This window comes from Mercenaria mercenaria, chromosome 14 (genome assembly GCF_021730395.1).
Source record: "Mercenaria mercenaria strain notata chromosome 14, MADL_Memer_1, whole genome shotgun sequence".
In the NCBI taxonomy this organism is placed as follows: Eukaryota; Metazoa; Mollusca; class Bivalvia; order Venerida; family Veneridae; genus Mercenaria; species Mercenaria mercenaria.
In genome coordinates, this window is record NC_069374.1 from 52,016,063 (window position 1) to 52,075,748 (window position 59,686).

The following is a 59,686-nucleotide window of genomic DNA, read 5'->3' on the forward strand; positions in this document are numbered from 1 at the left end:
CGAGTCTTACTGTGTCTTAGGATAGCATCAAATCTCACACATTCCATGTCGTGTCACGTATCTGCTGTAGGTTTCCAGAGCTCCGCCTACAGGTGCCTGGGAACGCCCATTAAACCAATGAGTGCGAACAAAGCAAGCTTCCGGTTTTTCAACGAACTGACAGCATTGACCCGAAAAGTTATAAATATGATTATTTAATTACTGTCTTGGCCGCGGATTGTGCACGTTTTAAACAAAATATTTTAAATGCAGCGTAGTGTTGATTTCACAGACCTAATCAATGTGCCTGAGTGTCCATAATAATTTAACGGACGCATCATATATGTAACACGGCAGCCTAAATAAATCCGAATATCATTATGAAGTATTGGTCTTATTTGAACATGTAGGCATGTAATAAACAGAAAATTCGTTTATCTTCACCAACTAGCATAAGATAGAAAGAAAATTTGTTTGTTTTCAGTGAGGACTGTGCCCCCGTGAAATTATTACGTCCGACGTATAACCGCCCATCGTGCATAAATAGTGTTATAACCTTTTTGCTATAAATTATTTCTTAAACAAATCCTTTAACGAACATCTCAGACCAGAACATTAATTTGGAATTTCGGAACTTCCATAATATAAATACTTATACAGAATAATATGTTGAAGCAGTGTGTGACTTATTTGTTTACAAATAAATAAACATGTTAAAGTCGATATTCTTGTTTAATAATATCTGAAGTTTATTTTCACTCAGTTAACATACATTTAGCTTACACTGGTCGAATGTGTTGTAGATCTGACACGGACTTTAAATACATGATGTATCCTTCTGTAATATGCTTTGGGATTCACTTGAAGAAAACACACCAGGAACTGTGTTAGACTTACCTTCCCATGCTTTTAAATCATTATTTTGATATACCGTCATTAGATGCCTGACACGACCGCGCAGACTTACATTCAATATGCGACATGTCAAACACACATACGAACATATGTTTTAAGTTCATCAAGTTTAAGAAGCCAGTTGGAAGAATAACACAGTCGAGAATTGGGTTCATGTTGCCGTCATGCAACCGCCGACTTTACACTATAGGCCAAAGACATATTGCATACCATGCACTTCAGGCAGGTAAGAGCGTCTCACCTGGAGTGCACGATACGCAGTATGTCTTTTAACACCTTTTTATTTCATAATCACAGTCTGGTTGCAGTTTTTCGACAGGTAGGCAATTTGTGTCATTTTGTTTTGAAATTTATGTCATAGAATAGATACTTATCTCGTTTTAACCGTTACCCGGCTAAATTTCTACTATCGACTGGTCTATCATTCAATTTGGGCAGTACCATTTAAATTTCGAAGGGGTATTCAATGAAAATTTACAGACGGATTAGCGAACAGAGCAGACCATGATCAGCCTGCAAGAGAATCAGTTGTCGCCAGGACGCTAATGGCGCCCGGGCAATTCATTTACAGAAATTGACTGTATTTGAAATCTTTTTGAAGTAATTCTTAGTAAAATCAAGAAATAATATACAATTTATGCATAAGATCATTTACTCGTCAAGTTTATCAGGTTTTAACACGCCGATTTGAAAACTTTAAAAATGGCGGCGGCTTACAATATTTTTGTTTAACTACAGTGGGATATTAATGCTATGATTGGCTGAATTTTTGACAGGCGAGTAGGCGGGGTTGACAATCGGTTTATCGGTAATTAAATCTAGAATATGCATCATGCAGATTTACAACTTAAAGAAAACGAATTACAGTACTCTGAAAAGCGCGGCGATTTGGATTTCCGGAGGCGATAATTTGGCGAAGTGGCCGACTTTAGGTTATAACACACTAAATAGTTGTTGTTCTTTATTCTATATAAAATTGACCTATTTCCAATGACCGCAGCACACATAGGACCCATTTTAAATTTCTGTAACTTACATTTTCTTGAAGAATATTGTCAGTGCTAACTAAAAATCAAAAGAAAAGTGGGGGTCATGTTTGATGCAAGAAAAATAATTCCAGTCAAACACACAAACTGCAAAATCAGCTAAAAAATGAGACCCCAAATTATACTGGTGGTGTATGATCGAAGTTTCCATGAAAAATTTTGTCATGTTGTTATTTCATTATGAAAATGCTACCTACATGTCAAGCATAGATCTGTCATGTGATTTTAGCAAAAAAATTGCAAAGAAAATAAGGAAAATAGCTCTACAGAGCAAAAAAACTGAGGACTATTTGTGTCCGCCATTATGCGACTACCATTTTTTTCGCGCCATTTTTCTATTTAGTGTCTGTATGCCTATAAGAAAAACTTTTTTCTCTGACAGTGTGCCAGTTTCATTTGAAATGTACAAGAAACCCAAATGCATGAAGAAATACAAGGTTTTAGCTTGATATCAACAGTTTCCAAGTTTTTACGGCATTTTCAGTACCACAAGACAAAGTGTCAGATTTTGTCAAAAATATCTGTCGCGACATAATTTTGAAGCAGTTACCCTAAATTCAGCCTTGTTTTGCCCTGTTTTGACATTTTCTACTCTGATCTGCATGCAAATTACACATTTAAACTGTTATATATGTTCACTTTTACCTCTGATGGCCAGAAAATAGTAATCAGTAGCCTATAAATATGCAGTTTTTGAGAAAAATACACTCAAAACAGTGAAAATGTGATATTTTTGGATTTTATCTTCATTTTCAACAAAATTGCAATTAATTTGTCATTTTCTATCAAATTCTAATCAAACTAGCCCATCCCCACCATCATCTGGCCAGATTTCACTTTTTACCAGTGTCATCTTATAAGAAAAACTTTTTTCTCTGACAGTGTGCCAGTTTCATTTGAAATGTACAAGAAACCCAAATGCATGAAGAAATACAAGGTTTTAGCTTGATATCAACAGTTTCCAAGTTTTTACAGCATTTTCAGTACCACAAGACAAAGCGTCAGATTTTGTCAAAAATAGCTGTCGCGACATAATTTTGAAGCAGTTACCCTAAATTCAGCCTTGTTTTGCCCTGTTTTGACATTTTCTACTCTGATCTGCATGCAAATTACACATTTAAACTGTTATATATGTTCACTTTTACCTCTGATGGCCAGAAAATAGCAATCAGTAGCCTATAAATATGCAGTTTTTGAGAAAAATACACTCAAAACAGTGAAAAAAAAGATATTTTTGGGTTTTATCTTCATTTTCAACAAAATTGCAATTAATTTGTCATTTTCTATCAAATTCTAATCAAACTAGCCCATCCCCACCATCATCTGGCCAGATTTCATTTTTTGCCAGTGTCATCTTATAGGTTATAACACACTAAATAGTTATTGTTCTTTATTCTATATAAAATTGACCTATTTCCAATGACCGCAGCACACATCAGGACCCATTTTAAATTTCTGTAACTTACATTTTCTTGAAGAATATTGTCAGTGCTAACTAAAAATCAAAAGAAAAGTGGGGGTCATGTTTGATGCAAGAAAAATAATTCCAGTCAAACACACAAACTGCAAAATCAGCTAAAAAATGAGACTCCAAATTATACTGGTGGTGTATGATCGAAGTTTCCATGAAAAATTTTGTCATGTTGTTATTTCATTATGAAAATGCTACCTACATGTCAAGCATAGATCTGTCATGTGATTTTAGCAAAAAAATTGCAAAGAAAATAAGGAAAATAGCTCTACAGAGCAAAAAAACTGAGGACTATTTGTGTCCGCCATTATGCGACTACCATTTTTTTTCGCGCCATTTTTCTATTTAGTGTCTGTATGCCTTTACAGCGACAATATCGCTCAAATCGCCTTGTAGGATGATCCCTGGTACTTAGTTTAATCATATTTTATTGCATATAATTTTCATTTCTACATATATACATAACATGCATAATAAATAATCATATATTGAAATGAAAAGAACAGCAAATGGGTTGGACTTAAAGTTATGCCAACACTATAAACAGTCCTCCCCACTTCGTCATTATTACGTAGATTAAACCGATGACAGAAAATATCTTTAAGTGAAAGACAGGTAAAAATAAGCAAAAAAAAAGAGAAAAAAGTGATTGATTTATAAATGAGAAGGAAAAGAAAAATGCTATGTGCTGCTCTGTTCCAAACTAAGTCCCACCAACCGACCCCAGTCAACCACCCAAACCTCAGATGCGTTTTCTCTTAAATAGAGAGACTCCATAGGGAACAAAAGAAATAAATAAACATTAGGTTTGGTTAAATCGACCTGTATTCTTTATATATGTTTGTACTTCATTGAATATAGTTTGATTTTCTGCGTCGTTCAAGTTAGCTACACCAAAAGGGAGTTTTTCAGAACTTAATGGATTGAAGGTGTGAGTGTTACGAAATAGCTGAAGCCTTTCATTTCTGAATCTGTTGCATTTGAAAAAGAAGTGCTCTGCATCTTCTATTCCGTTGCCACACTGGCAGTTGGGATCTTCTCTTAAGTGATTCAAAAAAGGTCATTATTCAAGTTGCTACACATATTTCTCATTCTGGTATGATGAATTGTAAGAAATCTATCACCGTGTAAGAAAAATTATGGTACCTCGGGTGGTTTAAACAGTTTTTTTAGATTGGATTTAAATGACGACAGAGTTGGTGAATCACGAATATTATTCTCAAGTTCATTCCATAGCGCAAGAGATGGCGGAATAATAGATCTGGAGTATATTTCTGTTCTTCTAGACAAATACATGTATACAAAATTGGTGTCGTTTCTTAAGTTATACGGGGTAGTCTCTCCGACTGAACTTGGGAAAAGATCGTTTAAGAATTCCGGCAATAGGCCGTGCTTATACTTATAAATTAATGTCATTTTTTGTATTTTTCTGCGATCTGAAAGTGACACCCAGCCGATTTCGTTTAATAACCTTTCAATTGATACGGAACGCGTGAGACCTGTAACTAGTCTAGCTGCTTCATATTGAATTTTATCTAGCGAGTCTTTTTCGTATTGTGTACAGCTGTCCCAGACGATTGACGCATATTCTATTAGGGGTCTTAAGTAAGATAAATAAATCTGGTTAAGCGTTGTACGTTTAAGTTTGTATTTCAACTGACGCATAGATCCGAGGACTTTAGACGCGGACTTCACAATGCTATTGATAGGTACATGCCATTTACCATCTTGACCGAGAGTTATTCCAAGATGTTTATGGTAATCAACAAAATTAAGGACATTATTTTCAAAGGTAAGAGAGGGCAGCCTTGTATTAGATAATGAAAAAAAAAACATCACTTCGGTTTTTAATGGATTAAACTTTACTAGCCATTGTTTGGCCCATGAGGAAATTTTTTCTAGGTCAGAATTTAACGTTGTTTCCATAAGAGTTATGTTGGTAGTAGATACTGCAAGGGAACTATCATCCGCAAATAATCGAGTTGTACTTATTAATGACTCAGCGATATCATTTACGTTAATTGAAAATAGTAAAGGACCGAGCACTGACCCTTGAGGAACCCCGGCATTTACAGTTTTTGTGTTAGAATATGATTGACCGACGAAGACTCATTGAGAACGGTCTTTCAAGTAGCAATTAATCCAATCGAGAATATTACCCGAAATACCATATTGTCTAAGTTTAAATGATAATCCCTTATGCCATACTCTGTCAAATGCTTTAGAGATGTCACAAAATGTCGGTTGTTTTTCATCAAACGATTTACATATTTGGTTATAAATATCAATAAGTTGATATACAGTTGAATGACCCGGGAGAAAGCCAGACTGATATTTATATATTAAATTGTTGGAATGGAGGTGATTATAAATATTCTTGAATATAATTCTTTCCATAACTTTGCCAACACAACTGATTAAGGATATTGGTCTGTAATTAGATGGCAATGATTTTTCGCCCTTCTTAAAAACTGGCATGACATATGTCTTTCCATAAACTAGGATATAGTTTTTCTGATAGAGAGCGATTAAATAAGATTTTTAGTGGTAAGGAGATAGTTTTCGACGTTTCTCTTAACATTTTGTGGCTTATTTCATCGGGTCCACTCGCTTTATTTATAAATAGATTAGATATGATGTCGGTTACTTCTTGTTCTGTAATAATAACGTTGTTCAAAGACGTATCTGATTTTAAGTTAAAATCTGGAAGGGCAGTTTGCGAATCATCAAGTGTCGAGGTAGAAACAAAATAGTCGTTTAAAACGTTCGCTTTATCTTCATCTGAGATGGTGTATTCGTTTTGATCGTTAAATAATGGTGGTATATAGTCAGTATTATTAGCATTTTCTTTTACCAGCATTCTGACCAATTTCCAATATTGTCTAGGGTTTGATGAGCTAACTTCACTCAAAGAAAATTCTAAAGTGTTAAAAAAGTGTTCTTTTGAATGTTTTTTCATGTTATTTATTTTATTTCTTAACTTTTTGTAATTTGTCCAGTCCGAAATTTGGCCAGTTCTTAATGCCGTTCGTTTTAGGCGGTCACGATGTCTCGAGATTCTACGAATTTCAGAATTGTACCACGGTTTATCATTAGGGCGTATAGTAACAATAGATGAAGGGACACATGTATCAATAAGTTAATAATTTTTTCATGGAAAAGATTAACTGTATCATCTACCGATCCAGTATATAGAAATGACCAGTTTGTTGATAGTATCAAATCATTTAGAGCCCGATAATCGCCGCGATTATAGTTCCATATTTTTCGTTTGTAACATGTCGACGATATAAAATCACTTTTGATGTATGCGAATGTTCTGTAATGATCACTTATTTCGCGGGGCGTATAAAAAATTCCAGAGTATAATGAGATAATATTGCTAGAAATAGCTATTGGATCTGCTTGAGTTATTTGTTACTCGGGTTGGCTCGTTTATTAAATTGGTCATACTGTTTAAAGCAAGAATGTCTTGAAATTTATGGTTTGATCTGTTCGGTTGGTCTTCATTAATATCACCAAGGAGGATGATATTACTAGTGATTTCAGACGCCTGCTCAATAAATATGTCTACTCTGTCCAAAAATTCAGCCTTAAGATTCGGTGTTCGATATATTGTACAGATGAGGAAAGATCTATTTTTTTCGTGAACTTGGATGCTCAGAGATTCTGGTAATATATTTTCAAGTTCAAATATTCTTTTTGGTTTAAGGTGCGCGTTACAGTAAGTAAGGATACCTCCTGAATGTGGCGAAACATCTTTACGGAATATTTTATTGAATCCTTCAAGCGCTATGCTTTCATAAGAAATCTCTGGAGAAAGATGTGTTTCGGTAAAAGTGAGGACGTCAAAATCTTAAAAAATATCTTTAATGTATTCCAGTTTGTTTCTAATACTCCGAATATTTTGATGAAATAATGACAAGCAGTGTTCTACATTATTATCAGGTCCAGGATTAAGTTCTACGCCGCCAGCTAACATAAGCAATGTTTTAGCTAGGCAAGATGAGTAAGAGATGTCAATTTGATTATATATGCTTTTGTTATTACATGACATGTTTCGTGCATAAAATGACGTAAAGGCAGAGTGATGAATGAGAAGGCAGGCAACATAAGCAAAGCGTAAGTTTATACTACATTCACATAAACATGTGACGATTATTTGAAAAATGATTCTTAATTTAATTAGCTTTTGAGTTATTGCAGAAATATCAAAATATCGTTGTCTAAAGCAGTAGGTTTTCGTGTTCAACTGTTCCCTGTTATAATGTGAACCGATTGCCACTCTCCATAGACTTAAATCGTTACCCATTAGGATATTGTGTCACAAAAGTGTAGAGAATGAGCGAACATTGGTTACTACAGAAGTGTAATGTTATACAGAAAAAACGCACAAGAGGGTGCGCAAGAACGACATAGGGACGGCCGGGTGAACATCCAAAACAGATCAGCACAACATATAATGCTACAAAACAGATCATGGTTCTTTGAGAATGACAAGAAGAAAAATCCGAAAAAGCGCAAGGATTTGGTGTGGTATTACAATACAATATTTGATATTGTAAACTTAAGTTATGTAAAATATTTTGTGATAAATATGCAACTTCGGCATATATATCCGGTAGAAGAAAGGTAAATCTTATCAGAATAATTTTTAACATAAACTAAATTCTCTCCCTTGTAATAAGCAAAAATCCTAGACAATATATACTAACATAGTATTAACACAAGCATAATTACAAACAATGGTACGAGGGATGTTCGAAATGAATTGCTTATTTCTATCTGGAGACTTCAAATTTCAAGTTAGCCCAAAAGGGCTCATTTCATGCCCTCGAAGTACTCCCCGTGGCTAGAAATGCAAAGTTTCAGCCGATGTATCCACTTCTTGAAGGCGTCACGGTACGCTGATTTGGGCACAGTAATAAGGTACTGATGAATGGCAGATCCAAGTGCCTGTCGGGACTGGTATTTCTGCCCAGCAAGGAATGATTTCATTTCGGAAACAAAAAGAAATCACATGGGGCAAGGTCTGGGGAATACGGGGGTGAGGCAAAACAGTTTTCTTTTTCTTTCTTCAAAAACGCCGTAACTATTGCGGAGGTATAAGCGGGGGCATTGGTCATGTAGAAGACGGACATGTTTAAAACCAGTGGCAAGGCGTCGTTTCTGATAATACTTTTTCAGTTTCTTCAGTACTACGTCTTTGTAGTACTTTCCGGTGATGCGTTTGCCCTTTTTCACCGGCACTTTTATTGCGACTCCTTCACCAGAGAAGAAGATTGCATACAAAACCTTCTTTGCACTCAAAGAACGTTTGGCAATTATTGGGCGTTTGCTGTGTTTAGTGGCCCAGATCTTATTGCTAACCTTTCTGACGGGCTCAAAATAATGGACCCAGGTTTCATCACCTGTGACGACATTGGCAAACTGCTTTTTGTTCTATTTGGAAACATTTGAAGCAGCTTTTTGGCCACTTTAACCCGTTGCCTCTTTTGCTCATCAGTCAACAGATGTGGCACCCATCTAGCAGAAATCTTTCTGACTTTCAAATGCTTCTTCAAAATAAGGGAACCGTTGACAGTGATATGCCTACCTTTCGTGCAATATCACGAACTGTAAATCTGGCATCTCCTCCAATGATTTCCTTTATTCTGGAAACGATTTCTTTACGAGATGCCGATTTTGGCCTACCTGATTTCGGTGCATTTTGATGGACTCTACACCAGACTCAAATTTCTTTTTTCACCGCCGAACTGTGTCATAAGACACACAAGAAGGTCCATAAGCAGTAGAAAGTTCAGTCATCAGCTGCTACTACAGTGGTCAATGATTGCGTGTATTCAAATGGCAAATTTTATGTCTTACACTTAGTCTAACATGTACATTTATACACCGTTGTGTAGGTATTGAATAACCCTATACAGGTAGGTATTGGTTTTTATCGTGCCCCACGTGGATATCGAGCTAGAGGACAATAAATAACTCATATCGAACACTCCTCGTATTTTCACACATAAGTAAGCAAAGTATCCAATGGAAGAAAGATAAATCTTATAAGAATATTTTTTTAGCATAAACAAGATTCTCTCCCTTGTAATAAGCAAATCCTAAACAATATATACTAATATCATATTAACACAAACATAATTACAGACAATGGTATTTTCACAAAAGCAAAACATAGGTAAGTCGAATGTATAAGGATCTCGTTATTACCTGTCATTTACATTAATAAAAGATGAACATAGATATTACAATATATCTAATGTCGTAATTTTGTTAAGCTTGAATAAAATTTACATCCTCCCCTTTTAAGGATGTAAAATGGCCAATGGATATGTATATTGTCGATAATCCAATAAGTTTGGAACCTTTAATAAAATAGAATGTGGAAACTTTATTTTATTCAGAAATGTTACGATAATACTGATAGTTAAGTAGCGTAATAAATAAACAAAAATAATACAATGTATCTAATGTCATAATTTGTTAAGCCACTACAAAGATCAGGAGTGAAATTCACAGTCTCCATTATTGCGTGTAAATGTAATGAATTAGATAATTTTAAAATACAAACGTTAGATTACCTAGTTTGATATTTGCTTCAAAACTAACCTTCCACACAAAGGTCAAATAGAATTTAGTGAGAACTTTCTATTAACAAAACTAAGGGGTGTACGATCATCTTTATGTGTAATCAATAAAGCGAATAAATCTATAATCAAATGCGGTCTACCTATAGTACAAAAATTTATGTAATAATCTTCACATAAATATGCGAATAACCTTTGTCATAGGTCATTAGATGTAAACAAAACACCGTTAAATATACAGAGAGTGAAATCTTTGTAAATATTTCTGTAATAGTTAATAGTTAACTAATGTAAAAACCTGAGGATTGGTCATGTTTTTGGTTTTAATTGACAGCAGCGCTTAATAAATGTACTAAATGAAAATAAGTGCCGATTGCCTAAAGAAGAAAGTAAAACAAACAACATCAAGAAAAACCTCTGCGCTCTTCAATTGTAGTTGTATACTAGTAACAATACGTATATATTTTCCTGTAAAACAATTGTTCTTTAGATTACTACAAATCAAAACAGGGATTATTACAAAGACTTTTTAGAGACAACAACAAATTAAAACGGTGTACATCACTTTGTTTGCATTTCCATAAACGTATAACTTTATTGTGCACGTGCTAAATGAGAAAACTATAGATGTGTAAATGGATCTGGCATATACCGAAATCAACTATTTACTTTCTATACCATTATAGTGAATGGATTATTTATGAAAATGTGAATTATTGTGGATATTACGTATTACATTACATTTTTCTAGTAACAAATATAACATACGAATAGATTACTTAAATGGTATATTTATGTCGTCAGCAAGAGAGTGTCGTCTGCTATATGATATTGGATAATTTAGTCGCCGACAGACGGTAAGTTTATTGATAGCATTGGTACGCTGTATTGTTTGGGTTATGTGGGTCATCATTTGTGTATTGCTGTAATAACAAAATACAGGTTAAATTCTAGTTCAACTGAGCATGTAAACAAACATGACATTTTACGCAGTCCATGTACATAGATTATTTAGTTCAGATCAGTTTCTTTTATAGATTTAATATGTTGGAAGATTTTTGCCTTCTTGAATGCACTGAATGTCTATTGCATCACGAATTACAATTTCTGTCTTTTTGTCAGGAAGTTGGGCTTCGATTTTGCAGCCGGCTATCCACGTTTTGGCTATTTTTCCAGCTCTCACAAGCTGGCGCGCTTCAAATGCCAGTTTTTCACGCAATAAGGTTAGGTTTTTCTGGATAAAGATGCCATCACCAAATGACTTTCTGGCCATATATACGCGATCCCTCGCCGCAGAATTGGAGAACTTGATGATAACTCTCCGACTGTAATTGTCTTTAGGGCGTCCCTTCCTGTGGCATTTATCAGTGTCTTCCATTGATAGAGGAATTTTGCATTTCTTAGCATGCTCTAAGACTTTGGTGGTTACCTGTATCTCCAGGGATGCCAGCCACGTCAAAGTTCATCCTCCTACCGTACTGCTGAAGCTCGTCGAGCTCCCGTTTAGTTTGTTGTAGATCATTATTAAGTGCCATGTTGGTTGAGCGGAGAGATTTCAATTCATCATAGAGCTTGGCTGTCTCTGCTCTAATAATTGAATGCACTTCCTTCATGAGTTCACTTTTAATTTTCTGCACAAGGATAGGTGAAAGCCTCTCTGCTAGGGACGAAAGATCGAGATCTGATAATGTACACATGTTTTTCTGAGGAGGATGTTCACTCGATGATTTATGCTCAAAGTTTTCAAGAGTCTCAGATTCAGATATATCGTAGGGTTCAAAATATTCAGACTCTTCACTATCACTTGTGGTTGCAGGTTTCTGTTTTTTGTTAGTTATGGTGAGGCCAGGTGATGATTTGTTACGCCTTCGTTTACTGTTACGTTTGAACGGCATCAACACAGATTTGAATGGCGGATTGCCCGAATGTCATAAATGGCCATAAAGTTACAGTCAACAAGATTTTACCAACATTTATCACTCTGTTAATTGAGTAAAGTGTTCACCATCATAACATCACTGTTGAATGATACCAGCCCTCGTCTTTGACGAATTATACGACGAGAAATTTACATTTTCTTTGTTGATTGACAAAAACCGCCATGTTGTTTTTCACCGGATATTGGTAAGCCCTGGTACTACGTTATTATCAGTATTTTATCACTACCTGACTACAGTATTCTGACCAACACTCAATAATGATTTATTGGCCGGATGAGCAAGCTCATTATGTGCCTTAAAAAAAAGAAATATAGATTACTAAGATAAAAAAGAACAGAGACAAAATTAGAAGATAACAGCTGCCAGATTGATACTGAATGCGGGACTGTAGGATCTTGAAATTTTAAGTAGTTTGGGTTCTTAATAGCATGGGAAGGTTACTATCAACTGCAACAAGGTTTTGATTCATCGTTGTTTTAAATACATGTACCTAAACTTGTCTTACCCTTCGGTAAAATATCTTTTTAATCATTATTTCTCTGTTTGGAACGCTCGCAACACGATGCGCTGAAGTGCCCGGATATCCGACCTGATCAATTATTCTTCAAAGTAAGGCGATGAGTTTAGTAAATTGAAACTTATCTGTGGAATTTTTCTGCTTGCTTCGAGTTCACGCCAAGTAGTACGTTAAGTAACGGAACCGGCGTTGCATTATTGCGAACAGGTTATTGATCACTAATTTTACTTGGGGTTACCACAGATGTAAAACTAAGATATCTTTTTGTTCAGATTTCAAAATGGTGTCTTTTGATATTTTGGTAGAACAAATAAAAGAGATGTCGCATTTAGTGAAATAGAACTCAGTTTTAGAATAATTCGTCCAAATTAGGCAAGGATATTTTCTCTGAATTGAGTGTAGATATTTGTAGCAGTCTTGTGAAAATTGTCCATCATATTGTATTAGGGAAATATTTCTTTGTCCTTTTTAATATGATAGATCAGAGGTAATACTAAATGTTGGTCACTTTTGATAATATGTATTTCTAGTTTATAACCAAAATATTACTTTTTATTAAAACCGCGGCCTCTGAAATGAACGTTTCGGTGCCAAACTTCTACGAAATGGACTTTTTTCTTTCTTTTTTTCTTAATTGTAACTACAATTTTGATGATATTTATATTTTCATAAATAATTATGATATATAAGAAGTAAACAGGTATACCAGTCCTTGAATATAACCAATATAACTATATATTGTGTTTGTTCTTAAATTTCAATATTTACTTGCTATAAAAGCAGTCTTGTTTCGGTTATAAATAAGATAAATATATCATTTAAAATGACCAACAAGGTTTATATATATTTTCAAGAAATTTTATATATCTTTGAAATTAATGCCGCAATACAAAAAAAAAGTCCATTAAATGTATGTTTTTGCATGAAAAAGTCCATTTCATAGGACGCGGTCTTGATAAATCGTACAATTTCTTTTATAATTCGGACAAATATATTATAAAAATAACCAGCATGTAGGTTAAACTCCCATCTATCATTTTCATTTAAGAAAATACAGATATCGTTGAAAATAAAGCCGTAATTTAAATAATAAAAGTCCATTTCGTAGACCTAAAGTCCTATTGTAACTGTGGGAAACTTACCAGGTGGAATCAGTCTGTACTTTATGCTGTTCGGGACAATAGCCAAATAATATTGACTAGCAACACCAGCAATGTATTTTCGTGCTGCCCGCGCCGAGGGAAATCACTCTTGCTGTGTTCCGGGTTCAGGCTATCGCACCGTAGGCCGTACCAGACCGTACGCGAGCACTACACTCCTCCCCGTCCTATTGAAAGGAGGTAGTCCCTACACCATGGAAGTAGACCATGGTGTCTTAGACCATGGAAGTATACCATGGTCTCTTGCTCATAAATATGAGATGTTCCTGGGTTTAACCAGTACTAGTATTGTGTCACTTCAGCCACAATACCACCGCTACCGGCGACCATGGATCTCTGCATCCATAGTGCACCGGGATCAGCCCTATGGCTTAAACAGACTCAGTTCTTCTATAGATAGTCAATGCTATCATAAGAAACTGTTCGCACTCCAAGAATGGTCAGCAGCCGAACACTTACTAATAAACAACCTTTAGTCAAACAGACGGCTGACCCTAACCTCACACAGTTGCCTCTACCTGAGCTTTGCCTAACAGAGGGGGGCCTAGGTAACCTTACTGCTAGTCCAAGCAGAGCTCAAGTCTCCTCTGTGACAGGGCCTTGCGGTGCCTGCCCTATCCTAGTAAAACTGTGTGAGACCACACTTTCCTCGTCTGGGGTCTCTTGGACGAGGCTTCATTGGACTAATCTGTTTCAGAGTCCGATGTCTCAAAGAGGGAAGGCTATGACGGAGTTCAATAGCTTCCTCCTTCAGACTTTTCTGCATATCAAGATGAATGCCATCTTGACCTTAGTCACACTAACATAAAACACAATCTAACAGAAGAAACTGTTCCTTGTTTCACCGATTTGACTCAGCCGCTTGACTGGCACGAAACAGATCGGACCATGCCTGATCTGTCCTACCTCGTTACCAATCCAAAACAAACAGCAATCTCTAATCTTGTTTCAACACTTTACTCAGCTCCACTGAGAACCACCAACTATACAGTCCAGTTTTATCCCTCAGAGCTCCTAGATCCGGTACCGAGATGGAATTCTGAAGGCTAGACCCCAGACCCTTTGTAGAGTCAGAGGTACCTGTCGCACCCTTAAGCACGGCAAGTCTTTAGTTTGTCCTTTCCGGAGGAAAGGACCTTAGACTGTGAACTTGGTCGTCCTACAGTAGGCACTGAACCTGACTGTCCAGACGTGACTGTATTACCGAGGCTCTAAACAGCCTAGGTCTCAACCTTCCTTGTGGTCCATGTTCATGCTTACAACAGCATCCTTAAACATATCTACCACAAAGGAGCTTACTAACTCCCTCGGAGTAGTCTAAATCTATACCAGCATCTGGTAGGCTACTTTTCTCAGAAGGGTCATCCCGCATCTGAGACTACTATTGCAAGGACTGGCGGGCCACTCTTACCCTTGGTGTCATCTGTGGTTCCATCCTGATACCCGTAGACAGTCGTACCCATGCCAATGTTGGTCTCAGGTTCCCCGGATGCTCTGTGATGTAAACTCCAGCTAACCCCTTTACCAACGGCACTGCGTCGTCTACATCAAGAAACCCGTAGACAGTCGTACCTATGCCCTTGTTGGTCCTAGGTCCCTCAAACGCTTTATGATGGAAGCTTCGGTGTCCCCTATGACCAACGGCACTGCGTCGTCTACAAGGTTAAAGGACCCCAACTTTCGTTGTCTTCTTAACAGTAATTACACCTGCCACAAGGTAACTGCTCCAGTCGTGTCCCAGCATGATACTCATTGCAATGCTTCCAACCGGCATTCAAGACATTGCCTTAGCTTTATCATGCTCACGACCTACCCCGTGCTGCAGCACAATATTCAACCGAGACAGCTCCTCCGGCCACTGTCTCACCAGTTAACCTTGAGGCTCTTGGAACCCCATGAATCACCTTAAACTTGAGTGGTCATTCCGTACAATACAGTTTACCAAATAAGAACATAACTACCATAACTACCATATGCAATGACCTTTTCCTTGCTGACCTGGACCTATGGTACCCATGCACTGATCTATTTATTCCATGCATTGGTGTAAAGCATAAACTCATCCATCCCCATCAGCAAGGCTAACCCAGGCGGTTGCATCAGAGTCTCTTATCAAAACTTCAAAAGATCTGACCCATTCTCCCCGCAACACAAACCGAAGTTTGCCTGTCAAAGCATAGAACAGATTTTGCTTTTATAAAGCCTCTATGGTAGTTCACCAGATTCACCTCTACTGGATCTGACTGTCATGACTTCTTCAAATTTAAGCTCTAATTGCTTAAGTGCCTCAATGACAGTCCTATTATCTGGTGCCCCTTGTGTGCTACCGGCCATTTCTCCCACTGCAAAAATACATTCCTCCTCTTCGCACCATTCCTCCTCTTCGTTCAACTTAGGTTGGTGCTTTGACATACCAAATATAGCCATGTGTGCCTGTTGGTATTTACGGACTACCTGCTTGGCCTGTTGGATACTCGTAGGATCAAGCATAAACACATGAATGCCTGCATCCTTATCTAACAGGCCCTGACAGAAACGACTTATGACTTGATTAGTCACAAATGAATCTGGCAGGCCTCTGAACGCTCTTGCTGCAAGTGTCAAAAGCCGGTCTGCAAAATCATCTAACGACTCGCCCTCTTCCTGGCAAGCCTGTTGAAATTGCAATTGAGCCGCAGCTGGCAACTCGTGCTCACCAAACCGCGCCTCAAGCTTACTATGTAAACCCTGGTAAGAGTTCACCTCACTACTATCATGTATCAGTACATAATAGTCCATAGCTTTGCCAGTAAGACACCAGCACAAGCCCTCAAATTTCTCAGCATCTGACCATCCGCATGTCTCAGCATATCTGGAAAACTTTAAATCAAAAGCTTCCCAGCTGCCCTTACCATCAAATGCCAAATGCTTTTGCAAAGAACTTAATTTCTTTGCAGCTGACTATAGTCGGCTCCACTCCCCCATCTGATGATGGTTTACATGCATTGGGATTACCATCATCACCAAAGGAGTGCTACCTTCACCAAGGTTGAAATTCAGTTCCGTTTCTGGTAACGATACCTTATTCCTGCCCGATGCTGGTGTCCCAAGGAATTCAGCTGGAGTTTTCAACAATGGCCTGTGCATACCAGAAGATACAGCATGCATTCTGGGTCTAGGGGTGATCAAGTCCCCAGGCCTAGCTAGAGTATTTCCGGTCTTAATATGTGACCAAGCACAAGGCTCTTTTCTAGCCTCAGGCTCCTTATCACTGTCCTGAAGTGGCCATAGTTTATTTCTGGGTAAAATCAATTCGACCCAGCTCAGACTCTGTAAATTTCTTACGACACAGCACAGACAAGATTCGGGGTTATGTTCCCGTTGCCTCACGCACCAACAAAAATTGCACTGGCAATTTTTGTATTAATTCCAGGTATCATTCTCAATTGCTCGAGGGTAGCAAAATTAATTGAAACCACTTGTGCACTAATACCAGATGTAACTGACTTACCTTCTGGACTCTTTTGTTGTGACATCTTTGATAATAATCAAAATAACAACAACAAAATCAGAAATAAATTTAATTATTTCAATTCCAGAATGATCCAAAAAAAATCTTTTAAGGATCCTTAAACTTCAACCAAGGTATACTACTATGCCAACTATAGGGATTTCCGATTGTATAAGTCCCAACAAACTGTCTGGAAATGTCGAATAATTTTTCAATTATTCAACCTATTACACTTAAATAAGTGTTTTAGACCTAGAACGTAATCGACTTAATTCAATTACGCCTCACCCGGTCCTTTTTCCAACACAAGTCACAACCGTTTTTAGACTGGCAAGTTGGCCAAGCCTAAAAATAGAAGTTCGGGTAGCGATTTATTGGTCGGCGAAATATGGGCTCTAAATGAACCGCTGCCACCAATATTGTAACTGTGGGAAACTTACCAGGTGGAATCAGTCTGTACTTTATGCTGTTCGGGACAATAGCCAAATAATATTGACTAGCAACACCAGCAATGTATTTTCGTGCTGCCCGCGCCGAGGGAAATCACTCTTGCTGTGTTCCGGGTTCAGGCTATCGCACCGTAGGCCGTACCAGACCGTACGCGAGCACTACAGTCCATTTCGCGAAATGGAGTCCATTTCTCTCTACTGTACCGATGTCACAGTAGTTTAGTTGAATACGCAACACCGTCAGAAAATTGTGCCGAACAAATTGTGGAAATATTTTCGTGCTTTTTTTTTTTAGCCATTTGTTTTTATCTGTTCAGTAGTATCATTAAGTCACATTACTATAAAAGTTAACATATATGTGTTCACTTTTAAAAATATGTCAGAACTTGGTCAAGAAAGTGGCGGTAGAGTGAAGGTAAACTGTAGTAGTATTCGTACAGTACATAATTTTTGAAATTTTAGGAAGTGTCCAGGGTAACTGGACCTCTGAACCTGTAGTCTAGAGGCCTGGTAATTAACATATGAGCCACGCCATGGGAAAACCAACATAGTGGGTTTGTGACCAGCATGGATCCAGACCAGCCTGCGCAGTCTGGTCAGGATTCATGCTATTCACTAACGGTTTCTCAAACAATTTGTAATAGGATTTGAAAGCGAAAGCATGGATCCTGACCAGACTGCGCGGATGCGCAGGCTGGTCTGGATCCATGCTGGTCGCAAAGCCACTATGTTGATTTTCTCATGGCACGGCTCATATATCGAGGGTTCAACGCAATAAGGGCGTATCTACATATAATAATTATATGTAGATACGCCCTTATTGCGTTGAACCCTCGATATGTACTGTATTGCTGTTGAGCGCAAATAACCAATCTGCGCTATTTACCAAACGCGCAGCGCATATAACAAATTTTTGTACGTTTGTTATATGTGCTATGATTTATCAATCGTTGCGCAAGATACATTTAACCTGCGCGATTTACCAAATGCGCAGTGCAAATAACAAACGTAACTTTATATGTCAGAAATTTGCATTTCGTGTTTGATAAATCATGCAGGCCTCCTAGTGAAACCTTTAAAACCTTTAAAAACCTTTAATTTTAGAGCAAACCTTTAAAACCTTTAAATCTTCTGAAAAAACCTTTAAAACGGCCAAATAGCCTGTAATTTTCACTCAAAACCTATATTTTTGTTCAGACTGCTTGCCGTGCCAGTTTAAAGCAAGTAATGGTTATACTACTGTATTTCTTCCCCCCTTTAAAGTGTTGTTATTAGGATACTGCTTGTGTATCTTTCATCTTGAGTTTTTCAGAATGCTGTTTTGTTCACCAGACCACATACATGTAGTAAATACCTATATATATTATGTGTTTTCAATGAGAATTCCGACAAAAATAGCCTTTATTTACTCTTTATTTTTTAATATTTTACACTAAAAGGCCTTTATTTCCATAGATTGGAGCCTTTACATAAACCTTTATTTTTGTTCAGGCCTGCTAGGGGGCCTGAATCATGCAGTTTTTCAATTTATCAATTAATATAGATGTCAAATGCTTAATATCTCGGTACTTAAATTGTGTGTCATAAATTTGTTTCTACATCAGTAAATTCACGGTTTCAATACCTCCGATCTTATACAAGATGCAATAAAACCCAAACATGCTTGAAGGTGTGATTTCCTCCAGCTTGCACAGGTCGTCCCCTGATATGTTTTAGGCTATTTATATAATTTTCTACTTCACCCGAGCAAACACTTAGAAAAATATCATATGTATGTATACTGCTTGACGCCCCTTTCGGGTATAACTAGCAGGTGCGCGTCTGTGCCAGAATAAAAGTTAAAAGAATGACAGTAAGATGTCAAAAGGAAGATAGTGCAAGATAAAACTGTATTAACAAGAGTAAAATCAGGATAAAAACAGGGTGTAGTCACTTAATAGTAGTGGTTTTTATTATAATGAAATATCTTGAAATTTCTCAATAATATTCTTTTTTTCAACGGGAGCATATCTTCCAACATGTCTAAGATAAAAGATGAAATAAAAAAGTCATAGAATTAAAAGAAAATTCTTACAGATCTTATCTATATTATTATTATTATTATTATCAAATCGATTGAATAAAGAGTAGGCCTAATTTTCACAAAACGTAAACGAAATTTTATATTTTGTAGCTGCGTAAGATACGCGTGCGGTGCCCTGCGCTAAATGAAAATGGATATTACTCTGATAACTTGAATATCTTTTATAAATCATATTAACTTTTACTTTGATTTACGATTACAGACTAAAACTAAATGTTTTTTTACAAGTCTAAATGGATCTATAATGTTACACCTGTAACTTGCGTGCGAGGTCGGTCCTGCGCTAATAGCAAAGTTTGAAATACACTGTATTTCAAATATATTTCATACTATTTATGTAATTTTCTAATGAATACTGTAGAAAAATGAATAGAAAAAGATTGATTTCTGTCATAACGAGAACGAAATATTACATTTTTTATCTGCGCAAGATGTATGTCTGCACTAATTATAAATCTGGAACTTGCTCTGACAACTTGAATATCTGTTAAAAATCATATTAACTTTTACTTTGACTTACGATTTAATACTGTTACAGCTTGTTCTAATCTGTGAGTGTGCATTATGTTAAAGTGTTGAATTAACCAGTATTGACCACCCAAGAGTGACCAAAATATTGAATCGGCCAGTATTGACCGGTTTTAACCAGTATTGACTGCCGGCCAGGTCAATACTCATATTGACCGGCTTTTTGCCAACAATGAATTATAGACTCTATATTATTGAGACTTCATTTATGGTTTGATTTGATACAAACTTGCAAAATACCTTTAACAAGAATAAATCCTGGATTCCATGATGAATGTGTCAGATCCAATCATAGGTTCTGGAGTTATTATGTCTCCCACAACACAGTGGTGTGGGAGACATATTGATTTACTCCAGTCTGTGTGTGTGTCTGTCACAAAGCTTGTCTGCACTCTTAAGTCGAACATTTCTCATCCAATTTTCACCAAACTTGAACAAAATGTGTTTGACCATAGGAGCTCGGCCAAGCTCGATGACTAGCCAAATCGGTCCAGGCGTCTTGGAGTTATGGCCCTTGAATGACCAAAAATCGGCCTCTAATTCAAACATTTCTCATCTGATTTTCACCAAACTTGAACAAAATGTGTTTGACCATGAGGCCTTGGCCAAATTCGATATCTAGCCAAAACGGTCCAGGCATTTTGGAGTTATGGCCCTTGAATTATCGAAAAATTGGCAGTTTTACTCTTGTCCGCACTCTAAGTTGAACATTACTCATCCGATCTTCACCAAACTTGAACAAAATGTGTTTTAACATGAGACCTTGGCCAAGTTCGATAACTAGCCATATCTGTCCAGGCATTTTGGAGTTGCGATCCTTGAATTATCGAAAAATTGGTAGTTTTACTCTTGTCTGCACTTTAAGTCAAACATTTCTCATCCGATCTTCACCAAACTTGAACAAAATGTGTTTGACCCTGAAACCTCGGCCAGGTTTGATAACTAGCCAAATCGGTCTAGGCATTTTGGAGTTACGGCCCTTGAATTACCAAAAAATCAAACTTTTTACTGTTGTCCGCTCTCTAAATCTAACATTTTTCCTCCGATCTTCACTAAACTTGAACAAAATGCATTTGGCCATAAGACCTTATCCAAGTTCGATAACTAGCCAAATTCACCCAAGCACTTTCGATTTATGGCCCTTGAATTACTGATTGGATCCACTCATCCAGACCATATAATTGGATCCACCTGTCTAAACCATCTAAAGAAACTAGACATTTTACATAGGGGCAGTTGTGGGAGACATGCGCTGTTCTCAAATGCATCTCTAGTTTTTAACTCGACTATTCTACTCACCCTGGCGTCGGCGTCGGCATCACACCTTGGTTAAGTTTTTGCATGCAAGTACATACAGCCATCAGTTAAAGGCATATAGCTTTGAAACTTATTTTTTCTTTTTCTAGGTCAATTACCAACCTCTCTGGGTCAAGTCCCATAACTCTGACATGTATTTTGAGCAAATTATGCCCCCTTTTGGACTTAGAATATTTTGGTTTAAGTTTTACATGCAAGTTACTATCTCCAAAACTAATGCAGATATTAATTTGAAACTTCACTTGTGTCTTCCGGGTTATAAAACTAGTTGATAGCAGCAAGTCCCATAACTCTGACCTTCATTTTGGCCAAATTTTGCCCCCTTTTGGACTTAGAAATTCTGGTTGAAGTTTTGCGTGCAAGTACATACAGCTACATGTATTACTAAAAGGCATATAGATTTGAAACTTATTTTTTCTTTTTCTAGATCAATTACTAACCTCACTGGATCAAGTCCCATAACTCTGACATGTATTTTGAGCAAATTATGCCCCCTTTTGGACTTAGAATATTTTGGTTTAAGTTTTATATTTTGGTTTAAGTTTTACATGCAAGTTACTATCTCCAAAACTAATGCAGATATTGATTTGAAACTTCACTTGTGTCTTCCGGGTTATAAAACTAGTTGATAGCAGCAAGTCCCATAACTCTGACCTTCATTTTGGCCAAATTTTGCCCCCTTTTGGACTTAGAAATTCTGGTTGAAGTTTTGCGTGCAAGTACATACAGCTACATGTATTACTAAAAGGCATATAGATTTGAAACTTATTTTTTCTTTTTCTAGATCAATTACTAACCTCACTGGATCAAGTCCCATAACTCTGGCGTGTATTTTGGGCAAATTATGCCCCCTTTTGGACTTTGAAAATTCTCGTTAAACTTTTACATGCAAGTTATTATCTCCAAAACTAACGCAGATATTGATTTGAAACTTCACATGTGTCTTCGGGGTTATAAAACTAGTTGATAGCAGCAAGTCCCGTAACTCTGACCTTCATTTTGGCCAAATTATGCCCCCTTTTGGACTTTGAAAATTCTGGTTAAACTTTTACATGCAAGTTTCTATCTCCAAAACTAATGCAGATATTGAATTGAAACTTCACATGTGCCTTCAGGGTTATAAAACTAGTTGGTAGCAGCAAGTCCCATAACTGATATGCATTTTGGTCAAATTATTCCACCTTTTGAACTTAAAACTCTTTTGATATTTAACCTCTTTGGGTAATATTTTCCTGCTTCTGGGACAATATTTCGAATAGTCGAGCTTGGCTGTCTTATGCACAGCTCTTGTTTATCTGATTACCTCCCCTGATTTGAATCAAAATGGAGTTTAAATGAGTTCTTAATATACAGTGTGTACATACCACGTGGTTTGTGACGTCATTTTCGGGTATTACGGCAAGAAAATTAATAAACAAATCCGTCGATTCAGAACTTAAAAACACTGTAAGTACTTCATTTTCTCACCGATTTGAATAATTCTTTTACGAGGCTCAAGCAAAAATAGTGGGCTATGAACGTAAGGCAATGATTTTCTGAAATTCTAAGCAGTTTTTGCAAAGGTCCGTTCCAACCATGAAATGCTGCAAATTCTTGGAGGGTAATACGGCAAGAAAACCTTGTGTTTTACAAAAAATTGCAGGATTGATTTGCTTTACATTGTTTTGCCTTTCATCGCTGTTTATTTCGGGCCCAAAAAGACCAGCGAACGACTTTACTGGAAATGAAATGATAGGTTTCTCATTGAAAACATATGTCTTGGGAAAATGCTAATACGGCAAGAATGATATGATGGCAAGCAGATTCATTTATACACCTATTGTCCCTAACAGCAGTTGAAACTTGGTTCTCTAAAACTACTCACTTCTGTCAGAAGGTAAGTAAATAGGGCCTACCTACTTAATGCATGGTATGCTAAACTAATTTGAACCGTTTATAAACAGTAATTTAAAGCCCTGTTTCATTTTTGAAGTGTTGACAAAACATTTTCTTTATTAGAAAGAATAATTCAGGGGTCTGTTTGCAAAATTATTGTTACCTTTACATGCACTTTAAGACCATAGGAAGGATGGGGGCTTTGCTGTACAAACAGATGTACATGTCCTATGTCAGTGACATGGGACTTTCATAGTCGTCTCGGGATTACTTTTTAAAGTCTGTTTAACACAACTTGAAAATACTTTTTACTTATATTGTTGGCAAGTTAAGTGATTGTATAGGCATAGTCTTACATTCCAATTTACGACCACGAACATGATTCTGAAACGATATTTTGAACGATTGTAATATTGTTCATAAAAGATACTTATTGTTTGTAAAAAATGATTTTATACTACGACAACATACTTATAGGGGTCTGAAGAATGCATGTATTACTGTACAATTTATGCAAAATCTTAAGAATATTCACATTTACAATGTTACGTTTATCAAGCAGGATAAACCTTTTCTTTTCATACTTTTACTAATATGCTCCCTTTTTAGGGCATAAAGTTTCACCACTTTATGGTTTCATCTTTATATGACTGGATACATGATTCTTAATTAAGTTTCATGATAAGTCGAAGTTGTCTTCAGTAATGATTCTGCGATCCTTACCATAACTTGGATCGTAACTTGGTAAACAACAGTTTCATTACATGACCTGTATTTGGAAGATATTACACCGACCCTTGATTCCGTCTGTGTCAACTATGTTTTATTAACCAACAGGAGCAGATCAATATCATACTTAAATGTGCTCTTTGTCTTATCATTAACGCTTTATCCAAAGCAATAGTTCTTTGTCTCACGTTCAGTGTGGTTTTTATGAGATACAAACCTGTTTTACTCAAAATCGAATTTATCACATTCTTCTAGTCGTTGTTTTACGCTATGGAAGTGTCCAATTTTAGAAAATATTCCAACACATTACTGTAATATATGTTTTTGATATTGTTTTTATTTTTTAAAAGTGCATCTGCATTTTACACTCTAGTATGACATACAGGAAATACTGCATACATATGCATAGTTCTGTTATTTACAATTATATGGTTTACATTGTTTAAACTGCGATTAATGGACGATACGGCAGATGCAAAGTCGAAATGGAAAAGCTTTACTCTTACAATAATATATCATATACGTTCATCATAATTTCCCCATCATCAGTAAAACTTCTTGTTTACATAAAAGATAATTTTGAAATACAAATTTGTCACAAAAGGATGCTGCACAGTCTTCATTTATGAGTTTCAATGTGTGTGATATATCGTTGCGTATATGGAAACTACAAATCTGGCTTGGTGGCCTTTTGTTGATTTTGCATTTATTGTATTGCCATTGCTTTGTTGGGTCTGATAAAATGAATATTTCCAATTTTACATTTTTACATTTGACGTTCATTTCGTATGAACAGCAAAAGGAAAGGCGCGAAAGTTACATCATCGCTGCTTAGTGATAACCTACCGGTGTTTTTACGACGTCCGCGTATAGTCAGGAAGAACATTCCTCAGACGACATCGCAGTTGTTCCGTCTGGTGAACAGAATCGCCGGGAAGTTGATTTTAATGCTCAATGCTACAAATCATATGCAATTCATAATATTATATAGTTTACAAATGGAAAGAAAATATAATGTAATTATAAGAAATTAAACTTGCCGATCATATTAAACTTGCCGATCCATTCCTATTGCCGATCCTATTAAATTGCCGATTCTATTCTGTCGTTCATTTCGCATGAACACCGAAAAAATCATTTCATTTCTTAATTAAATATTACTGTTACGTTTTACATTTCAAAATCTTTAACCAATTTTTAAAAGTGTTTAATTATCTGCTTATACTATCATAATTTAATGTGTTATTTTTTATAGTAAAAAACCTTATTGATAACTTCTGTATGTATCAATGAGGTAACAAACTTTACATCTGAACTCGCTTGTTGGTTTCTGTGTCTGAACTCTGACGTTTTAGATCGTTTCCCAAGTTTAAGTTTAGTCTTTGTCCTCGTCATTACTCTTAATCTATCACTGTAATCTCGAAATCTCAAAGACTTATCCTATATGAAGTTTCGATACATTATCAGGTATTGATCAGAGGCCCAACTTTCACTAATGCTTGATAAGGAAAGATATAATGTGAACATTTAGGATATATTTTTCAATTATTAATACTTTTTGTTCACTTTTTGGCAATTTAGTTGTTAGCATTCGTGGGTGCAACAGTATAGGTACAAAGGGACTCATCTTTAAGATACCTCTTGAGATTATAATTAAAGTAAAACAAATTTGGAAACTTCTGAACGCCCGAAATTATTATATAACAAGTAATGAAACAGAAAAAATAGATCTACTAAACGATCTTTGAGAAGCATTGAAAAACCCGTTCTTTCATATCACATCATACCGAGAAAAAAAAATCTTAAAAGCTAAAGAAATCTGTTAACAGGTATTTTTCAAGAGGAAATGAATCTCAAACACAATAATCTGCCTGACTGTTCGTAAAGGAACAATAAGTGTATTCATGAATCTGCTTGCCGTCATATCATTCTTGCCGTATTAGCATTTTCCGAAGACACATTTTTTTCACGGATACCTACCATTTCATTTTAAGAAAAGTGATTCGCGAGTCATCTTGGAACCGAAATAACCAGCGGTGAAAGGCACAACAATGTAAAAGAAAGCAATCCTGCATTATTTTGTAAAACACAGGATTTTCTTGCCGTAATACCCTCCAAGAATTTTCAGTATTTCAGGGTTGGAACGGATCTTTGCAAAAACTGCTTAGAATTTCAGAAAATCATTGCCTTACGTTTAAAGCCCAATATTTTTGCTTGAGCCTCGTAAAAGAATTATTCAAATCGGTGAAAAAATGAAATACTTACAGTGTTTTTAAGTTCTGAATCGACGGATTTGTTTATTAATTTTCTTGCCGTAATACCCGAAAATGACGTCACAAACCACGTGGTATGTACACACTGATATAGGACTCAATCGAAATTTTATTATTGTCATTAATTGGACTCATTTTAAACTAGACTAATAAAATTATTTCCTGAATACTTGAACTTTTATCTTTCCAGCTACCGGTTCTTCCATAAAAAAATTTATGGAAGGCTGATAAAGTTTTACGCCAAAGTTTTAAGCTATAAAACTCTTAATATCCCATTATGCGTATCAGGTCATGATCGGACTAAAAAAGAATAGGATTAACTACACATACAGTTTGCTACTAATTTCACTTTAAAGGTCTTTTTGGAGAATAGCAAAAAGACTTTTTTTAATAACTTTATACCTGAGTTAACTATATTTTATAACTAATACAGGTTATAAAATGCTTGAATGATGTTGAAAAAGTAGCTGAAATAGATTACATAACTTAAAACAGTTACACCCCTACATGTAGAACCTATCTAAAGCAGTTTTGTTAAAGGGCAGCAGTTTTGAGGAACGATCTACAGTAATTAGAGTATCAGAAACATTTTGTCACACTGAGAACAGTATTTACAAAGAGCATTTAAAACAAAAGTTTGCTTGCATATTTTTATGCCCCAGGCATCACTGATGCGGGAGGCATATAGTGATCGTCCTGTCCGTCCATCCATTCGTCCGTCCATTCATCCGTCGGTTCGAGGTTAACCAAATGGGACCGTTTCGTCTAGCAACAATACCCCTTACTAGAATGACTTGATACTAATGCAGATGTAACCTCTGACCATTCCTCATCTTCAGACCACCTGACCTCGGTTTGACCTTGACCTTGACCTCATTTTAGACTTAGGTTGCTTTATATGGACCATCTCTTGGTTAACCAAATGGGACCGTTTCGTCTAGCATCAATACCCCTTACTAGAATGACTTGATACTAATGCAGATGTAACCTTTGACCATTCCTCATCTTCAGACATCACCTGACCTCAGTTTGACCTTGACCTTAACCTCATTTTGGACTTAGGTATTGACAAGGATGCCACCAGGGGCATCAAGCGTTTATTGAACGCAGCTTCTTGTTCTCATCGTTTTAAATACTACTGTTTGCAGATCAATTTGCCCTTTCGTCTTTTCTTAAACCGACAAACTTGTACCTTTAAGTCACAAAAGCAACGATGCTGAAGCTATTTTTGGATCTCGTCCATACAGGTAACTCCGCCTTTCCAATACGAGTAAAAATATTGAATGAACTTGTTTACATTGGCTGTATCACCGAGAAATGATGATTTAAATACTCATAAAATTAATGCTGTTGGAGCGGGCGCTTAATTGGATTGTAACAGATGTATCAGATCTAATCTTCGTTTAGAATTGAAATGAGTCTTGCCACAATGCACACTACATTTAAATAGCGTGGATGTGAAAAAAAGACACCCTCTTTTACATTACAGGTTTTTTCTGTCTACATTTTAGTACCTTTTGCTGCAGAATTTTCTTTTAAATAATGTATCTCGTATTGGGTTTTCGATATCATTATAAAACGCGAATGACTGGCTCATCATTGATTGAACTGCATAGGTTTGAATCCCGGAACCAACCAAGGAAGTCGGCAATTCCTTATGAAATATATGAGTCTTGATCTAATTTGAAGCGATCCTAGGAAACAGAGTTGTTTTTTCCACTTGGAACAATTGTCCACGCTAGATTTGGCTTTAAATACCGATTTGGTTCTGAATATGAGATATATTCAAATAAAACTTATATGTATCAAAATAAAGTCCAAATAATTGTATTCTATTGTTTAATATCATTTATTTTTTGAGTAATCGACATCCCCTTTACGTAGACAACGTAAAACATCAAAATGTAAAATCGGTCTTCCCGAGGTATCATTATTTAGACTAATCAAAAGTGGGATTCAGTTCCTCATTAATTTATGTATAAGTTGTATAAGTTATCATAATGCCCATTAACACGATTAATGTTACACATAATAATTATGCAAGCTAACTTGAAATGACGGTGTACTGTTATTTAACATAAATTATTTTGGTTGTTTTAAAGTGACTGTCACAAATATAAAACAGACTAAATATCGAATTATGTGAGTCTATAACTGTTTTTTTCCCCATCAACTGCCAGTATGCAAATAACTAAAATAACGACTTGAAATAAATAGATCTAGTAGATAAATTCACATAGGGCCTACTCCACCACAAAAAAACGTTTGAATATCAAATAAATCAGTTTTTATGGATATGACAATTAGATCTACAAGACTTAGTGTTACAAGCTTGAAGGTTCAATGATATCTTTCTCATAGCTGTCATGGCAAAGACCACGAGTGCATTCGGGGTTGGAAGGGAAGGTTGTCCCTCGTACAGTCCGGAGGGCAATGATCCCTAAAAGCCGGAGACGCTCTCACATGGAAAAAACTTTCTAAACATGTGTGCACATATAATCGTCGACCTGCTTTTAAATAGTCTCTCTCCATTTTGTGCCGTTTATGCATGTGGTAACAATGACACGTCGCACTAGTGAATGTAAACACTGTATTATGCTGTATGAAAACACTGTGTCAACGCTGTCACGCATGTTCGATTCAATAATTTTCTACAAAAAAACAATTGACTGCTAGATCAATATGTTTTTAAAAAAATGCGTGTGACTTTGAATAGTAGGCGTGTGAGTGTGATCTGGAAATGCGTGTGTCTTGGCAGATATGCTTTCTATACAACCTTGTACACCTTGCGTGATTGGAAATTTCGTCGATAATAATTGCCCTAACAAACAAAAAAATCTATTCTATTCTACTTTTAAAACATATTCAATGATTATCACCATATTGCATTTACAATGTACGCAAGTAGAGGCGATACTTCAAAGACAGTCAGAGCGCGCGCTTTGTGTGACGTCAAGATAAAGAAAAAAGTTTCACGACAAAGTGAATGAATAATTGTGGATGAGGCGGGGTTAACATGTCAGGAGTATTCCAAAAATAGCTTCAGCTTCACAGTTTTTCAGGTAACTGAAGTATTTATAAGTCTTTAATCTTAGGGAAAAAATACGATTGCAAATTTAGTAAATAAAAAATATCTATGCTGTAATTGAAAGCTTTTATAATAAAATGTTTAAAACAGTGGAACAAATGAGATCTAATTTCCAAAAAAACAACAACAAAAAACACTGTTAATTTGAAATTATCTCATGGTTTTGATATTGTAGAACCCTCTCTGCTAAAATCTTTTTCAGTATGTATGTTAGTTACTTGACTGTTGACAAACTGAGACTAGACAGGTGGTTTCTGGACTCCTGAGAACTTTTACTGTACATCTGGCCCCATGTTCACTTTAGCAGTTTCATTCTCAGTGGAGTTTGATAACGAAATTTTATTTGTCCAGGGGTTTTTTTTACGACTGGGGGAAGAGGCCCCAGCCTGTCATTGGGGGGAGAAAATAGCGCGCGACAAGCAGTTTTGGGGGATTTTTCCACTCAGGGGGGGAATTTACAATTATGCATAATAAACACTTTAAACTATGTTTTTATTACATATTCTTGCAACTTTTAGCAACTATACACACTGTCACTTAGCAGTAGATGGACTTGCACTAATGTTCACTTATCATTGTAACAAGGTGGGTGGGCAGAGTTGAAATGCTCAAATCATTGAATATTTAAAGATCACATGCATTATTCACAAAAAATGCTTTAAAATAAGAGTTGTTTTTGCAAGAGTCATCATATTATTATTAAATGCATACTTTTGTTGGCTTTTTATTAACCAGGTTTTCAACGAAAACCTTAGTTATTAGATTGGGGTAGATGTCGGTCGGGCGGGCGGCGGCGGCGGCGGCGGTGGCGGCGGCGGCGGCGGCGTCAAACTGGTGTTTCCGGTCAATAACTTTTGTTTCGGTAAAGATATTTGAATAAAACTTGGTATGTATGTAGCTTATATCAAGACAAAGGCTGGGATTGATTTTGGAGTTTCTGGGGTCAAGGTCAAGGTCACTGTTACTTAAAATAGAAAAAGGGTTTCCGGTCAATAACTTTTGTTTCGGTAAAGGTATTTGAATAAAACTTGGTATGTATGTAGCTTATATCAAGACAAAGGCTGGGATTGATTTTGGGGTTTCTGGGGTCAAGGTCAAGGTCACTGTTACTTAAAATAGAAAAAGCGTTTCCGGTCAATAACTTAACTTAGGAATGAGCTATCATGATGAAACTTGGTGTATAGAAAACTTATATAAAGTTGTAGCTTGGGATTGATTTTGGGGTTTCTGGGGTCAAGGTCAAGGTCATTGTTACTAAAAATAGGGTTAGGGTTAGGTTAGGGTTAGGGTTAGCATATCTTCTACATGCATGGAGGGATTTTGATGAAAGTTGGCACAATTGTTCACCATCATGAGACGGAGTGTCATGCACAAGAACCAGGTCCCTAGGTCTAAGGTCAAGGTCACACTTAGAGGTCAAAGGATACAAGAATGAAAATTTTGTCCGGAGCATATCTTCTTCATGCATAGAGGGATTTTGATGTAACTTGGCACAATTATACACCATCATGAGACGAAGTGTCTTGCGCAGTTCCCTTCTTTAGAATTACTTCCCTTTGTTGTTACTATAAATAGCTTATATTGTAACTTTTTCATTACTAGACGTAGGGAAAAATCGAGACCACTTTTCTGTAGTACAACATGCATGTTACATCCAATTTTGAGGTGTATTTTGACCAATCTCTACCTGGTAAGGATTTCTGTGTGGACTTACAATTTTTTTTTTTGTATTTTTTTTTTTTTTTTTTTTTTTTTTTTTTTTTTTTAAGATTAACTTCCCTTAGTTGTTACTATAAATAACTTATATTGTAACTTTTTTATAATTGACCGTAGGGAAAAACCAAGACCACTTTTCTGTGGTACAACATAGTTGTTAATTTCTAATTTTAGGTGTATTTTAAGGTATCTCTACCTGGTAAGGAGTTTTTTTGTGGACTTAGAAAAACAAAAGAATTACAATGATTACTAAACAACCACAAAATTAAAATTACATCTGCAAATACAGGTGCTAGAGTAAAGAAATTTGCTGTGACGGGCGTGTATTGTGACATTCTGGCACTCTTGTTTATTCTGATGAAAAGTGTTGAAAACCTGGTTTCGTGGCATTGCCACGTTTCTTGTTTCAATTGTACTAGAAAATCTTGTAAGAAAGGATAAAAAAGTCCGAAAATCACGATCGCGAAAAGTGTGACAAATATGAAAAAAACGAAAGCAAACATTAAAAATTCTTGATAAAATTTCATCTTTTCACCAGAACTATTCCATACTTATAATATCTGATTACTTAAAACATTTATATTTTAGTTTGCTCTAGCAAAATACGTCGGCAAAGATAATAAATTTGCGTAACGGCCGACCGGCTTATTTAATCGAATCAAGCACATAAAATAATTACTTTAAATTAACAACACATATTACACAATACAGCATAAGCTGTTACCGCTAATTAACAAGAGGTACAAACACGATAATCTGACGCTGCATTGTTTATCAATCATCTATATTACATACTGATGATAACCACGTGTCAGTCGCGCGTGGCGTGATTGACATCTGTCAGTAGCTAATTAACATACGACACTCCGCGTACTGTCATACTTACGCTGGTGTCGACAAACAGTATGAAGTTCACTGGGATTTTGATTGACAAGGGGCAGAGCTTTCGAACTCGTTACGCATCAAAGAGTATTACCGCGAGACAAGCAGACGCCCACGGCATATTATGTGCGGGTCAGATACGAGTTTTTATCGATTTTCGCTGGTCAAAACCGGAACCTCGGGGTCCACTGAACGCTCTTCTAACATTTTTCTACTATTTAGACTAAAGGTTTTCACACCCATTGAAAATTGTGAAAGACGGTCTGCAATTGTGAACGGGTCCGATATTCGGTCGGGAAAATCGCTGGGAGTAATCTCCATTGCTTTGTTTACGATTTTGGAGGGGGGAATTTCGGGGTTATTAATAAAACCCGGACCGGCCCGGCCCGGCCTAAACCACGGAAATACCCGATTCCGATTGTACGGAAACCACCGGAAACTTACGGACGGAAGGCTAATATAATTATGAATGGTATCGTGTCGATATCAACATAAATATTTAGAATTTAGAGAAAACACTGAACTTTATTATGCCTGTGAGGAATTTCTTTGATGAATGGGATAAGACTGCGTATTCTTTCTGGTTGCAAAACCGTCTTAATATAATTTGTAAACGTATATACAGAAAGTCGTTATAGATAGCGTTGTAATTAGTTCCCGAAATTTTGTATCGTTATCATAATATACTATTTTATAACCACGTTTTGTCCAAAAAGTTGTTATATTTCGAAGAAAGGAATTCCTCGCGGACCTCATAAAGTTCAGTGTATTCTTAGTTGTTTTTTTTTTTCTGTAGTTTTACTTCTACAATGTCAGCAAGAAATGACGGACACCGAAATAAGGCTTGGTCTATTAATCCATAATTTGCTTACTTTATAAACACAAACACGCACGCACGCACACACACAAAAGAGTTTTTGTTTCACATGTGCATGCCCAAGGTCTAAGTAATTCTTTGTGTCCGGTAACATGCCTAAAAAATAGGTAGTAAATAGGCAGGGGTTTTTATACTTTTTTATTCAATGAGACTTTCCAGAAATTATTTTTGTGTCAAAAAAATGAATACGAATAATTTCTAATATCACTGACAATTTTTAAAGCACAGAATGAGCAGTTTTTAAAACTTTTTATTAAAACGTTTTAAAAAATCTCAAAGACCATAAAAACATTTAGGGTCTTGTAAAAAATGGTTAGACATATCTTGCAAAACTTTGTAATTTATTTAGGTTGATTTGATATATTATTGTATACAGCATGCCCTTTCAGTCAGTTTGCTAGTGCTCGGCACTTTGGATACATAACAACAGAAGAATCGTTTGAGCCCGCTAATCATAATTTACCAATAAGACTGGAAAACGCAAAATAAAACTTTGAATGGATGTTGTTTCTTCAAATCTCACAAATTTCTTCATTAAGACTTTTTTTGTAAATTTATCGGTACCACAGTGTACTGCAGACGATTTACTCTAACACTGCTTACTTTACTATAGTCACGTGGCCAAACCGGAAGTGAACTGTACTTGGATCTATATTGAGCAGCTTTAATGCTGTCGCATTCTGAGTCCCTACGTTTTGTTGGTTTTTCATCGGTAGACCCAAACCTATTGTAATTACGCAAATTAAACTGTTGCTCTTTTTTATATACAGAGTAATTGTATAATATGACAGTATGCAGTTTTTTACGGAGGATCTGAGTGTAATTCTCCAGCTAAAATGGTTTGTTAAACTGTCCATGTGTGGCCAAATCCTTAAAGCATCTCAGAAAAGTTTTAACTTTACATATTGTTTCCAATTTTACGGTAAAGAAGTTGTAATGAGTGGGATTTTCCAAAAACAAGTTGCATCCTTCATAACTCGTTTAAATAATACTAAAAGTTGATCTTACCCGATATTACATTGTATTGAAAAGGTAAAATTCGTACTTCTTACGCAAATGGCGTCGAGAAATCACATTTTAGCTCAACCCTAAATATATATAGTTGTGACGTTTCTGTTTTTACGGAGATTAATTTAGTTTTGGGGGCGTCCATTATATTCAAAAAGTAATTATGTTTCATTTGATATAACAGGCCCATTGAAACCTATATATTTTAAAACGGAATGACTAAGTAGTGTGTTCTTTTTTTCACAAATACAATTATGATAAAAATTTATTGAATTATAATATGAGCGAAAAATACACAGGGGTCTCTTTCTTCGTTTTCGCTGTATTGTCTCAATTTTCTCCTACCTTATTTTCACGCGCAGCTATTGCACACTCAATTTTTACATACAAATGCTTGTATCTAAGGGAAAAATAAGTTAATCACCAAAAAACGTTAACAACAGCATAAATTTCATTTTAAGTATATTCTTATTTTGTTAGCCATTTTCGATTTCTTTCCGATCTTTATTATTACACGTGTATACCTGAATACATATTACACACAAATAGCGGCGTAATGAAAAACACTTCTTATTAAACATTTTACTGATCGTTCTCCATTCAGTATGTATCTTTTATTTTCTGAAAATGTTCCTGAAATGTTTTTGAATGAAATAAAATTATCTAATGACTACCAGGTTCATTTTCACGCTGCGGTGCTAGGAAAATTTTGACTGTGCGTATCAAAGTCTCGGCCAACTTAAAAGTCAGAGTTAGCCGGGAAGAATTATTTCCTGTTTTGGCCTTTTGGGATTTTAAGCCCATTTTCGTCAACATTTTATTGTACATTTACATTTTAAATACTAAACTTTTTCTGTACAGTAACTTACAACTGTCGCATTGAAAAATATTAGTCACGGATAGAGTGACCATACCGGACGCCAAACCTATCATCGCTCGATTGACTGTCAAACGCTCCAGCCCTTGTGACATAGACAAGAGATTATTGTCTACGAATCAGTTATATTTGAAGTTTTAAAACTGGAAATATTATATAAATATTGCATTCCTGAGAAGGTGATATGAAAAACGTTCACGGAGGCTCCAGCCGAGGTCTATATTGTTATTTCGAGAAATATAGTTTATTTTATTATACAGAAAAATTAATGAAATGACTTATTTAACATTAAAAAGTTATTACTTACCAAATAATGAAGACAGAATTAAGGAGGCTTTACTAGTAAGCACTTAGAAATTGTTGCAACTTTGCTGTATAACTAGAATGTGTCTGTAGGACACAGGGTTTGCTTTCGCCCCCCCCCCCCCCCCCCCACTGGTACATTTGTCACAAATAAGTGGCAATAATTCAAATGATTGCAGTCTTAATGGGGTATAGCCTCAACAAACATTTTATGAAAATGATTCATTATTCTAGGCGCTATACTTTTTGAGCCATGAGCATCACAAACAAAAAATCCACTATTCTGGCTATTTCAAGGGCCATAACTCTGTAATAAGAGCTAAGATTCTCAAGAAGAATGCTAAGTGTGCAAGGTCACATCACGATAAAGACTCCAGCAAGGTTTCCTGAATTTACATCAAATACTTTTTGAGCTAGGTATATAATTAGGTGAAAAAGTGCATTTTTTTACTATTTCAGGGGCCATAACTTTAAAAATAAGGGATGGAGCCAGCCAAAAAATTAGAAGTGTGCAAGTTAATATCATGATAAAGACTTATGAGAGTTTTCAACCATTTATATTAAATACTTTTTGAGCTAGATGTGTCACAAGGGGAAAATGTACATTTTTGACTATTTCAGGGGCCATAACTCTAAAAATAGGGGGCGGACCCAAATGAAAAATAGGAGGTGTGCAAATTCATATCATGATTAAGACTCATGCAAGGTTTTATGAATCTATATAAAATACTTTTTGAGCTAGGCATGTCAGAAGGTGAAAATGTGCATTTTTGACTACTTAAGGGGCCATAACTCTGAAAATTGGGGGCAGACTCAAATGAAAAATAAGAGATGCGCAAGTTCATATCATGATTAAGACTCATGCAAGGTTTCATGAATCTATATTAAATACTTTCTGAGCTAGGCGTGTCACAAGGTGAAAATGTGTATTTTTTACTATTTCGGGGGCCATAACTCTGAAAATAAGGGGTGGAGCCAGATGAAAAATAGGAGGTGCGCAAGTTCATATCATGATTAAGACTCATGCAAGGTTTCATGAATCTGTATCAAATACTTTTTGAGCTAGGCGTGTCACAAGGTCAAAATGTGCATTTCTGACTATTTCAGGGGCCATAACTCTGAAAATAGGGAGTGGAGCCAGACGAAAAAATAGGAGGTGCGCAAGTTCATATCATGATAAAGACTCATGCAAGGTTTCATCAATTTATATAAAATACTTTTCGAGCTAGGCGCGTCACGAACTTCGGACGGACGGACGCACGGATGCACGGACAAGACCAAATCTATATGCCCCCACCACTCATGTGGGGGGGGGGGGGCACAAAAAAGGCTTTTTGATAGGTATAGTCTTGAGGTTACATATCGCTGTATTTATGGGCATACTTCAACATAATCAGCACCAGTAACATTCGAAAAACGGCGATAACTACGAAACATATAATGAGAGCACTCATTTTCTTTGTAGTTAGTAGTTAGTTAATTTCCAATCTGATGGTGATAGTTTCAATTTAATATTTGATGAAAAATTGTTTTCAAAATTTTGCATGTAGAACAAATCCGATTATTCAAAAGCAGAAAAGAGAAATAGGCCGGGTTCACACATGTATGAACTCAAGATAAAGTAATTTAATCCTAAGTATAAATAAGCGCATCGTCTTTTAATCAGTACGAAAGTATCGATCTCTCATAGGGAGACATGAAATTATTGTTTTTATCATTAAATCTATATTTATAGTCCTTTCCATTGTTCTAGATGTAGTCACATGTTCAACGATAAAAACTCGTATTTTCTAGAAGGCGAAGCCAAAAACACGTATTGACTTCCAGCTGTGACGTCAATACGTTATTACGTTAAAACAATGTGACGTCGTATACAATTAACCACGAAAGATGACCTAAGGCTGCAGACATTTGTATCTAATGTTTATACTTATGAGTAGGCTGGATTTAATAATAAAACAATTGTCGCCTTTTATGTGTTGTCGATATTTATAGGTTATTAGCTTTGTTTCGGGAAATATGCACGAGTTCTTCAGCGGGAATATTGCGCGACTTTAGGAGCGCAATATTCTTCCGCTGAAGAACGAGTGCATATTTCCCGATGCAAAGATAATAACCTTTTTATTACATACGCATCTACATCTATAAATATTATGTAAATACCATAAATATGTTCAATAGCCTGAATAGGATTGACAATACTGAACTAAATAGAAAAAAATAGTGCAACAACAACACACTAAATTACGTCACGCACCCGATATGAAATTCAGGCGTCAGTGTATGGAAAAATATTGACGTTTTCGGTTCCAGTGTAACTTAACGGGAAATAGAAACGAGTATGTAATAAGTGGATTTATTGACCTGAAAAAGCGATATCAAGTCGATAATTTCGCCCGAGGTTGATATTGCTTTTATCAGGCCGATAAATCCACATATCGACCTCACCAAAAGGCAATAATTGTATATCACATTCGCAGAAATTGAACGATTTTGCGCACGAGATATAAAAACGCGTGGAAATATGATATATTTTTCAAGTTAAACTAATGGGAAAATTGCATTGGATATTGTGTGAGGTATAATAATTTAACATCTGAATTGCACACATTTGTAATCCATGCTTTAAAATGTTCATTTTAAAAACAAAAAAGTTAACATTCACGGTGTGAATAGTTGTATAAGCCGAGGCTGAAATAGTTCGTAGTCTGACCAGACTGGTTTTTTTTTTTAATTTTGTGTTAAAAAGATATGCTAGTATTATTTCAAATATAAAAGAAAGAGAAATCAAATATGATTAAAGTCTAAAAAAAAAAAAAATAATAATAAAAAAATAAAGTAAATTGTTAAAACACGAAAGTTCATTGCTATCATTACTCTCCTATTTATCCATATTAGATATATACCGCTTTTTATTGTTTTGTTTTAAACAGACTGAGCGGGCATGTTTCGGGGGTCCGGGTTCAAAACTTTGCGAAAAAATTTGGAAACGACACCGATCTTTCATATCTTATACTCCAGTTCATTCATTTCTACAACTTACCGTAACCCCGGGTGTCATCTCCATACATATCACCCGGATTTGTTTAAAGCTAAATCATATGATTTATCATTTGAGCAAAATTTTATGACATTTTTTTTCAGTTTTCTTGTATTTCAGGAACAAAAGACCTATTACATAGAGTTATACCCCTTCTGGAAATGTTTACTTTGATACCTTTTATGAAATTTTGTAATTGCCTCCCTTTAATATGAAAAAAAATGTAAAAAGTGGACTATTCTTTTAGCTTTTGATATAATTTGTAGTTTCATATTCAAATTTGAATACTTCAACAACCTGAAACAAATGGCAAGTATGAAAACAGCGCATAGCTTCGAAGTTCATCTATTTCCGATCTATCTTGGATGCGCAACCGAGACAGGCAAAGGGAGTATAATAATAATTTCATAAACTTATATTTCTAGTTAATTTTGGCAAAATGTGTACTTATCAATGCAAATCTTTGACAACCTTAATATAAGAGTGTTTATATTCAAATTATGTTCCCTAAGGCAAGATATATTTATTAAATTAATACTTATGCTAAAACGTTATCTTGGTTGGGCAACCAAATTTTATAAATACTTCCAGTGCACGGTATAGGCTTCTTCGCCGTAGTACACAACCTAGTGTCACATCGTTAGGTGTGAAATAACGACGTACCATTAACTAGCATGTCAAGTTCTGTTGAAAGTATCCTGCAAACTGCTATCTCATGTCTGTACGGTACACAAAATGACACATCGACTGCCGAACGTATTACTTCTTTGATTGAGTGTGATTCAAATATCTTGTTATCTTAGGTCTTTGCTTATGTCAAGTGCAATACTTCATCAAACATACGTTTCATCAATATTAAATACTTTACTTGTACTTTTGTAATAATGAAATAGAATACACATAAATTTGCCTTCATTAAGATGACGGTATAACCATTCGTAATTATATTAGCCTTCCGTCCGTAAGTTTCCGGTGGTTTCCGTACAATCGGAATCAGGTATTTCCGTGGTTTGGGCCGGGCCGGGCCGGTCCGGGTTTTATTAATAACCGAATTTCGGACGTAGGGGAATTTCGCCTGCGGTAGGGGAAATCCTTGGCTGTGGGGGAAATCCTCGGCTGGGGGACGAGGCCGATATTCGGCCTCTGCTATAGAATAAAAAAAAACCCTGTTGTCGTAATTATACATCAAAATTGCATGTTGAAAACTAAATATTAACTAAACTACTGTTTTTAAGTGACTCTCCAGTATTGATGGTTAAGTTTTATTTGGAATTTTAACTTGAAGTTATAATAGCAAATTTGCAATCCAAATTTCAATCTCAAACTGAGCCGACACCAAAAACACATTTTGTGAACAATGAGCCAAAGTTATGGTTCTTGATTTAATCTAAAATATGCAGAAAAGTCCAAATAGCTTGTGTCGTACCAATCTAACATGTATTTAACCTAGTAGAGTCAAGAAACTACAAGAGTTTTGTTCAGCTTGTGCACCCGGAGTTTTGTTTAGGATTTCACAAAGTTAGACTAGAGTTGTGGCCCTTGACTCTATAAGGCCTAAAAGAAGGATTTCCCACCTGTTTTTACTGGTAATTCCCATACTGGGAAATACTCCTAAAATTGAAAAGTGGGAAATGATAAATGACTTCAAACTCAGAAGAAAATGCTACTTAGTGGACAAAAACCTCAAATAACTGAGTAATAATTAATATTTACATGAACACATATAGGAGTAACATACTGTAAAAGTACTTTACACATGTATGCATACAAATATAATAAAGAACACTGAACATTGGAAAATGGACTTTCAGTTTTAAATAGTCATGTTCAGCCATCATCATTTTTGATAATACATGTATTATGTTCTTATGCTTGTTAAATACAGCCAAACTTTGTTCACCAACAAAATTGTTCAAATTATTAGTAGTCCCTATCATGAAGAATTATATTGGGGTTTTGCTGGGATCTGACTATGAGTTAGAGTGAAGAGTGGCATTTGAATGATCCCAGTTCAAGTGAACAGAGTTAGACTGAAGTAGTAAACAGTATCAACATAAAAAGTGTACAGTAATATAAGCTGTAAAAGAGATTAAGATGATAGCAGCCAGCTGACACAGATTTTTAGACACATTACTCAGTATTTAAATGTCTCAGACTTAAAATTGTTGCCCCCCACAACATCATCATCCAATGTACATGTAGTATCCTAACCCCTTACAGTTACCCCCAACATGATATCGCTATGTAGCGAATGACATACTTTGCAATATTCCTTTTCAAGAGAATATATACGATCATTTCAATTAAAAGGAAACCAGTCTTAAAGGTCTATAATTTTTTCATCGAATGTCATCCTGAAAATTGCTTAAAGAAGGTGATTATGGATAGAAACACTCCAAAGGTGCTTAGGTTGAAAATATTCACACGTTGAAGGACATAATTATATAGCCTTACTATACTAGGTTTACTTTAACATGAACACGTATACATTAACTACAGATAAGAAAAGCTTTGGCTTTGATAGTTTGATACTTTTTCTAGTTTTGACCAAGAGGCCTCTAAAGTTCCCAGAAGCAAAGGGTATTGGTCGTCTTCTCAAACTACTGGGGAGAAAGGTAAAATTACAGGGTGGCACCACAAGAAGTCCCTCACTGAGCTTCTAAGCAAAAATATCTTTGATTAATGATGTATGTATTAAAGAATGCGCTGATCTAATTTCCCAAAATGAGTTGAGAGCTCTGAATGTAGCGACTTGAAAAATAATTTGTGTTTTAATTATTATGGCAGGGTGTGACGATATTGAAACCTATTGTGTATGGAAACATAGCAAGATATTTTGGCAAGAAACGAGAGGAGGATGGACACACCCATCAGTGGACAGTGTATCTGAAACCATTCAAAAATGAAGTAAGTCTTCCATTTATTAAAACTTACAGCAAAGAAATTAGAAATTCTGTATCTTCTGCATAGTGAACTAACTTGTTAGTGTTTTCCCAGCTTAAAAGTATATTGTTATGCATGGATGTAAATTAAGCACAGTGAAAGACCACTTGTCTTAAAATGAAATATATTATACACTCAGCCTTTTCATGTATTATTTTCTTCTAGCGTCATTTTGTTATTGAATGTGAAACTTGAAACCACTGTATGTCAGATTGTTAGTCATTACCTGCAATACCTGTAAAAATTCCATATTCACTTTTGAATGTTATCTAGTACACCAGTGCTAATTCAGTTTATCAGATTAAAATTTATTAACCCATAAATTATCATGCTGGACAGCGGACACAAATGATTCTGCCTTTGCAGCCAGTGCAGATCATGATCAGCCTGCACTGTTTGCCATTCAGTCAGTATCTTTTTGGTATGCACCTCTTTTAACAGTGAATGGTACTGTCCAAATTGAAATAATAGATAATTTCATTATAGAAGATTAGCGGGGTAAGGCTTAAAATTTATTAAGAGTTTTTAATCGTCCAATAGTAAACTACAGAATCAATTCAATTTAAAACAAGATATATAATGTGTGAAGTCTGCATTTTGTAATTTTTTCTGCAGCTGTGTGAAAAAAGTGCAATTTTAAATTGTGAAATGCCGAACATTCACCTCTTTTGTGAAAAGGAAAAACAGATTTTTGATATAATAGAAAATTATTTTGTCTGCAGGCAAGACAGTGGAGTGGTTACAAGGTTAATTCCTTTGTAAGGCCAAATTTCTAGACATTTTGACATCCTGTAATTTTTTAAAGGTTTATATGGCCAATGTCATTTGTCCTAAACACAGGCACGGGTCCAGTGTACATTTTTTGTTTAATATAATTTTTTTTCAAACAAATATACTTTATATATGTTAGTCAAATGAAAAAAAACGTCGATGGCAAAATATCCGGTAATAGTGTCATATACATTGAAAAGGTGAACTATGCAAGCGTAACGCTATGGGAAGCTACTTGGCAAACTTGTGGAACATTTTAAAATGAGAGTTTATACACTTGCAGTCGCTACCTGCATGATTGCACCTTCGACACATTTTAAGCTATCCATAAATACTAAACTGACCCCATAAATTGCTTTGAAATACACAGAACAAGTCTCTAGGAGCGAAATATTTCAAATATCCCCGGCGATTTCAGCTGCCAAACGAAGTGATAAAAACCAGGAACACGTCTGCTATCCGGAATGAAATCACCGGGGATAACTGAAATATTTCGCTCGTAGAGACTTGTACTGTGTTTTTCAAAGTAATTTATGGGGTCAGTTTAGCATTTATGGAAGGCTTTAAATGTTTCCAAGGTGTGATCATGCAGGTAGTGGCTGCAAGTGTATAAACTCCGATTTTGAAATGTTCCACAAGTTTGCCGAGTAGCTTCCCATAGCGTTACGCTCGCATAGTTCACCTTTTCAATGTATATGACACTATTACCGGATTTTTTGCCATCGACTTCTTTTTCATTTGACTAACATATACAAAGTATATTTGTTTGAAAAAAAATTATATTAAACAAAAAATGTACACTGGACCCGTGCCTGTGGTCCTAAACTTAAGACCAAATCACTGCTATGATGAAATCCAGGAACAATTGAATGACACCAGTCTCTTACATAACTGAAACGAAAAAAGTATACGAAACTCACTAAAATGAACATGAGAAAACTGTAAATGCAAAACATGTCCCGTGTATATGATTTTTAATAAATTGTTAGACACCAGTGGCCGTAATATATATATATATATATATACGAATAGTTTTAAGTGTTGTTATTGTAATATATAAACGTGTGTACTGATTATGCATGTATGTACATAATTATACATTCTCATCCGTCAGATGTTCGTCAAAATCCCGAGACGAACCGGGGAATCACGGTAGACCTCTGGTATGCGAGAATGATAATTATAGTGGAATAATTCTTTTCAGGACATGACAACATATGTGAAGAAAGTTACGTTCAAACTTCATGAAAGTTACCCCAATCCTACAAGAGGTTTGTATAACTTTTTCCTGCCTTCTGTCTTTACTGAAAAGTTCATCTGTAATTGAAACAAACTTCCACTGCATACTAATAAAACTTTTAAGTCGTTTTCGTTTTTTTTAAAAAGTAAAATAGTTATGAAAAACACTGTTTTAATTATAACAGGTTTTTTTAGCTCACCTGTCACATAGTGACAAGGTGAGCTTTTGTGATCACGCAGTGTCCGTCGTCCGTCCGTCCGTCCGTCCGTAAACTTTTGCTTGTGACCACTCTAGAGGTCACACTTTTTGTGGGATCTTTATGAAAGTTGGTCAGAATGTTCATCTTGATGATATCTAGGTCAAGTTCGAAACTGGGTCACGTGCCATCAAAAACTAGGTCAGTAGATCTAAAAATAGAAAAACCTTGTGACCTCTCTAGAGGCCATATATTTCACAAGATCTTCATGAAAATTGGTCAGAATGTTCAGCTTGATGATATCTAGGTCATGTTCGAAACTGGGTCACGTGCCATCAAAAACTAGGTCAGTAGGTCTAAAAATAGAAAAACCTTGTGACCTCTCTAGAGGCCATATATTTCACAAGATCTTCATGAAAATTGGTCAGAACGTTCATCTTGATGATATCTAGGTCAAGTTCGAAAGTGGGTCACGTGCCCTCAAAAACTAGGTCAGTAGGTCAAATAATAGAAAAACCTTGTGACCTCTCTAAAGGCCATATTTTTCATGGGATCTGTATGAAAGTTGGTCTGAATGTTTACCTTGATGATATCTAGGTCTGTTTCAAAAGTGGGTCACGTGCGTTGAAAAACTAGGTCAGTAGGTCAAATAATAGAAAAACCTTGTGACCTCTCTAGAGGCCATATTTTTCATGGGATCTGTATGAAAGTTGGTCTGAATATTCATCTTGATGATATCTAGGTCAATTTCTAAAGTGGGTCACGTGCCTTCAAAAACTAGGTCAGTAGGTCAAATAATAGAAAAACCTTGTGACCTCTCTAAAGGCCATATTTTTCATGGGATCTGTATGAAAGTTGGTCTGAATGTTCATCTTGATGATAGCTAGGTCAAGTTCGAAACAGGGTCATGTGCGGTCAAAAACTAGGTCAGTAGGTCTAAAAATAGAAAAACCTTGTGACCTCTCTAGAGGCCATACTTATGAATGGACCTCCATAAAAATTGGTCAGAATGTTCATCTTGATGATATCTAGGTCAAGTTTGAAAGTGGGTCATGTGCCATCAAAAAGTAGGTCAGTAGGTCAAATAATGAAAAAACGTTGTGACCTCTCTAGAGGCCATATTTTTCATGGGGTCTGTATGAAAGTTGGTCTGAATGTTTATCTTGATGATATATAGGTCAAGTTTGAAACTGGGTCAACTGCGATCAAAAACTAGGTCAGTAGGTCTTGAAATAGAAAAACCTTGTGACCTCTCTAGAGGCCATACTTGTGAATGGATCTTCATGAAGATTGGTCAGAATGTTCACCTTGATGATATCTAGATCAGGTTTGAAACTGGGTCACGTGCCTTAAAAAACTAGGTCAGTAGGTCAAATAATAAAAAAACCTTGTGACCTCTCTAGAGGCCATACTTTTCATGGGATCTGTATGAAAGTTGGTCTGAAGGTTCATCTTGATGATATCTAGGTCAAGTTTGAAACTGGGTCAACTGCGGTCAAAAACTAGGTCAGTAGGTCTAAAATTATTAAAATCTTTTGACCTCTCTAGAGGCCATATTTTTCAATGGATCTTCATGAAAATTGATCTGAATGTTCACCTTGATGATATCTAGGTCAGTTTTGAAACTGGGTCACGTGCGGTCAAAAACTAGGCCAGTAGGTATATAAAAATAGAAAAACCTTGTGACCTCTCTGGAGGCCATATTTTTCATGAGATCTTCATGAAAATTAGTGAGAATGTTCACCTTGATGATATCTAGGTCAAGTTCAAAACAGGGTCAATAGGTCAAATAATAGAAAAACCTTGTGACCTCTCGGAGACCATATTTTTCAATGGATCTTCATGAAAATTGGTCAGAATTTTTATCTTGATAATATCTAGGTCAAGTTCAAAACTGGGTCACATGAGCTCAAAAACTAGGTCACTATGTCAAATAATAGAAAAAACGACATCATACTCAAAACTGGGTCATGTGGGAAGAGGTGAGCGATTCAGGACCATCATGGTCCTCTTGTTTTACTTTAGTTGTTATGACATGTTTAGTTTTTATGACATGGATATATTTTGTTATGACATATTTCCCCTAACAGGTCCTTCCAACATTTCCCAAAACATCTGAAAAAACACTAGAATTCTTTCAGACTATTCTTCTATTTGATACCCTCTTCTGTGGAGATGTATTTAATATTTTCAGTGTACATGTATATGAGCCTCTTCTATTTAGTTTCAAGTTTAATTATGTCAGAATGCCTTGTATCGTTTTGTATTACAGTGGTTCTCAAGCCACCATATGAAGTTACAGAGACAGGTTGGGGTGAATTTGAAGTCATAATCAAAATATACTTTAATGATCCACATGAAAGACCAGTAAGTATACATGCCTATCTGATAGTCTCGCCGCCTGCCATATTTACCCATCTAAAAGACAATCCTTCTTTAACCTTTACCTGCTAAATTTCTATAATGGACTGCTCCATCATTTAATTTGGTCAAAACCAACCATCATTCGAAGGGATGTTTACTGTTCACCTAAACTTAAATGACAGGTGAACAGTTCTGACCTTGATCAGTCTGCACAGACTTGCAGGCTGATCTTGGTCTGCGCTGGTCGCAAAGGCAGAGTCACTTGACGCCAGCTGGCTAAAGGTTAAAGCAGGCTCCTTCAGTTAATTAAAAATTTGGCAGTATTTTGCAGACGGTAATAAATACTTCACAGCAATGACATTGACTCTCTTATAAGATGAGACAACACATGAAGTCTGATTTTTAAAGGAGAAAAGCTCATCTTATAGGCGAATAAATAAGGCATTTATGAAGCCTCAATTTGGATTACCGTATATTGATAGTTTAATATAAAGTTTATAATTTTATGCTATACAGATTTATAAACGGTTAGTTGTGAAAAAAACATTTGGAGGTTATTTTAATCATGCTGTGTAATTTAATTAAATCTGGATCTTGTCGCTTTAAATGAGTCATGTATATGATGTCATGTATATGTAGAGTTCAACCAATCAACATACTTTAGCTTTTAGCCTAATGATGACAAGTGATTCTGCGTTTGTGACCAGTGCAGACCAAGAGTAGCCAGCATATCCATACAGACTTATCATGGTCTGCACCTTTCAATTAATAAATTTTCAGTTAACACCGCTTTGAATAAATACCAATAATATTTTGGTATTATATCTGAATTGAAAGATGGACAAGTATATTTTTGAAATTTAGCAGGTTAAAGATTAGGGCCCGATCTCATTTCAGCTTGGCTATTGTACCACGTTTTCTGCTCTTAAATTGTTCGCATTTGCAACAGTGTGTGTAAACTTAAATATAAAGCCTTCCTGAAGGAATTATTAGTTTTGTATAAAACGGCAGCTTATCTAGTACTCGGGTTATGCCATTTACTCGCCATATACACATGTTTTAGTCAGTAATGTCAATGATAAGTATCTTAGTCCATCTTTAAGAATGGTATCAAGAAGACGAATGAAAAATCTGTTAGAAGATCCTTTTGAAGCATAGAATACAACCAAGCAAAATAATAGCAGACTCGGTTTGATCGAGTCTGTTCATGAGAGGTAATGAAATGTACCACACACGTCATGCCCTCTAGCACCAGCTTAAGCAGTTATTGAGTGTACTCTATGTTCCCAAAGGACTAGGAAATGTAACAACACAGTCCAAGTACAGGGAGACTTAACATCCACCTTAAAATTAAGATACTGTAAACCTAGAATGGTTTCACGCTATTTAAGTCAGCGACTTTCGCGGTTGATGTGTATCCGCGAAGTTTTGTAGCCGCGAACCAGCCATTTTATCTTCTAAGCCATTAATAAAAACCTTCTTGGCACCTGAAAAGTTTGACATGATATTTTTTATTAATTGAGATGTTTTAATAATGTAGAAATTTCTTATTATAGAATATTTATATTATACACTTACATCACAGATAAAGTAATTTCAGCAAACATGTGATACAAACAAAAACATCGTCTATGGGACAATATGCATACATTTATTTTAGCGGAAATAGGCAATTATGTTAAACACTGACAATAGTAAAATATTTGTTTGAGTTGGGCTATGTTACCATATCAGAAATAAATGATATTGTTAAAACACTGTTACCTAAACAAAATTGATCACAAAAAATCTGTATAGACATACTGGTATGCTTTCTTGTACTATTATACAGTGATTTGTGATTACAAACGGTATATTCTGGAATGTAAATTTCCCTTACGGTCACAAAGTAAGGTAGATTGAGAATGTGTTAAGGATAAGTAACCAACTACCACGACCATTTGTTATGTGCTTAAGCTATTAAGTGTTAGCGTATTTTGTGACCAGCGTATTCCGCGAATCTTTGTATCCGCTAAATCGTCTGTCGTCATAAAAATGCAAAATATAGTGTTCGCGAACATTTCTAGGTTTACAGTACAAATGCTATAAAAATATTTTGTGTTTTGTAGGTGACCGTGTACCATTTACTGAAGTTATTCCAGAGTGAAACAGATATAATGCTGGGCAAGAAATCACTGGTGTCAGAATTCTATGATGAACTGGTTGGTGTATTAATTTTACTTTCATCACATAATATGTATATAAATTTCTCATCATTTCATTATAGACAATTATTCTGAGTTTCATGAAGGTCAAAAGGATAACATTGTCTATAGAATGTTAACTATTTTCTGTTGTTTAACCTCGTGTCCTAGTGGCCGAACTCATCTTAGATTTTACAGACTCTGACCATGTTTCTTTATAATTGGGTCAAGATTTTGGCTTCTAAGTGTGTAAGATGATGCACACTGTAGGAGGAACACAGGGTCATAACAACAGCTCACCATCGGTGTTGTGCTCAGAAGAGCTAAAATATTTCAAAGTAAACTTGTATTTGCGAAATATTAAACCTAAGATGTGTTGATTCTAAAATATTGTATAGACTTTAAACATATTTTTCAGGTGTTCAATGACCCAACAATCATGATGCAGCATCTTCTGAATGGGACCAGATCTCTGTCAATAGGAGCTTATAAACATGATACAGATTGTAAGCTTCTACTGATTATGATTCAGAGCTTCTGATTCATTACTTAAATGACATTGAAAACATGTTGTGATTTTACAAGTCATCCAGAATAATGTGACGAGATGAACTTAGGCTTGTTCTCATAAAAGTTCTTAATTTTAGATCACCATAAAACAGCTTGTGTTGCTGAATGAAGAAATGTATTAGAAATCTGTCCTGTAATTCTTGCGATACAAAATTTTATTTTCAAGTTGGGTTAAAACTTGGCATATAGAAGGAGCAGTTTTAGATATTTCATTGTAATTTTTTAAGAATTGCAGTTTAAAAGACGGGTACTTTTGCTGTTTGACTTTTAGCAATTTGCAGGAAAGGTCATTCTTCAGTGTAAACCGTCACAAAACCTTTAGCAATATGACCAAAATTCTTAAAACCTGAAAATTTATCAATACCCCTATCTATAGACATTGATAAAAAATTCAGTGTTAAACAAACATCTTTTTTAGCTTATCTGATTTTTTGAAGGAAAAAAAAAGATTAGTTATTGTAGTTACTGTCATCACTTGATTGGGGTCGGCGTTGTGTGGTTAAGTTTTATGTTTAGGTCAGCTTTTCTCCTAAACTATCAAAGCTATTGATTTGAAACTTACAACACTTGTTCACCATCATAAGCTGACCCTGTACAGCAAGAAACATAACTCCATCCTGCTTTTTGCAAGATTTATGGCCCCTTTTGTACTTAGAAAATATGAGATGTCTTGGTTAAGTTTTATGTTTAGGTCAATTTTCCTCCTAAACTATCAAAGCTATTGCTTTGAAACTTACAACTCATGTTCACCATCATAAGCTGACCCTGTACATCAAAAAACATAACTCCATCCTGCTTTTTGCAAGAATTATTGCTCCTTTTGGACTTAGAAAATCGGTTTTCTTTGTTAAGTTTTATGTTAAGGTCAGCTTTTCTCTTAAACTATCAAAGCAATGGCTTTGAAACTTGCAACACTTGGTCACCATCATAAGCTGACCCTGTGCATCAAGACACAAGAATTATGGCCCCTTTTGGACTTAGAAAATATCAGATTTCTTGGTTAAGTTTTATGTTTAGGTCAACTTTTTCTCTTAAACTATCAAAGCTATTGCTTTGAAACTTGCAACACTTGTTCGCCATCATAACCTGACCCTGTACATCAAGAAATGTAACTCCATCCTGCTTTTTTCAATAATTTTAGTCCCTTTTGGACTTAAAAAATCAGTTTTCTTTGTTGAGTATTATGTTTAAGTCAGCTTTGCTCATAAACTATCAAAGCTATTGCTTTAAAACTTGCAACAGTTTTTCACCATCATAAGCAGACGCTGTACATCAAGAAACATAACTCTGTCCTGCTTTTTGCAAGAATGATGACCCTTTTTAGAATGAGAAAATCATGGGTAGGACAGTATTTCTACTATACAAAAAAATCAGATGAGCGTCAGCACCCGCAAGGCGGTAAACTTGTTTCACCTTAGAATTTCATCTTATGAATTATGAAATGTTTTATTCTCATTTTAAGTTGAAGAAAAGAAAGAGAAGACTTTAATCAAAATACAGAATGCCAAGAGGAAGATTCGATACGAGATCACAGAGCTGAACGAAAGGCTTAAACAGAAAAAACAGACTATACAGAAACTGAAAGATGAAATATCCAAGCTAGATACACCTGCAACAGACATAACACATACTGAAACATTGACTTGATCCTAGTTTGCGTTTTATTGTGGAACATGTAAATACTATTCTGGTTTGGAATGTACGTACAAGTATACCAGAAGTTGATGTGTAGTGGAAGAAAAGGCAAACATTGTTGAATTGGTAAATGCTGTAGACATTATGTCGGTGAAAATTCTAGAATTTACGGACACTAGAGAAACTTTTTAACGAAATATATGATCATTTTATGAAATGAATGGGAAAAAGAGCAGTTAACCCATATCATGCTTGACACGATTGATTCTGCCTATGCGGCCAGTGTATATCCACGCAGTCATGATCTTCACTGTTCAATATTCAGTCATTATTTTTTGGTAATCACCCCTTTTTAACAGTTAATGGTATTGTCCAAAATGAAAGATTGACTAGTTCATTATAGAAATTTAGCAGGATAAGGATTAAGGGTAATTTTTTAGTTGAAGTTTCTATATACATTGTGTAACACGTTGCAACAAATGACAAGTAGGGAAAAATGAACAAATTAAAGAAAGAGTTTAAAAAATGATGGCCTCTGTTCTAGTTAAAACACACAAATTTCCTTTGCTATTTGTAGTGAAGTAGTATAAAAACAGGAAATAATCTGATAAGATATTTTGTTGAATATTACTGTAAATGAAATATATACATGTAGCAAATTTTGTCTGAAAAAGTTGCAATTTTGATACACTTCAAAACTGATTAATGTGAGAAGAGTACACACTACTGGGTTCCTCAGTGGCTGAGCAGTTAAGGTGGCTTACTTTGAATTACTTGCCCGTCACTGATTTGGGTTTGAAACTTCCCTTGGAGTGCAGAATTTATGTGAGAATGTCATATAAGTTGCTTATGGAAGGTCTGTAGCTCTTCTACGATGTCTGCATCCCCACCAAGTGACTGAAATAATGCTCAGTGATGCACCTTGGGTCAAGTTCCGATAATTTAAACCGAGTCAATACGACCCCTAAGAACAAAAGCATACAAAACTAAAGCTAGAGTGGATTACATAACAATGACAATATATCTATACTTTTACATTTATTGCTTTTTTTTATCTTGGTTAAGAATTTAAACAATATACAGTCCTTAGCTATATGGCACGTATTGCAGGATACTGGATATATGCATCTTATGCCTAAACAAAAATTGTTTGTTTCTGGTAACATGCCCCAAAAAACAGGGTAGGCAGATAGGAAATTTTTATTTTTTTTATTTGTTTTAGAATGAAGAAAGAGCAAAGTATAAAAAAAAAAATAGTAAAAAAAATTTCCAATGTCCGAAAAACATTTAGGGTCTTGGCAAATTTTTAGGATAGGTCGGGATGCCTGAAACAAACAATTTTTTTTAAGGCCTTACTAGTTTGAAATGTTTCATTTACACACTCTGTGATGCAGACTTGTGACATACAATGCTTAAGGTATTAGGCCCATAATAGAGTACCTCCTTTTTGAAGAGTATTCAATTCCTACCATAAACCTACTTTGACAGCAATTTTCAGGGGGGCGTAGGTTCAAGCCCTACTGGGACCAAATTTTTTTTTCCCTTGTTTTCCTTTTCTTCTAGTAAGTTTTTACTTCTTTCAAGACTTGTTATTGATTTATTGTACAAAAATGGAAAAAAATCATTTGATATGCGATTTCTTGCTGTTAAAAGTGACTTTACCTCTAAAACAGAAGGGGTAGAGTTAGACATCTTTGAAATACTGAGTTACATGCGGTAAAAGTGCGGTATTTTGCCGTCATCTTTTAGATTACATATTGTGGAAGAAATGTAGGTAGGTTTTACTTCTACCCCAAGGTTATTTTTGAATGAAGTGAGCAAAATTCAAAACAGACCCGCAGGATTCGACCATAATTTTTCAATATTGGAGTTGGAATTCTGTCTCATTAAATCCGTTTACTCGAGGCACCCTAGAAAAAATGATATTGACAGTTTTTATTTTAGGTTTTATGATTGTTTACCAATAGTTTGATGATTCTTTCATAAAAAATAATGGAATAATAAATTCTCTGAAAACGTTTTGGATAAAGGCCACCACTTTGAAATTTGTCTCTACTTGAGCTTTAGGAAATACCATAAATTACACAAAATTTATAAAAAACGGCACGGTAAAAGTTTTTAAAAAATTGCATATAAGTGCGAAGCACGGTCAACTGTAAGAATATACCAAGCAAATGCCATTTTTTAAACATTACTATTAGGGGCCTAATACCTTAAACATCACATTTTATATCAAAAATAGATCATCAGTCCTATAATAGTAACAAGTAAATTTTACTTTGATCTCTACATCCATTCATGTGTATGTCTTTGAGTAGAAAACTAAGTACGAATAATAATTAAGTCTAATGAAAATTTTCCCAGCTTGTCTCAAATTGCAGTCTTTTGAATAGGGATATAACAGATGCATATCAGAACAAATATCGAAATCTTTTCAAGTACCTGTACTTTTTCAAGTATAAAATGTCGTCCTCGAGACTGCATCTAGGATATTTATATTACTGACTTGTAGAAAAAAAATATTTCAAATAACACTTAACAGTAACAAAAAATCTATGACTGGAAATGACCCATTTACAATAGAAATATTTATGTATAGCAAAAAAATGACCAAACAAAAACAAACATGATTGTCTTAAGGATTATTTGAGAATTTTGTAACAGATCTGATTGGTTAAATATTTTGGCAATATTTCAGTTATGTAAGAACAACCAAGTCCCCTCCCTACTCTCCCCCCCCACCCCCCCACCTCCCCACAACCCCAAGGTTTTTCCCCCAGTAAGGATTCAGTGGCTAGGTTCTGCCCCCATCAGTCAGTTTTTTTACCTCCTAACGTTTTGCAACTTCAAAAGAAAAACTGGCTAGTTAGCTTTTATATCCTGGCATGAATCCAGACACAACAGTCTAATGTTTGAAATTCAGTATGATGTCTCAAATTAATTTGACCATAATATTTTTTATGAGGGTGTGACAGATTAATCGTTCTAGACAAATATATCTTAACTGATCTGACAGACATATTACACAATAATGCATTTTTTTGGGAGAATATAAAGATCCCATAAGCAACATGGACTATGTAGTCACTATTTAACAAGTGATATAGTGGGGACGGGGGTGGGGTGAGGAAACATCAGAAAATGGTAGAAAAAAAGACAACTAGCCTCATTTTTCCCTGAGGAAGAAACCAAATTACAATTCTGCCAACAATTGATTGTTTTTTGCTTCCAAGTAAAAACTTCACCGCATGAATCAGGGATAAACTACTTTCCACTTTTCAAATCCTTGCTAGGAACATTATTTTTCAACCTTGGTATATGAACCTGCGTCATGTCCCAAAACAGACAAACTGTATTTCACAAATTCTTCACATTGTTGACCATGCAATCGCTAAATGAAGTCTATACAAAAATGATCCAATGAACAGTATTTACAAAACCATGAAATGACTCGCACAACTCCTAACTTCAAATTGCTAAATCTTTTTTTTATTATAAGATGTGCCTACCATTCTCGCATGGCCAATGTACATAAATTTACAACAGTCCTATAATATCACTGTAATTCAACAATTTTACAAAATGATGCATATTACATTCACTGGTATTTAATAACAAAAACACACTTTTCAATTATACAATAAATTAACAGACAAAGCACCTGTTATAGTAAATGTTTATCAAAACAAAAAGCATAAATGAATTCTACGAGTAGGTACCAAAATCATACAAGTATAGGTCGAACCTTCTTTACTGGTAAAATTGCATTTCCTTACAAATATACATGTTTTTGAGATTCCTTTTTTTCTGCGACCAATCAACAGATATAAGCATTTTTCCAGATATCTGTAGGTATATTTTCACTGCGTCTTATGCACGATTGCATCCTATACTCGTATGATTACGGTATTTGATACTTATTATACTATTATCAATCAAATAATTTCATAATGAACTCGATATTTGTTTGATGTATTGGCTGAAGGCTAAGAGCCAATATAACTGCCAGTGAACAAATGAATACGGCCAATAAGAAATCACTTTTTAAAATATTCAACTCCATATCGGTTCCATTAATTTGATCAATCAAAAAGCTTGAACACTTTCTTATACTGGCCCTTAATTACTTTCAAACATTGGATTACTCAAATTTGGTATGGTATGGCTTTATACATTTCATAGTGCTATACAAAATTAATTTAATATTGTGTTCAAAATTGCATGGTTGAACGATAATGTACTATTTAAAACAAAAAAAAAACAAAGGGACATAATTATTTATTTTATTGAACTACCACGTGACCAGATTTTCCATGAGAGAACGGAAGTGTGAAGGTCAAGGTCATTACGGAAAGTTGCTTGGAAAGGGTCGTTCTTCGGAAAATATTACTGTCTAAAAATCAAAAATTTAAGTGTAGGGATTCGATTTCAAAATAAAAGATATTCGGAAATTAGTGGAAAATAGTTCTTATAAAAGTTTGGGAACAGTACAAAGTTGTGTGTATTATTTCAAGTTGAGATTACGCTGGATTTGTATTTGGACTAAAAAATTTCTCGAACTCTGATGGCCGAAATGGCCGAGACAAATCAGTTGTCTTTGCAAATGAAAACATTGAAACGAGCACAAGAATTGTCTCGTGTTAAAGCTGGGAAAGCCAGCGAAACACCGGGAAATCCGGAAAACGGCGAAATGCCTACCACGGACTGCGAAATGCAGCAAAATAATGAATTGGACAACGTGGGAAATCCCGGCTCGCCAGAACGAGGCTCGGAGCACGAGGCTGGGCCGTCACGGTATTTAGACATGACCGGAAGCGGCGATTTGTGGGGAAAGATCTCCAATATGGAGGAAAGTTTCCGGAAAAGGGAAGAGGCACAAACGGAAATACTGGCAAACATTGTGTTAAATGTCGCGAAAATGCAGCAGACACTTGACAAGGAGAAAAATCAATCTCCTGATGCTGGCGAATTAATAAATGCTAATGAGGAAGACGAGTTGGACGGCTTATTAAACGGAGGGACACACGATGTTTCCGAGGATATGAGTTCCGATTTTTTGTCGGATCTGGTGAATGACTATGAAAAGAAAACGGTTTTTGGTCCATGCGTAAATGAAACTCTTGGGAAATTAGTATCAAATGCAGTAGATAAACGGTATGTCGGAGGAGGACGATAAAAAACTATGTGAAAAGTACTTAGTACCAGAAAACTGCCAAGTGTTGAGAGTTCCAAAAGTTAACCGGGAGCTTTGGAATGCTTTCAAATTAAAGCGTGCTGCGGATTTGGCACTTCAGACCTCTCAAAAATATCTGAGTTTGGCAATGGTGCCCGTAATCAAGTCCATCGAAGTGTTGATGGAAAAAGGGGACGTCCAACAGGTGAAAGAGCTAACTAAAGACACCTTCAGATTGTTGTCACAAGGGCTTAACGTTACAAATAGAAAACGGCGAGCCCTTATTAGGCCGGCCATCCCAGCAAAGTATCAGAAGGTGTGTGAGGGGGAAGGGCCAACGTCTGAATTTCTGTTTGGGGAAGATCTAGATCAAAAGGTTGAAAATTGCGAAAAAGAGGAGCGGAGATCCCAAAAGCTAGGGGGGCATCAAGGCAATCACAAATCAACCTCTTTTTTAGGGCAACGCAACCAGAAAGGGAACAGATACCACCCGTATCCCTACAAACAGATGTATCATCAAGGAAAACAATATCCGACTTTGGGTCGAAACAGCAATCGGGGGAAATCCCCAGCTCAAAGAGGACAATATTACAGGAAGAAATAACTGTAAGTAAAACATTACCCGTACAAAATACCCCAGATAATTTTTATGGTGGTAAAATTTCTCAATTTGTGGAAAACTGGTATGAAATTTCGACTGATCCTTGGATAATAAATACAGTGTCTGGGTACAAAATCGATTTAGAGTCGAAGCCGTTGCAATATTTTATACCTCAACAAATACAATTTACTAATCTTGAAAAAGAAACAGTAACTGCCGAAATTAAAAAATTTCTAGATAGGAATATCATTGAGGAGGTTACTACAGTTGAGTGTGGGCAATTTTATTCCAACATTTTTATGAGGCCTAAGAAAGATGGTAGTGTAAGGATAATTTTGAATCTTAAAACTTTCAATGATCATGTCAAGAAGTGTCATTTTAAAATGGAAACTTTAAAGTCAGCGGTAGCGAATATTCAACCAGGTGACTTTTTTGCGTCAATTGACTTAAAAGATGCATATTTCAGTGTCCAAATTCATTTAGAAGATAGAAAATATCTTCCATTTATTTGGGAAAATAAACATTTTCAATTCAGGACATTACCCCAGGGGCTAGCATGTAGCCCTCGTGTGTTCACAAAATTGTTAAAGCCAGTGTATGCTTCTCTTAGGAAAAAAGGGTTTTCCAATGTACCATATATAGATGATAGTTTGCTTAAGGCAAAAACATTTTCAGATTGTGAATTTAATGTTAAAGAGACTGTGAATATTATGGATGACTTGGGTTTCACGGTACATCCTGAAAAATCTGTGTTTAAACCAACTCAAATAATTGTGTTTTTGGGTTTCATACTGAATTCAATTAGTATGACAATTAAACTAACACCGTAAAGGACGTCCAATTTGATTGAGCTTTGTCTTAAAATACTTAGTCAGGAAGTTATTACAATTCGGGACCTTGCAAAAGTTATCGGGAAGATGGTAGCTAGTGAACCTGGGTGGATTATGCTCCATTATTTTATAAAGATCTTGAACATGAAAAAGATAAAAAACTTCAAATGTACAAAGGCAGGTTTGATCAAACAATAAAATTGTCAGATAATGGCAAGGAAATAATATACAAGTGGATAGATTTCCTCCCATCTGCACAGAAACCTATAATAAGAAGTGCCCCAAGTATTATTCTATATAGTGACTCGAGTAAAAAGGGGTGGGGCGGTGTAAATTCTACAAACAATACTGACACTCAAGGTTTTTGGGATGAATCTGAAAAAGAGGAACATATTAATATTTTAGAGCTAAAGGCAGCCATTTTAACTATACAAGCTTTGGCTGCAGATGTGAGTAATGCCCATGTTAGGATATATATGGATAATACTGTTGCAATTTCTTACATTAACAAATTTGGAGGCAAATCAGTAATTATGCACAAATTAGCAAAAGACATTTGGTGGTGGTGTAAAGACAGGAATATTTGGCTTAGTGCTGCACATATTCCTGGAAAAGACAACTGTGAAGCAGACAAATTGTCTAGACAAGTTAATGAAGATATGGAATGGAAGCTTAATCCTGAGTATTTTAAAATGTTAGAACAGAAAGTAGGGAATATAAATGTTGATCTGTTTGCTTCCAGATTGAATCATCAAATACCAAAATATGTTGCTTATAAACCTGATGCAAATGCAATAGCAATTGATGCATTTACATTGACATGGAATGAAAAAATATCTTATCTATTTCCTCCTTTCAGTATGATCAGTCACTGTATCCAGAAAATAATTCTGGACAAAGTGGAAACAGCATTGCTGATTGCTCCATTATGGCCGACGCAGGTATGGTTCAGCGAACTGCTACAACAAATTTGTGCTCAGTCATACATTCTACCAAAACATCGAACACTAATACTGCCTCAAGATCAAACAAGACAGCATCACATTCAGAAGATGCGGCTGGGTGCTTTCGTATTGTCCGGGAACAGCTTAAAGATAAAGGATTATCAGAGGACACTGTCCAGATTATCTTACAGTCATGGAAAAAATCAACTGCAAAACAGTATGGGTCTTATTTCAGAAAATGGTTGCTTTTTTCAAGTTCAAAAAACATTGATACATTTAATCCATCTTCGGTAAAAGTGTTGGAATTTTTGACAGAATTATTCAATCAAGGATTAGGTTATAGTGCAATCAATACAGCGAAATCTGCTATTTCATCTACTTGCAATTTGATAAATAACAGAGATATTGGTAACGAAATGATAATCAAAAGATTTATGAGAGGATTGTTTACAATAAGACCAGCTTTGCCAAAATATGATCATATTTGGGATGTTAATAAAGTATTGCAATATATTTCATCATTACCGAACTGTACAGAAATGACTTTACTTCAGTTATCTCAAAAATTAACAACATTGTTCATGTTGTTATCTGGACAGAGGTGCCAAACAATCCATTTGTTGAAATTGTCTGATTTACATATTTGTAAGGAACAAGTTGTTTGTCAAGTGTCGGAATTAGTTAAACAATCTAAACCTGGATTACATGTTAAGCCGATGCAAATACGTAGATATTCAGCTGACCCAAAGTTATGTCTAGTAAATACTTTGGAGTATTATCTGACTGTTACATCTAAGGTTAGAGGGTCTGAACATAAATTGTTTATTTCAACAGTTAAACCTTTTAAAGCAGTCACAAAAAGTAAAATTTCTAGATGGGTGAAACAGTTAATGAAAGAATCTGGTATTGATGTGGATAAATTTGGTGTACATAGTTGTCGAGCAGCCTCCACATCAGCAGCAGCAATTAAAGGAGTTCAATTAGATTCAATAATGAAAGCTGCAGGCTGGAGTTCTGCAAAAACTTTTGCTCTGTATTACAACAAAACTATTGAAAAATCTTATTCTGATGTAATTCTTAGTGGAACATAGTTTTAGAACACACCATAAGAATGCTCAAGAATTGATTAATACTTTAGATTATACCTAATGAAGGGAGTTAACTCTTATCCTATAGAAGAGAATCTTTATTAGCAGTTGTCTCCCTTAATCAGTTGTTACATTGTTGAGGTTATAAATACAGTAGAATTCCGCTATTAAGACCACCCATGGTTCTTTGTAAAACTGGTCTTATTAGCGGTCTGGTCTGATTAGTGGACAAGCTATACGGGGAAGGTTTTGGCTTCAACCATTACTATGGTTAATTAGTTCAACTTTTTCTTTCAAACTTAACTCTTTCCGTTTTTTGTTTTTCCATGGCTATATATGTTAGTATCAGATACGAAAGAAGACTGTTAAAGATAAGCATTTCATTAGCCTTAAATACTTGATCACTGTGTTAATAAAAAAAATTATGGATCAAACTGTGTATTAATTAAGGACGCACTTAACTGATAATGATTTGAATTTTGTTCAATTAAAGACAATTACAACAATATCAAACCTTTTCAAACTTCATTCTCCGCTGAAATCCCAAACGTATTTACATTAATAATAACAAACAAACACCGTTTATATCTAATTAAATCCGTTTTAGTTCAGTCAATTCGATCAACGGGCATTTGTCTAATTACAAACAGATTAATTATTTCAATAATTTCTTATGTTAAAATAGCAATGTAAAACACCAAACATCTTTAAATAACAATTTCAGACAATCAAACAGTTTGATACGTTGTTTTGATAACGTTTAAAAGACTTGTCAGCAATCAACGGATAAATACACAATGTGCAACGCTTAACGTGTTAACACGATGTCACACGTGTTAATTCCCGCGGCGATTCGCGGTAACATACAGAAAAATTTAAGTGGTCGTAATTGCGGTGATTAATTAAGTGTGAAAAAATCAAACAGTTCTGAAATTGGTGGTCGCATTAGTGGATTAGCGGTCTGGTCGCATTTTCGGACAAACGACCAT

At 35.5% G+C, this 59,686-nt stretch overlaps 2 protein-coding genes across 2 annotated transcripts; both read left to right on the forward strand.

Moving 5' to 3' along the window:
- Positions 1-17,776: 17,776 nt before the first annotated feature.
- LOC123527599 (YEATS domain-containing protein 4-like) lies at positions 17,777-50,317 on the forward strand. Its single transcript, XM_053523484.1, has 7 exons — positions 17,777-17,978; positions 40,947-41,066; positions 43,078-43,144; positions 45,582-45,676; positions 47,782-47,874; positions 48,275-48,362; positions 49,889-50,317. Exons 1-7 carry the CDS (start codon positions 17,940-17,942, stop codon positions 50,071-50,073), a joined length of 687 nt encoding a protein of 228 aa, XP_053379459.1. The 5' UTR covers positions 17,777-17,939; the 3' UTR covers positions 50,074-50,317.
- Positions 50,318-55,217: 4,900 nt separating this feature from the next.
- On the forward strand, positions 55,218-58,842 carry LOC123550588 (uncharacterized). The gene is made up of 2 exons (XM_053523485.1): positions 55,218-55,840; positions 57,525-58,842. The coding sequence occupies exon 2, from the start codon at positions 57,594-57,596 to the stop codon at positions 58,698-58,700; it is 1,107 nt and encodes a 368-aa protein (XP_053379460.1). The 5' UTR covers positions 55,218-55,840; positions 57,525-57,593; the 3' UTR covers positions 58,701-58,842.
- The last annotated feature ends 844 nt before the right edge of the window (positions 58,843-59,686 follow it).

Bases quoted from the DNA above. Each gene is read 5' to 3' on its own strand.
- LOC123527599 (XM_053523484.1), top strand. From the start codon at position 17,940: ATGTCAGAACTTGGTCAAGAAAGTGGCGGTAGAGTGAAG. The intron at 17,979-40,946 runs GTAAACTGTAGT...TTATTATGGCAG, and splicing joins AAAGTGGCGGTAGAGTGAAG to GGTGTGACGATATTGAAACC. The intron at 48,363-49,888 runs GTAAGCTTCTAC...TCTCATTTTAAG, and splicing joins TTATAAACATGATACAGATT to TTGAAGAAAAGAAAGAGAAG.
- LOC123550588 (XM_053523485.1), top strand. From the start codon at position 57,594: ATGGCCGACGCAGGTATGGTTCAGCGAACTGCTACAACAAATTTGTGC.